Source organism: Gopherus flavomarginatus, chromosome 4 (genome assembly GCF_025201925.1).
Source record: "Gopherus flavomarginatus isolate rGopFla2 chromosome 4, rGopFla2.mat.asm, whole genome shotgun sequence".
Taxonomy (NCBI): domain Eukaryota; kingdom Metazoa; phylum Chordata; order Testudines; family Testudinidae; genus Gopherus; species Gopherus flavomarginatus.
Genome location: NC_066620.1, coordinates 31,299,046 through 31,369,090, shown reverse-complemented (window position 1 = coordinate 31,369,090; position 70,045 = coordinate 31,299,046). Strand labels below are relative to the sequence as shown.

At 54.0% G+C, this 70,045-nt stretch overlaps 1 long non-coding RNA gene and 1 other non-coding gene across 2 annotated transcripts; one reads left to right on the top strand and one right to left on the bottom strand.

Moving 5' to 3' along the window:
• The first annotated feature begins 18,357 nt into the window (after nucleotides 1-18,357).
• Nucleotides 18,358-30,449, top strand: LOC127050262 (uncharacterized). The gene is made up of 2 exons (XR_007774187.1): nucleotides 18,358-18,824; nucleotides 30,252-30,449. It is a non-coding gene; the product is annotated as an uncharacterized LOC127050262 (long non-coding RNA).
• Nucleotides 30,450-48,215: 17,766 nt separating this feature from the next.
• TRNAS-UGA (transfer RNA serine (anticodon UGA)) lies at nucleotides 48,216-48,297 on the bottom strand. Its single transcript has one exon. It is a non-coding gene; the product is annotated as a tRNA-Ser (tRNA).
• Nucleotides 48,298-70,045: the final 21,748 nt, after the last annotated feature.

Here is a 70,045-nt window from a genome sequence, read left to right as displayed (position 1 = left end):
GCTCCAGGGGCGCAGTCCCTGGGTCCCCTAATCCAAGTCCAGGGGCCCTACCTGTGAGGCCCATAACCATAGCAGCAGGGGCCCTTCCAGTTGGTCCCCTAACCCTAGCTCCAGAGGCCCTACTCATGGGACCCCTAACCCTACCTCCAGGGGCCCAACCCGTGGGGCCCTCAACCCTAGCCCCAGGTGTCCTACATGTGGGGCCGCTAACCCTAGCAAGAGAGAAACTTCCCATGGGACCCTTAGCCCTAACTTGATGGTTCATATCCGTGGGGCCCCTAACGTGAGCTCCAGAGGCCATACCCGTGGGAGGCCTAACCCAAGATCAACCCTGCCCATGGGGCCCCTAACCCAAGCTCCAGGGAACCCACCCCTGAAAGGCCTAACACTTGCTCCAGGAGCCCCAACCCTGGGACCCCGACCCTAACTTCAAAGTCCCTAAGCCTTGGTGCCCTATACCTAGCTCCAGGAACCCTACTCGTGGGGCCTCTTACCCTAGTTCCAGTGGCCCGACCCGTGGGGCCACTAACAGTAGATCCAGGGGCCCTTCCCGTGGGACTCCTAACCCTAGCTCCAGAGTCCCTACCCTTGGGGCCCTTAACTCTCACTCCAGGGGTTCTACCCATCTGGTCCCTAACCCAAACTCCAGGGGTTCTACCCCTGGGGCCCTTTACCCCAGCTCCAGGGGCCCCACCCCTGGAAACCCTGACACTAGCTCCAGGGGCCCCAACCCTTGGACCACTAACCTTAGCTCAAGGGACTCTACCCGTTAGGCTCCTTACTCTAGCTCCAGGGGACCTACCCTTGGGGCCCCTTACTCTAGCTCCAGGGGCCCTTTCTCTGGGACCCCTAACTCTAGCTCCAGTTGCCCTTCCCCTGGGGCTCCAAACCCTAGCTCCAGGGGCCTTTCCCGTGGGACCATTAATCCTAGCTCCAGAGGTCCTACCTATAGGGCCCCTTACTCTAGCTTTAGGGTCCCCATATCTAGGGATTCTAACCCATCTCCTGGAGCCCTACCCATGGTGCCCCTAATCCTAACGCGTTTCCCGACCCCTGGAGCACCTAACCCTATCTCCATGGTCACATCTCTGGGGCCTTTAACCCAGCTTCAGGGGCCCTACCCGTGGGGCCTCTAAACCTAGCTCCAGTGGCCCTACCCATGGGATCCCTAATAACCCTATCTCCAGGAGCCCTACCCATGGGGCCCCTAATAGTAATTTCAGTGGCCCCACCACGGAGAACTCTAACCATATTTCCATGGGCCCCACCACTGGGGCCCCTAGTGCTAGTTCCAGGGGCCCTACCTGTTGGGCTCCTAACCCTAGCTTCAAGATCCCAATCCCTGGGGCCCCTAACCCTAGCTCCAGGGACCCTACCTCTTGGACCCCTAACCCTAGCTCCAGCGACCCTGCCCGTGGGGCCCTTTCTTTAGTTGCAAAGGTACTTCCCGTGAGGCCCCTAACCCTGGCTCTAGAGGCTCTACCCATGGGGCCCCTAACCCCAGCTCTAGGGGCTCCACCTCTGGGACCCCTAACCCTAGCTCCACGGGCCTCATCCCTGGGGACCCTAATCCTAGTTCCAGGGGCTCTACCCGTGGAACCCCTAATCCTAGCTCCAGAGGCCCTATCCGTGGGACCCCTATCTGTAGCTCCAGAGTCCCTACTTGTGGGGCCCATAACCATAGCTCCAGGGGCCCTACCCGTGGGAACCCTAACCCTAGCTCCAGAGGCCCTACCCGTGGGAACCCTAACCCTAGCTCCAGGAGCCCTACCCGTGAGGCCCCTAACCCTACCTCCAGGGGCCCTACCAGTGGGGTCCTTAAGCCTAACTCCAGGGGCCCTGCCTGTGGGGCCCCTAACCATAGTTCCACGGGCCCTACCTGTGGGGCCACTAACCCTAGATCCAGAGGCTCTAACCGTAGGATCCCACATTATAGTTCCAGGGGCCTTGCCCTTGGGTCCCCTAACCCTACCTCCAGGGGCCCTACATGTGAGTCCCCTAACCCTAATTCCAGTTGCCCCACATGCGGGACCCCTAACACTAGCTTCAGAGTCCAAACTCCTGGGACCCATAACCTAGCTCCAGGGGCCCTATCCCTGGACAGCTAACACTGTCTCCTGGGGTCCTATAAATGGGGCCCATAATCCTAGCTCCAGGGGCACTAACTGTGGGACCCCTAACCCCAATTCAGGGTCCCTACACGTTGGGCCCCTAACCCTAGCTCCATTGACCCTACACATGGGACCAATAAACCTAGCTCCTGGGGCCCCACCCCTGGGGCCCCTCACTCTACCTCCATGGGCCAAACCTGTGGGGCCCCTAAACCTAGCTCCAGGGGCACCACCCCTGGGAACCCTAACCCTAGCTTCAGAGGCCCCACCTCTGGGGCCCCTAACCTAAATCGAAGGGTCCAACCGGTGCGGCCCCTAAACCTAGTTCCAGAGGCCCCATCCCTGTGGCCCCAAACCCTAGCTCCAGGGCCCTACCACTTGGTTCCTTAAATATAGCTCCAGAGGCCTTACCCATGGGACCGCTAACCCTAGCTCCAGGGTCGCAACCCATGGTGCCCCAAATCCTAGCACCAGGGTCCCTTCACCTGGGACCAATAACCGTAGCTCCAGGTGCCCTACCTGTGGGGCCCTTAACCCTAGCTCCATGGGCCCTACCCGTGGTGCCCCTATCCCTAGCTGCAGGGGCCCATAACGTGCGAACCATAAACCTAGCTCCTGGAGTCCCACCTCTGGGACCACTAACCCTAGCTCCACGGGCATCATCCCTGGGACCCCTAACCCTCGCTACAGGGGCCCTACCCAGGGGCCCCATCCATGGCGCCTCTAACCCTAGCTCACGGGGCCCTACCCATAGTACCCCTTTTTTAGTCATCCCTGCCAGGGCTTCGCTGAACATGTTCGAATTGGGACCCGCACTTCCTAAAGCCGGCCCTGTGTAGGACCTCTGGAGCCAGGGTTAGTTGCCCCACGTGTAGGGCCCGTGGAGCTACGGATAGGGTCCCCTGGGATGGGGCCCTGGAGTTAGGGTTAGCGGTCCCAGGGGTCAGGACCCTGGAACCAAGGTTAGGGGCCCCACGGGTAGGGCACCTGTTGCTGGGGTTAGGAATACCACGGGTAGGGCCCTTGGAGCTAGGTTTACGGGCCCCACGTGTAGGGGCCCTTCATCTAGGGTTAATGGCCCAACAGGTTAGGCCCCTGGAGCTAGGGTTAGGGTTCCCATGGGTAGGGACCCTGGTGTTGGGTTAGGGGTCCCAGGGGAAGGGCCCCTTGAGCTTGGGTTAGGGACCACACATGTAGGGCCCCTGGTGCTAGGGTTAGGGGACCCAGGGATGGGGCCCCTGGAGCTAGGGTTAGGGGACCCAGGGGTGGTGCCGCTGGAGCTAGGGTTAGGGGCCCCACAGATAGGGCTTCTGCAGCTTGGGCTATGGGCAACACGGGGAAGGTACTCTGGTTCTAGGACTAGGGGTACCAAGGATACGGCCCCTGGAGCTCGGATTATGGGTCCCATGGGTAGATCCCCTGGAGTTAGGGATAGGGGCCCCACGGGTAGGGCCACTGGAGCTAGGATAAAAGGCCCCAGGGATGTGGTCCCAGAAGCTAGGGTTTGGGTCCCAGGGGTGGGGCCCCTGGAGCTAGGGTTAGGGAGCCAATGGATTGGCCACCTGGAGCTCTATTAAGGGGCCACAGGGATAAAGCCCCTGGAGCTAGAGTTATGGCTCCCATGGGTAAGGGCCCTGGAACTAGGGTTAGGAGCCCCACGGGTAGGGCCCCTGGAATTAAGGTAAGGGGTCCTACGGGTAAAGCCCCTGGAGTTAGGATTAGTGGCCCAATGGTTAGGGTGACTGGAGCTGGGTTAGGGGTCACAGGGATGGTGCCCCTGGAGCTAGGGTTAGGGGCCCCAGGGGTCGAGCCCCTGGAGCTAAGGTTACAGGTCCCACTTGTAGGTCCCCTGGAGCTAGGGTTAGAGGCCCCACAGGTAGCTCTCCTGGAGCAAGGGAAACGGGCCTCATGGGTAGAGCCCCTGGAACTAGGGTTAGGGGTCCCATGGATAGAGTCCCTGGAACTAGGGCTAGGGGCCCAATGGGCCCAGACATGGGGCTGCTGGAGCTAGGGTTAGGGGCTCCATGGGTAGAGCCCCTGGAGATATGTTTAGGGGCCCCACACCAAAGGCTCCTGGATATAGGGTTAGGGGTCCCGCGGGTTGGGTCCCTGCTGCTAGAGTTGAGGTCCCAGGGGTAGGGCCCCTGGAGCCAGGGTTAAGGTCATCACGTGTAGGGGCCCTGGGGCTAGGGTTAAGGGTCCCACAGGTAGGGCCCCTGGAATTAGGGTTAGGGGCCCCAAGGGTAGGGCCAGTGGAGATAGGGTTAGGGGAGCGAGGGATGGAGCCCTGGAGCTAGGGTTAAGAGTCCCAGATGTGGGACCCCTGGAGATAGGGTTAGGGACACCACGGGTTGGGCTCCTGGAGCTAGGGTTAGGGGACCCAGGGGTAGGGACCCTGGAGCTACGGGTATGGGTCCAATGGGTAGGGCCTCTGGAGCTAGGGTTGGGGTCCCACAGGTAGGGCCCTTGGAACTAGGATTATGGGTCCCATGGGTAGGGCCCCTGGAGCTAGGGTTAGGGGTCCCAGGGGTGGGGCCCCTAGAGCTAAGGGTTAGGTGCCCCACTGATAAGGCTCTTGGAGTTAGAGTAAGGGGTCCCACAGGTAGGACTCCTGGAGCTAGGGTTAGGGGATGCATGAGTAGGCCCCTTGGTTCCAGGGTTAGGGGCCCCACGGATGGGTGCCCTAGAGCTACGGTAAGGGGTCCCAGGGGTTGGGCCCCTGGAGCTAGGGTAAGGATTCCCAGGGATAAGGCCCTGGAGCAAGGGGTATGGGTCACACGGGTAGGGAATCTGGAGCTAGGTTTAGGTTCCACACGGGTAGGGCCCCTTGAGATAGGGTTATAGGCCCCAGAGATGGAACCCCTGGAGATAGGGTGAGGGGTCCAAGTGGTGGGGCCCCTGAAGCTAGGGATAGGAGCCCCCCAGTAGGGCCCCTGGGGCTTGGCATAGGATCCTGAATGGTAGAAACCGTGGAGCTAGAGTTAGAGGCCCAGCGGCTAGGGACCATGGAGTTAGGGTTAGGTGCCCAGGGATGCGGCCCCTGGACTAAGGGTTAGATTTCCCAGTGATGGCGACCCTGGAGCTAGGGTTAGGGGCCCAACGGGTATGGCCCCTGTAGCCTGGGTTATGGGATCCATGGGTAGGGATCCTGGAGCTAGAGTTAGGGGGCCAGTGAGTAAGGACCCTGAAGCTAGGGTTGGGGGCCCCAGGGATGGGTCCACTGGAGCTAGGGTTAGGGGTCCCTGTTGTGGTGCCCCTGGAGTTAGGGTTAGGGAACCCATGGGTATGGCCCCTGGAACTAAGGTTAGGTGCCCCAGGAGTGGGGCTCCTGGAGCTAGGGGTGGAGATTCCAAGGGTAGGGCCTCTGAAGCTAGATATAGAGGCCCCAGGGATGGGGCTGCTGGAGCTAGGTTTAGGGGTCCCAGGGGTGGGGCCCTGGAGCTAGAGTTAGGGCCCTCAGGGGAAAAGCCCCTGGAGCTAGGGTTAGTGTGCCCAGGGGTTGGGCATCTGGAGCTAGGGTTAGTGGTCCCACGGGTATGGCCCCTGGAGCTACAGTTAGGGGTCCCAGGGGTAGGGCCCATGGAGATAAGGTAAGGGGTCCCACGGGTAGGGCCACTGGAGCTAGGGTTATAGGCCCCACGGGTAAGTCCCCCGGAGCTAGGGTTAGGGACTCCAGGGATGGGGACCCTGGAGCTAGGGTTAGGGCCCAATGGGTATGGCCCCTTGAGCTAGGGTTAAGAGACCCAGCAGTACGACCCCTGGAGCTAGGCTTAGGGTTCCAATGTTTAGGGCCTCTGGAGCTAGGATTAGGGGCCCCATGAGTAGGGCCCATGTAGGTAGGGTTAGCAGCCCCACTTGTAGGGCCCCTGAAGCTAGAGTAAGGGGCCCCATGGGTAGTGCCTCTGGACATAGAGTTTTGGGCCCGAGGGGTAGCTCCCCTAGAGCTAGGTCCCCTGAAACTAGGGTTAGTGGTCCCATAGGTTGAGCCCCTGGAGGTAGGGTTAGTATCCACATGGGTAAGACCCCTGGAGCTAGGGTTAGGGGCCACACTGGTCAGGCTCCTGTATATAGGGTTTGGTGCCGCACTGCTAGAGCCCCTTTAACTAGGGTTAAGGGCCCCAGGGGTAAGGCCCCTGGAGCTAGGGTAATGGTTTCTAGGGGTGGGGCCCCTGGATCTAGGGTTAGGGGCTCCACCGGTATGGTCTCTGGAGCAAGGATTAGGTCCCCAGTTGTAAGGCCCCTGCAGCTAGGGTTAGGGGTCCCACGGGTAGAGCCCCTGGAGATATGGTTAGAGTCGTCATGTGTAGGGAACCTGGAGATAGGGTTAGGGGCCCCATGGGTAGGGCACCTGCAGCTAGGGCTTCGGTCCCAGGGGTAGAGCCCCTGGAGCAAGGGTTATTGGCCCAACGTGTAGAATCCTTGGAGCCAGGGTTAAGGGCCCCAGGAATGGGGCTCCTGGAGCTAGATTTAGGAGTCCCACAGGTAGGGCCCCTGGAGCTTTGGTTAGAGGCCCCACGAGTACGGCACCTGGAGCCTGGTTTAGGGGCCCCACAGGTAGGGCCGCTGGAGCTAGGGTTAGGGGTCCCAGGGGTGGGTCCCCTAGAGATAGGGTTAGGGGCCCCACGGGTATGGCCCCTGGAGCTCGGATTAGGGCCCCGACAGGTAGGGCCCCTGGAGCTAGGCTTAATGGTCTCACAGGCAAGGACTCTGGAGCTAGGATTAGGGGACCCACGGTATGGGCCCTGTAGCTAGGGTTAAGGGCCCCACGGGTTGGCCCCCTTGGGCTAGGGTTAGAGGCCCCAGGGATGGGGAGCCTCGAGCTAGCATTAGGGGTCCTGGGGTTGGGCCCCTGGAGCTAGGGTTTGGGGCACCAGAGGTAAGTCCCCTGGAGCTAGGGATATGAGTCCCACGGGTAGGTCCTCTGGAGCTAGGGTTAGGGCCCTCACTCATAGAACCCCTGGTGCACGTAATAGGGGCCCCATGTGTATGGCCCCTGTAACTAGGGTTTGGGATCCCACAGTAGAGCCCCTGGAGGTAGAGTTAGGGGCCCCATGTGTCAGGCCCCTGAAGCTTGGGATAGGGGCCACAGGGATGGTGCCACTGGTGCTAGGGTTAGGGATCCCAGGGGTGGGGGCCCTGGAGCTAGGGATAGGGGTCTCACGGGTATGGCCCCTGGAGCTAGGTTTAGGGGTCCCAGGAGTGGGGTCCCTGGAGCTAGGGTTAGGTGCCCCACGGATTGGGCCCCTGGAGCTAGGTTTAGGGGTCCCAGGAGTGGGGTCCCTGGAGCTAGGGTTAGGTGCCCCACGGATTGGGCCCCTGGAGCTAGGTTTAGGGGTCCCAGGAGTGGGGTCCCTGGAGTTAGGGGTAGGGGACCCACGGGTAGGGCCTCTGGAGCTAGGGTTAGGGGCCCCACGGGTAGGGTACCTGGAGCTAGGTATATGTTCCCCAAGAGTAGGGCCCGTGGAACTATGGTTAGGGGAACCTGGAGTCGGGCCCATGGAGTTAGGGTTGGGAGCTCCATGCGTATGACCCCTAGAGCAAGGGTTAGGAGCCCCATGGGTGGGGTGCGTGGAGCTAGGTGTAGGTTTCCCACATGTAGGGGCCCTGGAGCCAGGGTAAGGGGCCCCACGGGCATGGCCCCTGAAGCTAGGGTTAGGGTACCGAGGGGTAGGCCCCTTTGAGCTAGTGTAAGGAATCCCATGGGTAGAGCCTCTGGAGATAGAGTTAGGTGTCCCACGGGTAGGGTCCCTGGAGCTAGGGTTAGGGGTCCCAGGAGTAGGGCCCTGGAGCTAGGTTTAGGGGTCCCATGGATTGGGCCTCTGGAGCTAGGGTTGTGGGCCACACGGGTAGGGCCCTGGAGCTACGGTTAGTGGCCCCACAGGTAGGACCCCTGGAGATAGGATTAGGTGCATCAGGGATGGGGCCTTTGAAGCTAGGATTAGGTGTCCCAGGGTTTGGGACCCTGTAGATAGGGTAAAGGGCCCCATGGTTTGGGTACCGAGGGGTAGGTCCCCTGGAGTTAGGGTAAGGAATTCCACTGGTAGAGCCTCTGGAGATAGGGTTAGGGGCCCCAGGGATAGGGACTCTGTATCTAGGGTTAGGGGTCCCATGGGAAGGACCTCTGGAGCTAGGGTTACGGGCCCCACGTGTAGGGTCCCTGGAGCCAGGGTTAGGGGTCCCTAGGGATCAGGCCCCTGGAGGTAGGGTTAGGGGTCCCAGCTATGGGGCCCCTCAATCTAGGGTTAGGGTCTCTATGGGTATGGCCCATGGAGCTAGAGTTAGGGGCCCCAGGAACTGGACTCCCAGACCTAGGGTTAGGGGTCCCACAGGTAGGGCCCCTGGAGCCTGGGCTATGGGCCCCACGGGTAGGGTCCCTGGAGCTAGGGTTAGAGGCCCCAGGGATGAGTCCCCTGGAGCTAGGATTAGGGGTCCCACGGGTAAGACCTCTGGAGCTAGGGTTAGGAGACCCACGGTTAGGACCCCTGGAGCAAGAGTTAGGTGTCCGATGGGTAGGGCCCCTGGAACTAGTGTTAGGGGTCCCAGGGGTAGGGTCCCTGTACCTAGGGTTCAGGGTCCCATGGGTAATGCCCCTGGAGCTAGGGTTATGGGCTCCACAGTTGGTGCCCCTGGGACTAGGGTTAGGTTTCTCGTGGGTAGAGCCTCTGGAGCAAGGTTTAGGGACCCCACGGGTAGGGATCCTGGAGCTAGGGTTAGGGGCCCCATGGGTAGGGTGCCTGGAGCTATGCTTAGGGGCTCTAGGAATGGGGCCCCTGGAGCAAGGGTTAGGGGCCCCACAGTTAGAGCCTCTTGAGCTTGGGTTCGGGGCCCTAGGAATCAGGCCCCTTGAGCTAGAGTAATGGGTCCCACGCGTGGGACCCCTGGAGATAGAGTTAGGGGCCCCACGGTTTGGGCTCTCAGAGCTAGGGTTAGGGACCCAAGGGGTAGGGCCTTTGGAGGAAGGGTTAGGGGGGCCACATGAAGGGTCCCTGGAACTAGAGTTATGGGCCCCATTTGTAGGGCCCCTGGAGATAGGGTGTGTGGTCCTAGGAATGGGGCTCCTGGAGCTATGGTTAAGGGTCCGAGGGGTAGGGCCTATTGATCCAGGGTTAGGGGTCCCACAGGTAGGGCCCCTGGAGCCAATGTTAGGGGCTCCATGTGTAGGGCCCGTGTAGCTAGGGTTTGGTTCCCAGGGGTAGGGCCCTGGAGCAATGGTTAGGGGCCCCACGTGTAGGGGCCCTGGAGCTAGGGTTAAGGGTCCCATGGGTTGGGCCCCTGGGGTTTGGGTTAGGGGCCCCAGGAAAGGGGCTCCCGGAGCTAGGGTTAGGGATCGCACGGGTATGGCCCCTGGAGCTACAGTTAGGCACCCCACTGGTATAGGAACTGGAGCTGGGTTAGAGGCCCCAGGAATGGGGCCCATGGAGCTAGGGTTAGGGGTCCCAGGGGTAGGGAACCAGGGGCTAGGGTAAGAGGCCCCACAGGTACGGCCCCTGGAGCTAGGATTAGGGGCCCCACGTGTAGGACCTGTGGTGCCAGGGTAAGGGGTCCCACGGTTCGGGCCCATGGAGGTAGGGTTAGGGTCTCCACGGGTAGAGCCCCTAAAGCTAGGGTTAGGGGCCCCAGGCAGGGGTCTCCTGGTGCTAGGGTTAGGGGTCCCAGGGGTGGGGCCTCTGAAGCCAGAGTTAGGGGCCCCCGGGATGAGGCCCCTGGAGCTAGGGTAAGGGGTCCCAGGGGTGCGTCCCCTGGAGATAGGGTTAGTGGCACATGGGTTGGGCCCCTGCAGCTTTGGTTAAGGTCCCCGGGGTAGGGCCCCTGGAGCTAGGGTTAGGTGTCCCATGGGTAAGGTCTCTGGAACTACAGGTTGTGGCTCAATGGGTATGGCCCCAGGAGCTAGGGTTAGGGGTCCAAGGAGGGGGGCCCTTGGAGCTAGGTTTAGGGGTCCCATGTGCAGGGCCCCTGGAGCTAGGGTTAGGGACCCCATGGATGGGGCCCCTGGAGCTAAGGTTCGGCTCCCCACCAGTAGGGCCCTTGTAGCTAGGGTTAGGGGTCCCACGGTAGGGTCCCTGGAGCTAGGGTTAGGGGCCCCACATGCAGGGCCCCTGGAGCTAGGGATATGGGGCCCAGGGAGGGGACCCCTGGAACTAGGGTTAGGGGCCCTAGTCGTAGGGCCCCTGTAGCTAGTGTTAGGGACACCACGGTTAGGGGCCCTGGAGCTAAGGTTAGGGGCCCCAACAGGTAGCGCCCCTGGAGCTAGGGTTAGAGGCCCCAGGGTTGGTGCCTCTGGAACTACGGTATGGTTTCCCAGGGGAGAGGCCCCTGGAGCTAGGGTTAGGGGCCTCACGGTTAGGGTCCCTGGAACTACGGTAAGGGGCCCCAAAGATTAGGGTCCCTGAAGCTAGGGTTAGGGGCCCCAGGGTTGTGGCCTCTGGAACTACGGTAAGGGGTCCCAGGGATAGGGTCCCTGGAGCTAGGGTTAGGTACCCCACTGTTAGGACCCCTGGAGCTCGGGTTAGGCGTCCCACGAGTAGTGCCTCTGGAGCTATGGTTAGGGACTTTACGGGTAGGGACCCTGGAGCTAGGGTTAGGGGTCCCAGGAGTGGAGCCCCTGGAGCTAGTGTTAGAGGCCCCACGGATATGGCCTCTGCAGTAAGGGTTAGGGGCCCGAGGAGTAGGACCCTTTAATCTAGGGTTCGGGGTCCCATGGGTATGGCCCCTACAGCCAGGAATAGGAGTCCTATGGGTACATCCTCTGGAACTAGGGTCAAGGGCCCCATGGGTAGGGCCCCTGGACGTCGGGTTAGGCATCCCACAAGTAGTGCCTCTGGAGCTATGGTTAGGGACTTTACGGGTAGGGACCCTGAAGCTAGGGTTAGGGGTCCCAGGAGTGGAGCCCCTGGAGCTAGTGTTAGAGGCCCCACGGATATGGCCTCTGCAGTAAGGGTTAGGGGCCCGAGGGGTAGGGCCCTTTAAGCTAGGGTTCGAGCTCCCATGGGTATGGCCCCTACAGCTAGGGATAGAAGTCCCATGGGTAGATCCTTTGGAACTAGGGTCAAGGGCCCCACGGGTAGAGCTCCTGGAGCTAGAGTTAGTTGCCCTATGCGTAAGGCCCCTGGAGCTAGGGTTAGGGGCTGCATTACTGGGACCCCTGGAGTTAAGTTTAGTGGTCCCAGCTATGCGGCCCCTGGAATTAGGGTTAGGGGACCCACAAATATGGCCCCTGGAGCTAGGGTTAGGGGCCCCAGGGGGAGGGCCTCTGCACCTAGGGATAGGGGCCCCACGAGTAAAGGCCCTGGAGCTAGGATTAGGGGCCCCATGTGTAGGGCCCGTGCAACTAGGGTTTGGTTCCCAGGGGTAGGGCCCCTGTGTGACGTTATTGATATAAACTGGGACCGTATAGAACATGAGTTGCAACCAAGGTCCTGTAGTGGCACCAAATTCTATGTAAAGGGGGTCATATAAGGTGTCTAAGACCAAGTTATGGGTTACTGGTTATGATTATGCTGTCTGTATGCCTGTATCATTATGTAGTTGAAGTTATAAGTATTGGTTGTATACTGTCTGTATTTCAAATTGGTGCTGCAGTTCTGGGAAACACCCCAGACAAGTTGGTGTTAGCTCTGCTTAGCCTGCTTGATGGCCCATTAAGGACCATCAGCTACATAATTGACCCATTGAGAGGAGGCAGATACTCCTTGTGACTCAGCAAAGCATGACTTGCCCATGTGACTCCAGACTCCATTTTGCTGTAACTTTCCACAGTAAGAATAAAGAAGTGTTCTTACACCTGGAAAAGCCTATATAAGGCTGATGCCCCATCTCCATTTTGTCTTCAATCCTGCTTCCTACCTCTGGAGGGACTTTGCTACAAGCTGAAGCTCTACACAAGGGACTGATGACCCATCCCAGCGGGGGATGTTCTCCAGAGACTTAATTTAAATCTGCAATTTACTCCATCACTGCTACAAGCCTAAACTAAAATCTTTGCCATTACTGTATGTAATTGATTCCATTTAAACAATTCTAGCTCTCATCTCTATCTTTTTCCTTTATGAATAAACCTTTAGATTTTAGATTCTAAAGGATTGGCACCATCATGATTTGTGGGTAAGATCTGATGTGTATATTGACTGGGTCTGGGGCTTGGTCCTTTGGGATCGAGAGAACCTTTTTCTTTTACTGGGGTGTTGGTTTTCATAACCATTCATCCCCAGGACGGGTGGCACTTCAGGTGATACTGGGAGACTGGAGTGTCTAAGGAAATTGCTTGTGTAACTTGTGGTTAGCCAGTGGGATGAAACCGAAGTCCTTTTTGTCTGGCTGGTTTGGTTTGCCTTAGAGGTGGAAAAACCCCAGCCTTGGGCTGTGACTGCCCTGTTTGAGCAATTGGTCCTGAATTGGCACTCTCAGTTGGGTCCCGCCAGAACCTCATCGTCACACCCTGGAGCAAGGGTTTGGGACCCCACGTCTACGGCCCCATGATCTATGGTTAAGGGCCCCATGGGTAGGGCCCCTGGAGCTAGGATTAGAGACCCCAGAAATGGAGCTCCTAGAGCTGGAGTTAGGGGTCACATGGGTAGGGGTCCTGGAGCTAGGGTTAGAAGCCCCATGGGTAGGGCCCCTGGAGCTGGGTTAGGGGCCCCAGGGATGGGGCCCCTGGAGCTAGGGTTAGGGGTCCCAGGGTTGGGCCCCTGGAGCTAGGGTTAAGGGCCCCATCTGTTGGGCCCCTGGTGCCAGGGTAAGGCGTTCCATGGGTAGGGTCCATGGAGCTAGGCTTAGAGGCCAAAGGGATGGGGCCCCTGGAGCTAGGTGTAGGGGTTTTAAGGGTGGGGCCCCTGGAGCTAAGGTTAGTTGTCACAGGGGTGGGGCCCCTGGAGCTAGTGTTAGGGGTGCCATGGGTATGGCCCCTGCAGTAAGGATTAGGGGCCAGAGGGGTAAGACCCCTGAAGCTAGGGTTAGGGGTCTCATGGGTATGACCCCTAGAGCTAGGGATAGGCGTCCCATGTGAAGGGCCTCTGGAGCTAGAGTCAGGGGCCCCACGGGTAGCTCCCCTTGAGCTAGGATTAGGGGCCCCACAGGTAAGGCCCCTGTAGCTAGGGTTAGGGGCCACATTGATGGGGTCCCTGGAGCTAAGGTTAGGGGTCCCGGGGTGGGGCCCCTCGAATTAGGGTTAGGGGACCCACGGATATGGTCCCTGGAGCTGGGGTTAGGGGCCCCACGGGTATGGCCCCTTGAACTAGTGGTAGTGGTCCCACAAGTAGAGCCCCTGGATATATGGTTAGGTGCCCCACACGTAGGGTCCCTGGAGCTAGAGTTAGGGGCCCCATGTGTAGGGCCCCTGCAGCTAGGGTTTGGTTCCCAGGGGTAGGGCCCCTGCGTCACGGAGTCACCGGGCGATGGTCTGGAACAGCTCCTCACAAAGCCAGGCAGGACTTTGGGGAGCCCTCTCTCCCTTGGAGCAGACTTGTTCAGGGCAAGAAGCTCACATGTCTTCACCTACTGGGTCTCTCCTTGGAGCATTCAGCATCCTCTGCCCCTCTGTGCACTTCCCACAGCAAGCCCACCCAGGCGGGGTCCTGGGGAAGCCACAGGGTCCTGCACCCCCACTTTACAGTAAGACGTGACTCTCAGCCAGCCAGGAAAACAGAGGTTTATTGGATGACAGGAACAGGGTCTAAAACAGAGCTTGTAGATACAGCGAACCAGACTCCTCGGCCAGGTCCATTCCGGAGGCAGCGAGCCAGACCCCCATGCCTGCCCATAGCTAGCTCCAGACTAACCACACTCTCCAGCCCCTCCTCTCTGCTCAGCTCCTTTCCTGGGCCAGGAGGTCACCTGATCCCTTTGTCTCCAACACCTTCAATTGGCACCTTTGTAGAGGAGAGGCCCAGGCCATCAGTTGCTAGGAGACAGAGTGCGAGGCATTTAGGTGCACTGGCCCTTTGCTCTGCAGCAATCACACACCCTTATCCCACCACCTAGATATTAAGAACTGTATAGGGGACACTGAGTAACCAACACAGTATTCAGAGTAAAATTAAGAACATTCCCAGTTCATCACACCATGGAGCAAGGGTTAGAGGCCCCAGGTACAGCCCCAGGAGCTAGGGTTAGGGCCCCCAGAAATGGGGCTCCTGGAGCTAGGGCTAGGGGTCCACGGGAAGGGTCCCTGGAGCTAGGGTGAGGGGTCCCACAGGTAAGGCCCCTGAAGCTAGTCAAGATCCCAAGGGGTACGGCACCTGGAGCTAGTGTTAGGGGTCCCAGAGTAGGTCCTTTGGAGCTAGGGATTGGGGCCCCACGGGTAGGGACTCTGGAGCTAAGGTTAGGGATCCTAGGAGTGGGGCTCCTGGAGCTAGGGTTTGGGGTCCCAGGTATAGGGCCCTTTGATCTAGGGTTAGGGGCCCCATCAGTTGGGCCCTGGCAGCTAGGGATTGGGATCCCAGGGATGGGGCCCTGGAGCTAGGGTTAGGGATTGCAGAGATGGCGCCCCTGTAGCTAGGGTTAGGAGCCCCACAGGTAGAGCCCCTGGAGCTAGGGTTACGGGCCCCACGGATAGGGCAACTGGAGCTAGGGTTAAGGGCCCCATGGGTAGGGCCCCTGGAGCTAGAGTTAGGGCCCTCATGGGAAGGGCACCAAGAGCTAGGGTTAGGGGACTGACGGATAGGGCCCATGGAGCAAGAGTTATAGGCCCCACGTGTAGGTCCCCTGGAACTAGGGCTAAGGGTCCCACTTGTAGTGTCCGTGGAGCCAGGGTTAGGGGCCCAACAGATTGGGCCCCTTAAGCTAGGGTTAGGGACCCCAGGGATGGGGCTTGTGGAGCAAGTTTTAGGGGCCCCAGGGGTCGGACCCCTGGGGCTAGGGATAGGGGCCCCAGGGATACGGCCTATGGAGCTAGGGTTAGGGGCCTCAGGGCTGGGGCTCCTAGAGATAGGAATAGGGTTCCCAGTGGTGAGGCCCCTACAGCTAGCCTTAAGGGCCCCACGTTTGGGGCCCCCGGAGCTAGGGTTAGGGGACTGATGGGTAGAGACACTGGGTCTAGGATTAGGAGTCCTATGGGTAGGGTCCCTGGAGCTATGGTTAGAGGTCCCAGTTGTAGGGCCCCTGGAGCCAGGGTTAGTGGCCGCACGGGTATGGCCGCTGGAGCTAGGGCAAGGGGCCCCACGGGTAGGCCCTCTGGAGCTAAGTTTAGGGGCCCCACGGGTAGGCCCTCTGGAGCTAAGTTTAGGGGCCCCACGAGTAGGGCCCCTGTAGCTAGGTTTAGGAGCCCCAGGCGTGGTGACCCTGCAGCTAGGCTTAGGGGACCCACGGGCAGGGCTCCTGGAGTTAGGGTTAGAGGCCTCAGGGGTAAGGCCCCTCGAGCTAGGGTTAGTGGTTCCATGGGTAGGGCCTCTGGAGCTAGGGTTAGGGGGGCCACGGGTAGGTCCCCTGGAGTTAGGGTTAGGGGCCCCGTGGATAGAGCCCCTGGAGCTAGGGTTTGGGGTCCCATGGTAAGGGCCTCTGGAGCTAGCGTTAGGGATCCTGGAGCTAGGGTTGGGGGTCCTAGGGGTGGGGCCCCTCGAGCTAGCGTTAGGGTTTCCAGAGGTGGGGAACCTGGAGGTAGCGTTAGAGGTCCCAAGGGAAGGGCCTTTGGAGCTAGCGATAGGGGCTCCACGCATAGGGCCACTGGAGCTAGGGATAGGGGCCCCACGGGTTGGTCCCTGAAGCTATCGCTGGGGGCCCAAGGGGAGGGCCTCTGGAGCTAGGGTTAGGGGACCCATGGGTAGGGCCTCTGGAGCTAGGGTTAGGGTTCCAACCTGGAGGGCCCGTGGAGCTAGAGTTTGGAGCCCCAAGGATGGGGCCTCTGGGGCTAGTGTTAGGGTTTCCAGAGATGGGGAACCTGGAGCTAGGGTTAGCTGCCCCATGGGTAGGGCCCCTGGAGATAGCGTTAGGGGCCCCATGAGGAGGGCCACTGAAGCTAGAGTTAGGGATCCCATGGGAAGGGCCCCTGGATCTAGGGTTGGAGGCCATACGGGTAGGGCCCCTGGATCTAGGGTTAAGGGCCCAATGGGTACGGCCCCAGAAGCTAGAGTTTGGGGCCACAGGGGAAGGGCCATTGGAGCTAGGGTTAGGGGCCCCAGAGGTAGAGCCCCTGGAGCTAGGGTTAGAGGCCCCGCAGGCAAGGCCCCTGGTGCTAGGGTTAGGGACCCCATGGATAGGGCCCCTGGAGCTAGGGTGAGGGGCCCTAGGGGTAGGGCCCCTGGAGCTAGGCTTAAGGGTCCCAAGGGTTAGACCCCTGGAGGTAAGGAAAGGGCCCCACGGGCAGGGCCCCTGGAGGTAGGGTTAGGAGTCACAGGGATTGGGCCCCTGGAGCTAGGGTTATTGGTCCCAGGGTTGGGGCTCCTGGAGCTTGGGTTAGGTGCCTCACGGGTAGGGCATTTGGAGCTAGGGTTAGAGGCCCAAGGGGTTAGAACCCTGGACCTTTGGTAAGGGGCTCCAGGGGTAGTGCCCCTGTAGCTAGGATTAGGGGCCCCAAGAGTAGAGCCCCTGGAGCTAGGGTTATGGGCCCCTCGGGTAGGGCCCCTGGAGCTAGGGTTAGGGGCCCCTGGGATTGGGTCCCTGAAGCTAACATTAGGGTTCCCAGAGGTGGGTCCCCTGGAGCTAGATTTAGGGGCCCCACGGGTTCGGTCTCTTGAGCTAGGTTTAGGGGCCCTACCCCTAGGGCCCCTGGAGCTAGGGTTAGGGTTCCCACTGGTTGGGCCTCTGGAGCTGTGGTTAGGGTACCCACGGGCAGAGCCCCTTGAGCTAGGGTTAGGGCCCCACGGGTAGGGCCCCTGGAGCTGGGTTAAAGGACCCAGGGATGTGACCATGGAGCTAGGGTTAGGGGCTCTAGGGGTCGGGAAACTGGAGTTAGGATTAGGGGCACCACGGGTAGGGCTCCGGGAGATGGGTTAGAGTCCCCAGATATGGGAACCCTGGAGCTAGAGTAAGGGGCCCCACGGGTAGGGCCTCTGGAGCTAGGATTAACGGTCCCACGGGAAAGGCCCCTGGAGCTAGGATTAGGGACCCTAATGGAAGGGCCCCTGTAGCTAGGGTTAAGGGCCCCACAGGTAGGGCCCCTGGAGCTAGAGTTTGGGGCCCCAGGGGAAGGGCAACTGGAGCTAGAGTTAGGGGACCCAGAGAAAGGGCCCCTTGAGCTAGAGTAAGGGGCCCCAAGGGTAGGTCCCCTGGAGTTAGGGTAAGGAGCCTAACGGGTAGAGTCCCTGGTGCTAGGGTTAGGGGACCAAGCAGTTGGGCTCCTTGAGCTAGGGCTAGGGGTCCAAGGGTTGGGGCCCCTGGAGTTAGTGTCAGGGTTTCCAGGGGTGGTGCCCCTGGAGCTGGGATAAAGGGCCCTAGGGGTAGAACCCCTGGAGCTTGGGTTAGGGGCCCGGTGGGAAGAAACCCTGGAGCGAGGGTTAAGGGCCCCAAGGGTAGGGACTCTGGAGCTAGGGTTAGGGGCCCCAGGGGAAAGGCTCTTGGAGCTAGGGTTAGGAGTCCCATGGGAAGGGCCCCTGGATCTACTGTTAGCGGCCCCAAGGGTAGGGCCACTGGAGCTAGGGTAAGGGACCCCACAGGTAGGGTTCCTGGAGCTAGGTATAGGGAACCAAGGCTTAGGGTCCCTGAAGCTAGGGTCGGGGTCCCAGGGTTGGGGCCCCTGGAGCAAGTGTTAGGCTTTTCAGGGGTGGGTTCCCTGGAGCTATGGTAAAGGGCACCACGGGTCGGGCCCCTGGAGCTTGGGTTAGGGGCCCCATGAGCAGGGCCCCTTGATCTTGGGTTAGGGCTTCCCAGGGTACGGCCTCTGGAGCTTGGGTTAGGGGCCCCACGGATATGGACCATCGAGTTAGGGCTAAGGGTCCCATGGGAAGTTCCTCTCTTGCTAGGGTTACGGCCCCACGTGTAGGGCACCTGGGGCTAGCGTTAGGGGCCCCATGGGTTGGGCCCCTGGAGGTAGGGTTAGCGCTCCCACGGGTAGGGCCTCTGGAGCTAGGGTTAGGGGACCAACTGGAAGGGCCTCTGCTGCTAGGGTTATGGGTCTCACAGGTAGGGCTCCTGGACTTAAATTAGGGGACCCAGGGATTGCGCCCCTGGAGCTAGGGTTAGGGGCCCCAGTGGTAGAGACCCAGGAGCTAGGATTAGGGGCTGTCATAACCTATTCCCAGATTTGGACCTTAGCGTCCAAAATATGGGGGTTAGCATGAAAACCTCCAAGCTTAGTTACCAGCTTGGACCTGGTAAAGCTGCCACCACCCAAAAAATTTAGAGTGTTTTGGGGCACTCTGGTCCCCCCAAAAACCTTCCCTGGGGACCCCAAGACCCAAATTCCTTGAGTCTCACAACAAAGGGGAATAAACCATTTCCCTTCCCCCCTCCAGGTGTTCCCTCCCTGGGTTCCTGGAGAGATACACAGAAGCAAGCTCCGTGAATCTAAACAGAGGGACTCCACCCTCTCCTATTTCCAGTCCTGGAAACACAAGCACTTCCCTCTTCACCCAGAGGGTATGCAAAGTCAGGCTAGTAAATCTAACACACACAGATTTCCCCCTGACTTCTTCCTCCCACCAAGTCCCTGGTGAGCTACAGACTCAATTCCCTGGAGTTCCCCACTAAAGAAAAACTCCAACAGGTCTTAAAAAGAAAGCTTTATGTAAAAAGAAAGAAAAATACATAAAAATGGTCTCTCTGTATTAAGGTGACAAATACAGGGTCAATTGCTTAAAAGAAAAAATGAATAAACAGCCTTATTCAAAAAGAATACAATTTAAAACACTCCAGCAACTACACACATGTAAATACAAAAAAAACAAACCTATCTTTGTACTTACAACTTTGAAACAGAAGATTAGAAAGCAGGAGATAGAAAAATCCTTCCCATAGCCGAGAGGGACAGACACAAGACAAAAAACAAAGAAACTCAGACACAAATTTCCCTCCACCCAGATTTGAAAAAGTCTTGTTTCCTGATTGGTCCTCTGGTCAGGTGTTTCAGGTTACTCCTTTCCAGGTAAAAGAACATTAACCCTTAGCTATCTGTTTATGACAGGGGCATCATGGGTAGGGGCCCTGGATCAAGGGTTAGGGGCTCCAGGTATGGGGCCCCTGAAAACAGGGATAGGTGTCCCAGGCGTGGGGCCCCTGGAGCCAGTGCTATGGGCCCCAAGGGAACGGCCCCTGGAGCTAGGGTTAGGGGTCACACGGGTAGGGTCTCTGGAGCTAGGGTTACGGGCCCCAGGGATGTTGTTCCTGGAGCTAGGGTTAGGATTCCCAGGGGAGGGGCCCCTGGAGCTACTGTGAGGGGCCCCACGGGTAGGGCCTCTGGAGATAGGGTTAGGGGTCCCATGGGTGGGGAACCTGGAGATAGGGTTGGGGGCCCCAGGAATGGGGCCCTTGAGCTAGGGTTAGGAGTCACAGGAGTGGGGACACTGGAGCTAGAGTTAAGGGCCAGACGGTTAGAGCCCCTAGAGTTAGGTTTGGGACCCGTGGTAAGGATCCCTGGAGTAAGGGTTAGGGGCCCCGCGTGTAGGGTCCCTCAAGCTAGGGTTAGGGGATCCACGAATGGGGCTGCTGGAGCTAGCCTTAGAGGTCCCAAGGGTAGAGCCCCTGGAGCTAGGGTTAGAGGCCCCACGTGTAGGGCCCCTGGAGCTAGGGTTTGAAGCCCCATGGTAGGGTCCCTGAATCTTGAGTTAGGGGCCCGAGGGATGGGCCTCTGGAGCTAGGGTTAGGGCCCCCACGAGTAGGGCCCCTGGAGCTAGCTTTAGGAGCTCAAGGGGTAGAGTCCATGGAGCCGGGTTAGAGGTCCCACAGGTAGAGCCTCTGGAACTATGGTTTGCGGCCCCAAGGGCAGGGCCCTTATTGCTAGGGTTACGGGCCTCAGGGATGGGGACCCTGGAGCTATAGTTAGAGGTCCCAGGGTTCGGGAAACTGGAGTTAGGATTAGGGGCACCACGGGTAGGGCTCCAGGAGATGGGTTAGAGTCCCCAGATATGGGGACCCTGGAGCTAGGGTTAGGGGCCCCATGGGTTGGGCCCCTGGAGTTGGGTTAGTCGTCTCATGGGTTGGTCCCATTGTGCTAGGGTTAGGGGCCCCAGGGATGGGGCCCCTGGGGCTACAGTAAGGTGTTCCAGGGGAGGGGCCCATGGAGCTAGAATTAGGTGTCCCAAGGGTATGGCCTCTTGAGCTACAATTAGAAGAGGCATGGGTAGGGGCCCTGGAGCTATGATTGGGGGCAAAACGTGTAGGGCCCTTAGAGCTAGGGTTAGAGGCCACAGGGATGGGGCCCCAGGAGCTAGGGTTAGGTGTCCCAGGGGTATGGCCACTGGAGGTAGTGTTAAGGGCCCCACAGGTATGGCCCCTGGGGGTTGGGTTAGGGGCCCCAGGGGTAGGTTCACTTGAGCTAGGGTTAGGGGTCCCACAGTTAGGGCCTCTGGAGCCTAGGGTTAGGGTGCCCCAATCGTAGGGCTGCTGAAACTAGGGTTAGGGGCCCCACAGGTTGGGCACCTGGAGTTAGGGTTAGGAGCCCTACGGAAAGGGCCCCTGCACCTAGAGATTGGGGCCCCACGTGTAAGGCCTCTGGAGCTAGGGTTAGGTGTCCCACGGGTAGGGACCTTGTAGCTAAGGTTAGAGGTTCCACAGGTAGGGCCCCTCGAGCTAGGGTTAGGGGCCCCACGAGTAGGGTCCCTGGAGCTAGGGGTATTGGCCCCAGCGATGGGGCCCCTGGAGCTAGGGTTAGGGGTTCCAGGGGTGGGGCCCCTGGAGACAGGGTAAGATGCCCTATATGTTGGTCCCCTGGAAGTAGGGTTAGGAGCCCCCGGGGTAAGGCCCCTGTAACAAGGGTTAGGGGACCCACGAGTAGAGAAACTGGAGCTAGGGTTAGAAGCCCCAGGGATGGGGCCTTTGGAGTTAGGGTTAGGGGTCCCAGGGGTGGGGTCCCTGGAGCTAGGGTTAGGGGCCTCACGGGGAGGGGCCTTGGAGCTAGGGTTAGAAGCCCCAGGGATGGGACTCCTGGAGCTAGGGTTAGGGGTCCTAGCGGTGGGTCCCCTGGAGCTAGAGTTAGGGGCCCCACAGGTATGGCCCCTGGAGCTAGGTTTTGGTGCCCCAAAGGTAGGGCCCCTGGAGCTAGGGTTAGGGGCCCCAAGAGTAAGGCCTGTGGAGTTAGGGTTAGGGGCCCCAGGCGTGTGACACCTGGAGTCAGGGTTAGAGGACACACGGGTATGTCCCCTGGAGCTAGGTTTAGGGGCCCCATATGTAGGGCTCCTATAGCTAGGGTGAGGTTTCTAACAGGTACAGGTTTGGAGCTAGGGCTAGGGGCCTCACGCCTAGGGCCCCTGGAGCTAGGTATAGGGACCCCACGGTTAGGGAACCTGGATCTAGGGTTAGGGTCCCCAGGGATGGGGCCCCTGTGTCTAGGGCTAGGGGGCCATGTGTAGGGCCCATGAGCTAGGCATAGGTTCCCCAAGGGCAGGATCGCTGGAGCTAGGGTTATGGGCACCACAGGTAGGGCCCCTGGAACTAGGGTTAGGGGTCCCAGTTGAAGGGCCCCTGCACCTGTGGTTAGGAGCCACATGGGTATGGCCCCTGGACCAAGGGTTAGGGGACCCATGGTTAGGGCTCCAGGAATTAGGGTTTGGGGTGCCACAGGTAGAGCCAGTGGAGATATGGTTGGGGCCCCACACGTAGGGCCCCTGGAGATAGAGTTATGGGCCCCAGAGGTAGGGCCCCTGCATTTATGGTTTCGACCCCAGGGTTTGGGCCCCTGGAGCAAGGGGTAGGGACCCCATGGGTAGGGCCCCTGGAACTAGCATTAGTGGTACCACGGGTATAGACCCTGGAGCTAGGGTTAGGGGCCCTACGGGTAGGGCACCTGGAGATTGGATTTGTGTCCCCAGGGATTAGGCCCTTGAGATAGGGTTAGTGATCCCAGGAGTGAGGCCCCTGATGCTAGGGTTAGGAGTCCCACGGGTAGAGCCCCTGGAGATAGGGTTATGGGCCCAAGGGGTAGGGCCCCTGGAGCGAGGGTTACGGGTTCCAGAGATGGGGCCCCTGGAGCTAGGGTAAGGGGCACCACGGGTATGGCCTCTGGACATAGGGTTAGGGTCCCCAGGGGTAAGGCCCCTAGATCTAGGGTTAGGGGTCCCATGGGTAGGGCCTCTGGGGCTAGCATTAGGCTCCTCAGGTGTAGGGTCCCTGGAGCTAGGGATAGGGGCCCCACAGATAGCGACCCTGCAGCTAGTGTTAGGGGCCCCACGAGTAGGGTTCCTGGAGCTAGACTTAGGAGTCCCAGGGGTGGGGCCCCTGGGGCCAGGGCTGGGGCCCCACAGTTATGGCCCTTGGGGCTAGGGCTAGGCGCCTCAGTGGTAGGAGCCCTGGAGCTAGGGTTAGGGGTCTCACGGTTACAGCCCCTGGAGATAGAGTTACGGGCCCCAGAGGTAGAGCCCCTGGAACTAGGGTTAGGGTTCCCACAGGTAGGGCCTCTGGAGCTAGCATTAGGGGCCCCAAGGGTAGAGACCCTGCAGCTAGGGTTAGAGGTTCCATAGGTAGGGCCCTCGAGCTAGTTTTAGTGGTCCCACGATTAGGGTCCCGAGAGTCAGGGTGAGGGGCCCCACGGGTAGGGCCCCTGGAGCTAGGGTTAGAGGACCTGGGGTATGGCCCCTGGTGCTAGGGTTAGGGGCACCACAGGTAAGGCCCATTTAGCTAGGGTAAGGTCCCCCACAGGTAGAGCCCCTGGTGCTATGGTTAGGGGCCCCATGGGTAGGGCAAATGGAGCTAGGATTGTTGTCCCCAGGGATGGGGCTCCTGGATCTAGATTTAGGGGTCCCAGGGGTGGGGCCTCTCTAGATAGGTTAGAGGCCCCACGGGTTGGGCCCCTGGAGCTAGAGTTAGAAGCCCTCGGGGTAGGGCCCCTAGAGCTAGGGTTAGAGGTCCCATGGGTAGGGAATCTGGAGCTAAGATTAGGGGCCCCATGGGTAGGGACACTGGAACTAGGGTTAGGAGACTCACAGGTAGACCCCTTGAGCTAGGGTTAGAGGCCTCAGGGATGGAGCCCCTGAGTCTACGGTGAGGGGTCCCAGGGGTGGGGCCCCCGGTGCTAGGATTAGGGGTCCCTTGGGTAAGTTCTCTGGAGTTAGGGTTAGGGGCCCCACGGGTAGTGGCCTTGGAGCTAGGAATAGTGGCAACATGGGTAGGGCCCCTGGAACTAGATTTAGAAGCCCCAGGGATGGGGCCCCTGGAGCTAGGGTTAGGGGTCCTAGGGGTAAGGCCCCTGGAGCTAAGGTTAGGGGCCCCATGGGTATAGCCCCTTTAGCCAGGGTTAGGGACCCCACGGGTAGGAAATCTAGAGCTAGGGTTAGGAGCTCCAGGGATAGGGCCTCTGGAGCTTGGGCTATGGGTTCCAAGGATCAGGCCCCTGGAGCTATGGTTAGTCTCCCCACGGGTATGGCTTCTGGAATAAGGGTTACAGGGCCCCAGGGTAGAGCCCCTGGAGCTATGGTTAAGGGTCCCACGGGTAGGACCTCTGGAGGAAGGGTTAGGGGCCCCATGTGTAGGGGCCCTGAAGCCAGAGTTAGAGGCCCCACAGGTAGGGCCCCTGGAGCTAGAGTTAGTGTTCCCAGGGGTGGGGTCCCTGGAACTAGGGTTAGGGGCCCCATGAGTATGGCCCCTGGAGCAAGGGCTAGAGGCCTCAGGCGTAAGGCCCCTGGAGCTAGGGTTAGGGGTCCCACGGGTAAGGCCTCAGGAGCTAGGCTTAAGGACCCCACGGGTAGGGCACCTGAAACTAGGGTTAGTGGTCCCACGGGAAGAGCCCCTGGAGCCAGGGTAAGGGGACCCACGGGTACAGCCCCTGGAACTAGGGTTAGGGGCCCCAGGGGTGTTGCCCCTGGAGCTAGCATTAGGGGCCCCAGGGTAGGGCCCCTGGAGCTAAGGTTAGGGGTCCCAAGGGTAGGGGCTCTGGAGCTATGTTTAGGGGCCTCATGGGTAGGGCCCCTTGAGCTAGGATTAGGGGCCCCAGCGTTATGGGCCCCAGCGATGGGGCCCCTGGAGCTTCGGTTAGGGGTTCCGGGGGTGGGGACCCCAGAGTTAGAGTTAGGGGACGCACAGATATGCCTCTGGAGCTAGGGCTAGGGGCCGCAGGGGTAGGGCCCCTGGAGCTAGCGTTAATGGCCCCATGTGTAGGGCCCCTGTAGCTAGGATTGGCGTCCCAGAGGTAGGGCCCCTTGAGCAAGGGTTAAGGGCCCTACGTGTAGGGAGCCTGGAACTAGAGTTAAGGGCCCCATTTGAAGGGTCCCTGGAGTTTTATAGGCCCCAGGAATAGGTCTCCTGGAGCTAGGGTTAGGGTTCCCAAGGGTAGGGCCCCTGGAGCTAGAGTTAGGGGCACCAGGGATCGGGCCCCTGGAGCTAGGGTTAGGGGTCCCAGGGGTGAGGCCCCTGGAGATTCGGTTAGGGGTTCCGGGGGTGGGGACCCCAGAGTTAGGGTTAGGGGACGCACAGATATGCCTCTGGAGCTAGGGCTAGGGGCCGCAGGGGTAGGGCTCCTGGAGCTAGGGTTAGGGGTCCCACGGGTAGAGCCCCTTGAACTAGGGTTAAGTTTCCCACTAGTAGAGCCCCTGGAGATATGGTTAGGTGCCCCACATGTAGGGCCCCTGGAGCTAGCGTTAATGGCCCCATGTGTAGGGCCCCTGTAGCTAGGATTGGCGTTCCAGAGGTAGGGCCCCTTGAGCAAGGGTTAAGGGCCCTACGTGTAGGGAGCCTGGAACTAGAGTTATGGGCCCCATTTGAAGGGTCCCTGGAGTTTTATAGGCCCCAGGAATAGGTCTCCTGGAGCTAGGGTTAGGGTTCCCAAGGGTAGGGCCCCTGGAGCTAGAGTTAGGGGCACCAGGGATCGGGCCCCTGGAGCTAGGGTTAGGGGTCCCAGGGGTGAGGCCCCTGGAGCTAGGGGTAGGGGTCCCAGGGATCGGGCCCCGAGAGCTAGGGTTCGGGTTCTGAGGTGTGGGGCCCCTTGAGATAGGGTTAGGGACCCCACGAGGAGGGCCCCTGGAGCTAGAGTAAACGGACCCACAGGTAAGGCCCCTGGAGCTGGGCTAGGCTCCCCAGGGACTGGGCCCCTGTAGGTAGGGTTATTGGCCCCTGAGGTAGAGCCCTTGGAGCTACTGTTAGATGTGCCATGGGTAGGGCCCCTCGAGCTAGTGTTAAGGGCACCAGGGGTAGCTCCCCTGGAGCTAGGGATAGGGTCCCCATGGGAAGGGCCCCTAGAGCTTGGGTTAAGGGCTATACGGGTTGGGCTGCAAGAGCTAGGGTTAGGGGTCACAGGGGAAGAGTTCCTGGAGCTAGAGTTAGGGGCCCCACGGGTAGGACCCCTGGAGCTAGGGTAAGGGAAACCACGGGTGGTGTCCTAGGATCTTTGGTTAGGAGTTCCACGGGTATCGCCTCTGCAGATATATTTAGGGGACCAAGGAGTAGGGCCCTTTGAACTTGGGTTAGTTGTCCCACGGGTAGGGCCCCTGGAGCTAAGGTTAGGGGCCCTAGGGTAGGGCCCCTGGAGCTAGGGTTAGCGGTCCCAGGAGAGGGGCCCCTAGAGCTAGGGTTAAGAGTCCCAGGTTTGGGGCCCCTGTAGCTATGGATAGGGGCCCCAAGGGTAGGGACCCTGCAGTTAGGGTTAGGGGTCCCACGGTTAGGGCCTCTGGAGCTGGAGTTAAGGGCACCACATTTAGGGCTCCTAGAGCCAGGGTTAGGAGCCTGACGGGTAGGTCCCTTGGAGCTAGGGTTTGGGGCCACAGGGATGAGGTCCCTGAAGCTAACCTTAGGGGTTCCAGGGATGGGGCCCCTGGAGCTAGGGTTAGGGGTCCCACGAGAAGGGCCCCTGGCACTTAGGTTAGGGGTCCCACAGGTAGGGCCCCTGGAGCTAGGGTTAGGGGACCAAGAGGTAGGGCTCCTTGAGCTAGGTTTAGGAGTCCCAGGGGTGAAGCCCCTGGAGCTAGGGTTAGTGTTTCCAGGGGTGGGGCCCCTGGAGCTAGGGTAAAGGGCCCAATGGGTTGGGCCCCTGCAGCTTGGGTTACAAGCTCCGCGGAGAGGGACCCTTGAGCTAGGGTTAGGGGCCCCACACGTAGGGCCCCTGGAGCTATGGTTAGGGGCCCCACGGTTTGGGACCCTGAAGGTAGGGTAGGGGCCCCAGGGGTAAGGCCCCTTGAGCTAGTGTTAGGGTTTCCAGGAGTGGGGCCCTTGGAGCTAGGGTAAAAGGCCCCATTGGTAGGGCACCTGGAGCTTGGGTTAGGGGCCCCACATAGCGCCCCTGGAGCTAGGGTTCAGGGCCCCATAGGATGGGCACCTGGAGCTAGAAATAGGGTCCCCACGGGTAGGACCCATGGAGCTAGGGTTAGGGGCCCCACGGTCAGTGCCCCTGGAATTAGTGTTAGAGGCCCCAGAGAGGGTGCTCCTGGAGTTAAGGCTAAGTGGTAGGGCCCCTGGAGCTAGAGTAAGTGGTCAAAGGGGTGGGGCTCCTAGAGATAGGGTTAGGGGTCCCACGGGTAGGGTATCTGGAAATAAGGTTAAGGGCACCACGGGGAGGGCCCCTGGAGCTAGGGTTTTGGGTTCCAGGGGTGGAGCCTCTGGAGCTAGGGTTAGTGGCCTCACGGGAAGGGCCCCAGGAGCTAGGGTTAGGAGCCCCAGGAATAGGGCTCCTTGAGGTAGGTTTAGGGGTCCCACGGGTAGGGCCCCTGGAGCTAAGGTTAGGCACCATACGGGTAGGGACCTTGGAGCTGGATTAGAGGTCCCTGGGATGGGGCCCCCGGTGCTAGCATTAGGGGTCCCAGGGTGAGGCCCCTTGAGCTAGGGTTATGGGTCCCACGGGAAGGACCCCTGGAACTAGGATTAGGGGCCCCACAGGTAGGGCCTCTGGAGCAAGGGTTAGGGGCCCCACGGTTAAGGCCCCTTGAACTAGGGTTAGAGGTTCCACGGGCAGAGCACCTAGAGATATGGTTAGGGGTCCCACGTGTTGGGTCCCTGGAGATAGAGATTGGGACCCAACGGGTAGGGCCCCTGAAGCTAGAGTTTGTGTCCAAGGGTTAGGGACCCTAGTGCAAGGGTTAGGGGCCCCACGTGTATGGCCCCGGAGGTAGGGTTTGAAAGCCCAGGAATGGGGCTCCTGGAACAAGAGTTAGGGGTCCCACGGATAGCGCCTCTGGAGCTAGGGTTAGGAGTCCCACGGATAGGGAACCTGGAGTTAGGGTTAGGGGCCCCAGGGATGGGGCTCCTTGAACTAGGGTAAGGTTTTCCAGGGGTGGGACTCCTGGAGATAGGGTTAGGTTCCCCATGGGTTCGGCCCCTGTATCTAGGGTTACGTGCCAAAGAGGTAGGGCCTCTGGAGCAAGGATTAGGTGTCCCACAGGTAGGGCCTCTGGAGCTAGGGTTAGGGGCCCCATGGTTAGGGTCCCTGGAACTAGGGGCCCCTGGAGCTAGTGTTAGGGGTCCCAGGAGAGGCACCCCTGGAGCTAGGGTTAGGAGTCCAACTGTTATGGATCCTGGAGCTAGTGTTAGGGGACCAAGGGTTAGGGCCCCTGGAGCCAGGGATAGAGGTCCCACGGTCAGGGCTCCTGGAACTAGCGTTTGGTTTCCCTCGGGTAGAGCCCCTGGATATAGGTTTTGGGCCCCCATGGGTAGAGTCCCTGGAGCTAGGGTTCGGGGTCCCAGAGGTAGGGCCCCTGCACCTAGGAATAAGGGTCCCATGGGTAAGGCCCCTGGATGTAGGGTTAGGGGCCCCATGGTTAGGGCCCCTGGATCTAGGGTCAGGGGTCCCACGTGTAGAGCACCTGGAGATATGGTTAGGGACCCCAAGTGTAGGGTCCCTGGAGATAGGGTTAAGGGACCCACGGGTAGGGCCCCTGAAGCTAGGGTTTGAGTCCCAATGGTAGGGCCCTTGGAACAAGGGTTAGGGGCCACACGTGTAGGGACCCTGGAGTTAGGGTGAGGGGCCCCATGGGTAGGGCCCCTGGAGCCAAGGTTAGAGGGCCTATGAATGGTGCTCCTGGAGCTAGGGTTAGGGGTCCCATGGGTAGGGCCCCACGAGATAGAGTTTGAGACCTGACGAGTAGGGCCCCTTGCGCCAGGATTAGAGTTCGTACGAGTAGAGACACTAGAGCTATGGATAGGGGCCCAAGGCATGGGGAACCTGCAGCTAGGGAAAGGTTTCCCAGGGGTAGGGCCCCTGGAGATAGGATTAGTTTCCCCACGGGTTGTGCCCCACAACGTAGGGTTAGGGGCCTGACAAGTAGGGACCCTGGAGCTAGGTTTAGAGGTCCCATGGGTAGGGCCTCAGGAGCTAAGTTTAGGGGCCCCACGGGTATGGCCCCTTGAGCTACGGTTAGGGGCTCCAGGGTTAGAACCCTGGAGGTAGATTTAGGGGACCCACTGGTAGGGCTTCTGGAGATAGGGTTAAGGGACCCACATGTTGGGCCCATGGAGCTAAGGTTAGGTGCCCCATGGGTAGGGCAACTGGAGATAGGGTTTGGAGCCCCACGAGTAGGGCCCCTGGAGAAAGGGTTAGGAGTCCCACATCTAGGGCCCCTGGAGCTAGGGTTACGGGCCCCATGCATAGGGCCCCTGGAGCTAGTGTTAGGGGCCACATGAGTAGGGACCCTGGAGCAAGGGGCCCTACAGGTAAGGCCTCTGGAGCTAGGGATAGGCGCCCCAGGGATGAGGCCCCTGGAGCTAGGGTAAGGGGTCCCATGGGTTGGGCCCCTGGAGCTAGGGTTAGGGGCCCCAGGGGTAGGGACCCTGGAGCTAGGTTTAGGGGTCCCATGGGTTGGACCTCTGGAACTAGGGTTAGAGGCCCCACTAGTAGCTACCCTGGAGCTAAGGTTAGGGGTCCCAGGGGTGAGGCCACTGGATCTAGGGATAGGGGCCCCACGGGTATGGACCCTGTAGCAAGGGTTATCGGACCCATGGGTAGAGCCCCTGGAGCTATAGTTAGGGGCCCCACGGGTAGGACCCCTGGAGATAGGGTTAGGAGCCCTACGGGTATGGCCCCTGCACCTAGGGATAGGGGCCCCACGGGTAAGGCCCCTAGAGCTAGGGTTAGGGGCCCCACAGTTAGGGCCCCTGGAACAGGGGTTAGGATTCCCACGGGTAGAGCCCCTAGAGATATGGTTAAGGGTCTGACGCGTAGGGCACCTGAAGATAGGATTAGAGGCCCCATGCGTAGGGTACCTGGAGCTAGGGTTTGGAGCCCCATTTGTAGGGCACCTAGAGCTAGGGTTTGGGACCAAGGAATGGGGGTCCTGGAGCTCGGGGTAGGGGTCCCAAGGGTAGGGCACCTGGAGCTATGGTTAGGTGACCAACGGGTAGTGTCCCTGGAGCCGGGTAAGGGGACCCAGGGTAAGGCCCCTGGAGCTAGGGTTTGGGGTACCATGGGTGGGGCCTCTGCAGGTAGGGTTAGGAGACCGACGTGTAGGGTTCCTGAAACTAGGGTGAGGGGTCCCACGAGTATGGCTCCTGGAGCCAGGGTTAGGCGCCCCACAGTAGGGACCCTGGAGCTAGGGATAGCAGCCCCAGGGATGGGGCCCCTGTAGCTAGGGTAAGGGTGTCATAACTTAGTCCCAGATTTGGACCTTAGCGTCCAAAATATGGGGGTTAGCATGAAAACCTTCAAGCTTAGTTACCAGCTTGGACCTGGTACTGCTGCCACCACCCAAAAAATTAGAGTGTTTTGGGGCACTCTAGTCCCCCCAAAAACCTTCCCTGGGGACCCCAAGACCCAAATCCCTTGAGTCTCACAACAAAGGGAAATAAACCTTTTTCCCTTCCCCCCTTCAGGTGCTCCTGGAGATATACACAGACACAAGCTCTGTGAATCTAAACAGAGGGACTCCCCCCACCCCATTCCCAGTCCTAGAGAACAGAATTACCGAGAGTTAATCTCTCTTTCCCCCCTCACCCAGAGGGTATGCAAGGTCAGGCGAATAAATCTAACACACACAGATCTCCCTCTGACTTCTTCCTCCCACCAATTCCCTGGTGAGTACAGACTCAATTTCCCTGAAGTTCCCCACTAAAGAAAAAACTCCAACAGGTCTTAAAAGAAAGCTTTATATAAGAAAGAAAGAAAAATACATACAAATGGTCTCTCTGTATTAAGGTGACAAATACAAGGTCAATTGCTTAAAAGAATATTGAATAAACAGCCTTATTCAAAAAGAATACAATCCAAAGCACTCCAGCAACTATATTCATGTAAATACAAAAGAAACATATAAATTCTATCTGATCTTTTCGTACTTACAACTGGAAACAGAAGATTAGAAAACAGAAATCACTTCTCAAAGCTGAGAGAAAAGCAGGCAGACAGACAAAGACTCAGACACAACTTTCCCTCCACCCAGAGTTGAAAAAATCCAGTTTCCTGATTGGTCCTCTAGTCAGGTGCTTCAGGTTACTTTTTTTTTCAGGTGAAAGAGACATTAAGCCTTAGCTATCTGTTTATGACAAAAGGGTTCCGGGGTGGGGCCCCTGGAGATAGGGTTAGGGATCCCACGGGTTGGCACCTGAAGCTAGGGTTAGGGGACTAAGGGTTCGGGCCCCTAGAACTAGGGTTAGGGGTACCACGGGAAGGGCCTCTGGAGGCAGGGTTAAGAGCCCCACGGGTAGTGCACCTGAAGCTATGTTTAGTGGACAGACGGTTAGGATTCCTGCAGCTAGGGTTAGGGGCCCCACAAGTAGGGCCCCTGGAGCCAGGGTTAAGCGCCTCACAGGTAGCGACCCTGGAGCTAGGGTTGGCAGTCAAAGGGATGGGGCCCCTGGAGCTAGGATAAGGGATCCCAGGGCTGTTACCCCTGGAGATAAGGTTAGGGGCCCCATGGGTTGGGAACCTGGAGCTAGGGTTAGGTTTCCCAGAGGTGGGGCCCCAAGAGCTAGGGTTAGCGGCCCCAGGGGTAGGGCCCCTCAAGCTAAGATTAGGAGTCCCACGGGTAGGGCCTCTTCAGCTACAGTTAGGGGCCCCACGGGTGGGGGCCTTGAAGATAGGGTTGGGGCCCCATGGGTAGGGCCCCAGGAACTAGGGTTTGGGTCCCATGGGTAGGATCACTGGAACAAGGGTTGGGGCGCCACGTGTAGGGTCCCTGGAGATAGGGTTAGGAGTCAAATTTCTAGGAGCCCTGGATCTAGATTTAGGGGCCCCATGAGTAGGGTCCCTGCAGCCAGGGTGAGGAGCCCCACGGGTAGGGCCCCTTAGCTCGGATTAGGGGATCCAGTGGTAAGGCCCCTGGAGCTAGGGTTATGGTTCCCACAGGTAGGGCCCCTGGAGCTAGGGTTAGAAGCCCGACGTGTAGGGCCCTGGAGCTAGAGTTAGTGGCCCCACGAGTAGGGCCTCTGGATCCAGGGTTAGGCGCCCCACGGGTAGCGACATCTGGAGCTAGGTTATGGGGTCCCAGGGGTGGGGCACCTGGAGCTAGGGATAAAGGGCCCATGGGTAGGGTTCCTGGAGCTTGGGTTAGGAGCCCCAGGGGTAGGGCCCCTGGAGCTAGGTTTAGGTGTCCAACGAGTAGGACTCCTGGAGCTAAGGTAAGTGGCCTCAGGGGAAGGGGCCTTGGAGCTAGGGTTAGGGGTCCATGGGAAGGGCCCCTGGACCTAGGGTTAGGGACCCCACGGGTAGGGGCCCTGGAACTAGGTTTAGGGGTTCCACGGGTAAGGCCTACTGGGCTATAGTCAAGATCCAAAGGGGTACGGCCCCTGGAGCTAGGGTTTGATTTCCCAGTTTTGGTCCCTGGGATTTAGGCATTGGGGCCCCACTGGTAAGGCCCCTGGTGCTAGGGTTAGGGGTCCCAGGAGTGAGGTTCCTTGAGATAGGGTTAGTGTTTCCAGTGGTAGGGCCCATGGAGCTAGGGTTAGGGGCCTCACGGGTAGGGCCCCTGGAGCTAGGAATAGGGGCCCGAGGGATGGGGCCCTGGAGCTAGGGTTAGGGGTCCCAGGAGTGGGGCTCCTGGAGCTAGGGTTTGGGGTACCAGGGGTAGTGTCCTAGGAGCTAGGGTTAGAGACCCCGGGGTGGGACCCCTGGAGCTAGGGTTAGGGGCCCCACGGCTAGGGCCCCTTAAACCAGGGTTAGAGATCCCACGGGTAGGGCCCCTGTAGCTAGGGTTAGGGAACACATGGGTAGGGCCCCTGGAGCTAGGGTTAGGGGCCCCGTGTGTAGGGCCCCTGGATCCAGGGTTAGAGGCCCCATGTTTATGGCTCCTATAGCTAGGGTTAGAGGCCCCGTTGATTTTCCCCCTGGAGCTAAGGTTAGAGGTCTCAGGGGTGGGGCCCCTGGAACTAGAGTTAGGGGGCTAAAGGGTTAGGCACGTGGAGCTAGGGTTAGGGGCCCGAGGGGTACGGCCCCTGGAGCAAAGGCTAAGGGTCCCTGGGTTGGGGCCCCTGGAACTCGGGTTAGGGGCCCAATGGGTCGGGCCCCTGGAGGAAGGGTAATGGGTCCCACGGATAGGGCCCCTGGAACTAAGGTTAAGGTCCCCACGGGTAGGGCCCCTAGAATTAGGGTTAGGGGTCCCAGGGGTAGAGCCCCTGGAGCTAGGGTTAGAGGCCCCACAGGTAGGACCCCTGGAGTAAGGGTTAGGGTCCCAACAGGCAGGGCTCCTGAAGCTAGGGTTAGAGGCCCCACTGGTAGCGCCCCTGGAACTAGGAATAGGGGCCCCAGGGATGGGGTCCCTGGAGCTAGGGTTATGGTGCCCAGGGTTGGGGCCCCTGGAGCTAGGTTTAGGGGCGCCACTGGAAGGTCCCCTGTAAATAGGGTTAGGGTCCCCATGGGTAGGGCCCCTGGAGCTAGGGTTAAGGGTCCCACGGGTAGGGCCCCTGGAACTAGGGTTAGGGGTGCCACTGGAAGGTCCCCTGTAAATAGGGTTTGGGGCCCCATGGGTAGGGCCCCTGGAGCTAGGGTTAAGGGTCCCACGGGTAGAGCCCCTGGAGCTAGGGTTAGGCGCGCCACTGATAGGTCCCCTGTAGATAGGGTTAGGGGCCCCAGGGGTAGGGACCCAGGAGCTAGGGTTAGGGGCCCCAAGGGTAGGGCCCCTGGAGCTAGGGTTAGGGGCTCCACGGGTATAGCCCCTGGAGCTAGGGTTAGGGGCACCATGGGTTGGGCCCCTGGAGCTGGTGTTAGAATCCCCAGGTATGAGGCCCATGGAGTGAGGGTTAGAGGCCCTACAGGTAGTGCCCCTGTGGCTAGGGCTTAGGGACCCGCAGGTAAGGTCTCTGGAGCTATAGTTAGGGCACCAAGGGGAAGGGCCCCTGGAGCTAGGCTTAGGGGTCCCACGAATGGGGCCCCTGGAGCTAGGGTTAGAGTCCCCACAGGAAGGGCCCCTGGAGTTAGGGTTAGGGGCCCCAAGGGTAGGTCAAGTGGATCTAGGGTTAGGGGACCCAGGGATCCACTCTTCTCCTCCCTCACCCTGCCCCCAAAAGAAAAAGGAAAAAAATAGTTTCTCGTCTTTTTTTTCCATGTCACCCTATGTCTACTGCATGCTGGTGGTAGACAGGGTGCTGCAGCACTGAACACCAGTCTCCCCTTCCTGGTGGCAGATGGTGCAAAGTGGTGGGTAGTCATTGCTATCATCAGCTGGTGAGTGCTCCTGGCTGGTCTTGGTGACGTCGGCCAGAGGCACCTGGGTCAAAATGGAAATGATTCCCAGTCGTTCCTGGCAGATGGTACAAAAGGCTTGGTAACAGTCCTCATCATAGCAGCTGGAGACTGAGCTCCATCAGTCCCCCTCCCTTTCATGTCTAAAGAAGATTCTGTACTCCCTGGACTATCATAGCAGCGCTCCTCTCCCCCCCCCCACCCTTTAATGTCTTGCCTGGACTATGATAGCAGCTGGAGCCTGCCTCCCCCTCATTTTATCTCACTAAAAACTAAGTGTTTCTTTTTACTTCATCACACAAATGGGGGAACACTGCCACAGTAGCCCAGGAGGGTTGGGGGAGGAGGGAAGCAAGAGGTGGGGTTCTAGAGGCTGCACAGTCAGCCTCTAGAATGGCATGCAGCTCATCATTTCTGCAGGATCTCTGGGGCTTTGACCCCAAGCAGCTGTGCTCTCTGGTTCTCTAGTACACTTGCCCCATATTCTAGGGAGGACTGACTTTATTTTTAGACAAAACATAAAGAAGGGAATGACCGGGGAATCATTCCTATTTTTGTCCATGCAGCCCCAGCCAAGTTCAGCAAGGACAGCCTGGAGCACCCTGACAGCAGCAGACAGTACAAAAGGATTGATAACCATCATTGCCAATTTCCAATTGCAAAGGATGCAAAATGACTGATAACCATCATCTCATTGCCAATTTACAATAGCAGATGGTACAATAGGGATGGTAACCGTCTCTGCTACCTTGCAAAAGCAAATGAATGCTGCCGTGTAGCACTGCAGTACCGTGTCTGTCAGTAGCATCCAGTACACATACGGTGACAGTGACAAAAGGCAAAACAGGCTCCATGGTTGCCATGCTATGGCGTCTGCCAGGGCAATCCAGGGAAAAAGGGTGCTAAATCATTGTCTGCCATTGCTTTCATGGATGAAGGATTGAGTGACGACATTTACCCAGAAACACCTGCGACACTGTTTTTGCCCCATCATGCATTGGGATCTCAACCCAGAATTCCAATGGGTGAGGGAGACTGCGGAAACGATGGGATAGCTATGGGATAGCTACCTACAGTGCAACGCTCTGGAAATCGACACTACCCTCGGTATATGGACACACACCGCCGAATTAATGTGCTTAGCGTGGCCTCGTGCACTTGACTTTATACAATGTTTTATAAAACCGGTTTCTGTAAAATCAGAATAATCCCATTGTGTAGACATACCATTAGTCTATTCTGTGTAGGTTCTTAAACCACTCTCCTTAGTCTACCTTCCAGAATTAATTGCATGGTTTGGATCATTCTTTCCCTCGTCTCCCACAGAAGAGAAATTTTCCACCCCTTTCCCATTGGGACAATGCCATCGTTTTAACTTAGGAAACAGTCTCTGTAAATGTTTTGCCCAGATGAAGGATAGTTCATAGGAGCAGACAAGGAGGACTGTTGTGGCCCTTTGTCATAAACAGATAAGAAAAGTTAATAGCACAGAAGTACTTTATATCTCTTTGACTGTAAAGGGTTAACAAGTTCAGTAAGCCTGGCTGTCACCTGACCAGAGGACCAATCTGAGGACAGAATACTTTCAAATCTTGAGGGAGGGAAGTTTTTGTGCTGTGCTGTTAGTTTTGGTTGTTGTTCACTCTGGGGTCTCAGAGGGATCAGATGTGCAGCCAGGATTCTCTCCAATCTCCTTGATACCGGTTCTTATAGATTCAGAATAGTGAGTACTAGATAGATAAAGCGAGTTAGGCGTATGTTTGTTTTCTTTATTTGCAAATGTATATTTGGTTGGAAGAAGTTCAAATGTGTATTTGGCTGAAAGGAGTTCAAATTGGTATTTTGCTGAAAAGATTTTAATTTGTACTTGTATACTTAGGCTGGGAGGGTGTTCCCAGTGTCTATAGCTGAAAGACCCTGTACCTATTCCATTTTAAATTTACAAAGCTAATTTTTACTGTTTTTCTCTCTTTAATTAAAAGTTTCTTGTTTAAGAACCTGATTGTTTTTTTATTCTGGTGAGACCCCAGGGGACTGGGTCTGGATTCACCAGGGAATTGGTGGGGAGAAAGGAGGGAAGAGGGAGAGAGAGGCTGATTCCTCTCTGTGTCAGGATTACTTCTCTTAGGAAGAGTCTGGGAGGGGGAAAGAGAAGGAGGGGGGAATGTGCATTTTCCTCTCTGTTTTGTGATTCAAGGAGTTTGAATCACACAGTGATCTTCCAGGGTAACCCAGGGAGGGGAAGCCTGGGAGAGGCAACGGTGAGGGAAAGGGTTTACTTTCCTTGTGTTAAGATCCAGAGGGTCTGGGTCTTGGAGGTCCCCGGGCAAAGTTTTGTGGGGACCAGAGTGTACCAGGCACTGGAATTCCTGGTTGGTGGCAGCGCTACAGGTTCTAAGCTGGTAATTAAGCTTAGAGGAATTCATGCTGGTACCCCATCTTTTGGACACTAAGGTTCAGAGTGGGGAATTGTACCATGACATGGTGTGCAGCGCGTGGGATGGATAGATAGATAGATAGATAGATAGATAGATAGATAGATAGATAGATAGATAAGATAGAATCCAAAAGCTAGTGAGGTTTTTATTTCTCTCCCTGCTAGCTATCTGCAGGCAGACTGAGAGGTTTGGGTTTAGAAGCAAAAGCCAGTAGGATTTTTTCTCTCTCTTTTCTCTCTGCTAGCTGTTTGTAAGCAGGAGAGAGGGTTTTTAAAAATAAATAACAGCCAGAAAATTTTTTCCTTTTCTCCTTTCTGGTTGTGCAGACAGACTGCCTGAAGGCAGAGGCATTAGAGTTTAACAAGGATCTTTGTTAAACAAAGGGACTCCAGTTGTGAGTCACCATACACCAGCAAAACACATTTGCAAATGAAAGGTTTCCTTTTGTTCTAATTTTATTAGGGAAAGCTTGTTAGAAAGACTCCGTTGCTTAGCAACAGAGCAGGCAGCAGAGGAACAGTAATTCAGACAGTAAACCAGCAGAGGGCACCACAACACAAGAAAACAGGAACCATGACTTCCAAGGCAAAACTGGATACAGAAGAAAAGATCAGACAGGCAGCCCACCAACGAGAAATGGAAAAAAAATACAAGAACTAGAAATAAAACAAAAAGAGATGGAGCTAAGAGAAAGAGAAAAGGAGGCTGCCCACAGGAGAGAGTTGGAATTCCTGAGGGAAACCCACCGGCAGGCCCTGGAATTAGAAAAGGCTAAGCAACAGAACCCAGCCAATCCTAACAACCCTTCGCCAATAATTGTTCCGCAGCACAAGAAATTTCCCACCTACAAGGCAGGTGATGACACTGAGGCCTTCTTAGAAAATTTTGAAAGAGCCTGCCTTGAGTACAGCATCTCTGAAGACCAGTACATGGTAGAATTGAGGCCACTGCTCAGTGGACCCTTAGCAGAGGTGGCGGCTGAAATGCCTAAGGAGAAAATGAACGATTATAAACTTTTTCAAACCAAGGCCAGATACAGAATGGGGATAACACCTGAACATGCCCGTCGGCGGTTCAGAGCCCTATAATGGAAACCAGATGTGTCATTCCCCCAACACGCCTACCACGTTGCAAAGAATTATGAAGCCTGGATATCAGGAACAAAGGTTAACAATCTGGACGAGCTGCACCTCCTGATACAAATGGAGCAGTTCTTAGATGATGTTCCTGAGGAAATAGAAAGGTACATCCTAGATGGGAAACCCAAAACGGCAACTGAGGCAGGGGAGATTGGAGCCAAATGGATGGAAGTGGCAGAAAAGAAAAAAGCTACTGTCAAGGGGAGCGACTACCCCAGGGGGCACACCGAAAATAAACCCTATCATCGAGGGCAACCCAGGACCACACCTACAACCCAAGGAAAGCCGCTGACGCCCTATTCTCTCACCTCACCTATCTCCAGTAACCCACCTCGGTCCAGTGACCAGTCAGCTGGGCGATGCTTCAAGTGTAATGAACTGGGACATATAAAGGCCAACTGCCCCAAGAACCCCAACCGAGTGCAGTTCATTATATCTCCATCACTCCAAAGATCCCCAGGCCCAGATGCCTCTCAAATACCCTCAGAGCGAAGGGAAATTTTGAGAGTGGGCGGAAAGAAGGTTATCGCGTGGAGAGACACGGGGGCACAAGTGTCAGCTATCCACCAATCCTTGGTGGACCCCAAATTCATCAACCCAAAGGCTCAAGTGACAATTTTCCCCTTCATGTCCCAAGTGGTAAACTTGCCTACAGCTAAACTGCCTGTCCAGTACAAAGGCTGGTCAGGAATGTGGACATTTGCAGTCTACAACAATGATCACATCCCCATGCTACTGGGGGAAGACTTGGCCAACTAGGTAAAGTGGGCCAAGAGGCTGGGAATGGTTACACGTTGCCAAGCCAGGCAAACTTCCAGACCCATCCCTGTTCCTGAGCCGTCCACGGGGGCCCCGTCTGTGTTAGCAGAGACCCAGACAGAGATAGTGGACCCGGATCCCCTGCCAACGACTGCAACAGCCACAGTACTTCCAGTCCCAGACCCAGACCTGGAAACGCAACCAGCACCAGAACCATTGCCAGCACTGATGCCAGCGCTTGCAAACGCATCTTCAACCCCAACGCCAGAGGGCGTCAGTGAGTCTGAACTGGCAGAAACAGCAGACAACCATACCCAAGAGGCTCAGCCAGAGCCTGAAATACCTCCTGGTGCACCAGCGGAGAGCGGTTCACCAGCAATGGAAACAACACCATCACCTACATCGCTTCCAGAGGGACCAAGCCCAAGTCCACAGTCTAAGGAAGAACTGGTGTCTCCAGCTTCAAGGAAACAGTTCCAGACTGAGCAGGAAGCAGATGACAGCCTTCAGAAAGCTTGGGCAGTGGCACGGAGCACCCCACTACCTCTCAGCTCTTCTAACCGATCCCGGTTTGTTATAGAACAAGGGCTTTTATATAGGGAGACTCTTTCTGGTGGACACCAGGAAGACTGGCATCCACAAAAACAGTTGGTGGTTCCAACTAAGTACCAGGGGAAGCTCTTAAGCTTAGCCCATGATCATCCCAGTGGCCATGCTGGGGTGAACAGAACCAAAGACAGGTTGGGGAAGTCCTTTCACTGGGAGGGGATGGGCAAGGATGTTGCCAAGTATGTCCGGTCTTGTGAGGTGTGCCAAAGAGTGGGAAAGCCCCAAGACCAGGTCAAGGCCCCTCTCCAGCCACTTCCCATAACAGAAGTCCCATTTCAGCGAGTAGCTGTGGATATTCTGGGTCCTTTCTCAAAAAAGACACCCAGAGGAAAGCAGTACATACTGACTTTTGTGGATTTTGCTACCCAATGACCAGAAGCAGTAGCTCTAGGCCACACCAGGGCCAAAACTGTGTGCCAGGCCCTAATAGACATTTTTGCCAGGGTAGGTTGGCCCTCTGATATCCTTACGGATTCAGGAACTAATTTCCTGGCAGGGACCATGAAAGAACTGTGGGAAACTCATGGGGTAAATCAATTAGTTGCCACCCCGTACCACCATCAAACCAATGGCCTGGTGGAAAGGTTTAATGGAACTTTGGGGGCCATGATACGTAAATTCGTGAATGAACATTCCAATGACTGGGATCTAGTGTTGCAGCACTTGCTCTTTGCTTACAGGGCTGTACCACATCCCAGTTTAGGGTTCTCACCGTTTGAGCTTGTGTATGGCCACGAAGTTAAGGGGCCATTACAGTTGGTGAAGCAGCAATGGGAGGGGTTTATGCCTTCTCCAGGGACTAATATTCTGGACTTTGTAAGCAACCTACAAAGAACCCTCTGACACTCTTTAGCCCTTGCTAAAGAGAAACTAAAGGATGCTCAGGAAGAGCAAAAGGCCTGGTATGATAGACATACCAGAGAGTGTTCCTTCAAGGTAGGAGACCAGGTTATGGTCTTAAAGGCGCAACAGGCCCATAAAATGGAAGCATCATGGGAAGGGCCATTCACGGTCCAAGAGCGCCTAGGAGCTGTTAACTACCTCATAGCATTTCCCAATTCCTCCCTAAAGCCCCGAGTGTACCACGTTAATTCTCTCAAGCCCTTTTATTACAGAGACTTACAGGTTTGTCAGTTCACAGCCCAAGGAGGAGATGACGCTGAATGGCCTGACGGTGTCTACGATAAAGGGAAAAGTAACGGTGGCGTGGGAGAGGTGACCCTCTCCACAACCGGGAAAGGTCTGCAGTGGCAACAGATCAAGAAGTTGATGCACTCTCCTGTGAAAGTTCCGTAAAATCAACTGGTTAAAAATTGTCCTTACAATGTGAAAAATCTTGTAGTTTTACTTAATTAGTGGCATATGTAAGGATGCATGTGTTTATTGATCTGTTGATTTTGAAGTTCTAGGGAGAAATCACTGCCAGTGTACTTCCACACTGTCAGCGATTTGGGGGGCGTGTCATAAACAGATAAGAAAAGTTAATAGCACAGAAATACTTTATATCTCTTTGACTGTAAAGGGTTAACAAGTTCAGTAAGCCTGGCTGTCACCTGACCAGAGGACCAATCAGAGGACAGGATATTTTCAAATCTTGAGGGAGGGAAGTTTTTGTGCTGTGCTGTTAGTTTTGGTTGTTGTTCACTCTGGGGGCTCAGAGGGATCAGATGTGCAGCCAGGATTCTCTCCAATCTCCCTGATACTGGTTCTTATAGATTCAGAATAGTGAGTACTAGGTAAATAAAGCGAGTTAGGCTTATGGTTGTTTTCTTTATTTGCAAATGTGTATTTGGTTGGAAGAAGTTCAAATGTGTATTTGGCTGAAAGGAGTTCAAATTGGTATTTTGCTGAAAAGATTTTAATTTGTACTTGTATACTTAGGCTGGGAGGGTGTTCCCAGTGTCTATAGCTGAAAGACCCTGTACCTATTCCATTTTAAATTTACAAAGCTAATTTTTACTGTTTTTCTCTCTTTAATTAAAAGTTTCTTGTTTAAGAACCTGATTGTTTTTTTATTCTGGTGAGACCCCAGGGGACTGGGTCTGGATTCACCAGGGAATTGGTGGGGAGAAAGGAGGGAAGAGGGAGAGAGAGGCTGATTTCTCTCTGTGCCAGGATTACTTCTCTTAGGAAGAGTCTGGGAGGGGAAAAGAGAAGGAGGGAGGAAGGTGAATTGTCCTCTCTATTTTGTGATTCAAGGAGTTTGAATCACACAGTGATCTTCCAGGGTAACCCAGGGAGGGGAAGCCTGGGAGAGGCAACGGTGAGGGAAAGGGTTTACTTTCCTTGTGTTAAGATCCAGAGGGTCTGGGTCTTGGAGGTCCCCGGGCAAAGTTTTGTGGGGACCAGAGTGTACCAGGCACTGGAATTCCTGGTTGGTGGCAGTGCTACAGGTTCTAAGCTGGTAATTAAGCTTAGAGGAATTCATGCTGGTACCCCATCTTTTGGACGCTAAGGTTCAGAGTGGGGAATTGTACCATGACACCCTTTGAGTCACATTCCTAGCGTTTAAGACTGGAAGGAACCAGCCGATCACCTCGGAGGGATTGGGGTGCACCAATGCCTGAGGCCCTACCATGGCAAGGAATTCATTTGATGCCATTGACAGTACGTTTGAGGTAGTTCTGCGGGAAAGGAGCAGAAAAGTCAGTCATTGCCTTTTGGCAGCAAAAGATGTATTATGATTGATAGCTATCGTTGTCATACTCTTAGGTGCTTTTTTAGTCAATTTCGGTGAGGTCAGTTAGGGGCGCCTGGGCAAACATGGGAATGACTCAGCCAGGTCATTCCGATCTTCTATCAAGCACCCAGGAGATGATGATGACCAGCAGTCCTACTGCACTGTCTTCTGGTGAGCAGCCAGGAGATGACAATGGCTAGCAGTTGTACTACCAGCCTAAGATGTAAAAGCTGGATGTGTCAAAACAAGAAATTGACCTGATTTGTTCTGTGACATCAATGGCCTGCTAAACCCAGGGTTTTGAGTTCAATCCTTGAGTGGACCATTCTGTGTGACAGTTGTTTGTGTTTCTCCTTGATGCAAAGCCACCCCCTTTGTTGATTTTAATTCCCTGTAAGCCATGCCATCAGTCACCCCTCCTGCCATCAGCGCAATGGCAGACAATTGTTTCGTGCCTTTTTTCAGTGCAGAACCAGAAGCTGCAAAAGCAAAGCCAGGCAAGGAGGCGACAGCAGTGCAGTGACGAGAGTAATGAGGACATAGACATGGTCATAGACTTCTCACAAAGTACGGGCCGGGCAATGTGCACATCATGCTGATGAGCTCTGCATGGTCACCTGTGCTGATCCACTCGCCACGCTGCCAAACAGGAAATGAAATTCAAAAGTTCGTGGGCCTTTTCCTGTCTACCTGGCCAGTGCATCTGAGTTGAGAACGCCGTCCAGAATGGTCACAATGGAGCACTCTGGGATAGCTCCCGGAGGCCAATACTGTTGAGTTGCGTCTACACTACCCTAAATTCAACCCGACAAGGCCAATTTCAGTGCTAATCTCCTCATTGGAGGTGGAGTAAAGAAATCAATGTAAAGAGCCCTTTAAGTTGAAAAAAAGGGCTTTGTCGTGTGGATGGGTCCAGGGTTAAATCGCGGTAACGCTGCTAAATTCAACCTAAAGTCATAGTGTAGACCAGGCCTGAGAGGGATTTTATAGCTACTGGCTGGCTGGATGTCCACCCCCTTTCATTGATCACACTTGGTAACTACTAAGTAGAAGCACAGAATCATAGATTGTTTTGCTGAGTTTCCTTCAGGCCTTCCTAACGGCACAGCAGGGCTGGTCTTGGTTCTGCACAATGTTGTTTCATTTAGCAGTGACTGTGAAGGCACTTCCAGCTATTTGGCTGTGGGAACTCTGGTATTAAGTGGACACCTTGTCTTAGCTGTGTATGGCTGTATTGCTTGTAGATTTATATATTCTGTATTGATGTTACCAAATGGAGTATTTTGTAGCTGGCTGCTATAATTTGTTTAACTTGTACGAAATATGAATATGCTCCCTCAGACTTAACCACCCGCCTTTCACACACTCCCTGCCCCTCACTCTCTGGGGTGGGAACAAGCCACCAGCACGTGTGTCCATTGGATTTTTTTCATTTAATTACTTCTCATTGTTAAATTATTTATGACTGTTTCTTAAATTTCATTGCAGTGCGTTTTCTTCCTGCCACTGTCCCCTGGCAGCTCAGGGATGTGAGAGTCTCCTCCTTTGCATTTCTGCCCACAGAAAAAGAAGAGAGATCACACTTCAGCACCTTTGGAAATAAAAGCAACCTGGAAACAAACCTTCTCCTCAGTGTGCAGTTTGTGTCTCTTTTGGTGCAGTTGATGTGTGTGCAGCATGTGTGGTGGACAGGGGCACTGTGTGCTCACATGGGAATTCATCAGCCTTGGTGCAGGATTTGACTTGTTCCTGGAGTGAATGTAGAACTGTGGAGTGTCAGGCACAGGCTGCATGACCCCCTCCATTTATCCTTGGTGCAGATACAGCCCAGGCAGTGCTAGTGCAACCTCCTCTCCTGCTGCCCTCCACCATCATCTGCATAGCCCACCTGTCAGGGCAGGAGGGGAATGTTGCTCCATGGATCCTGGTTCTCAGATGGGACTGCCCTGGGATGGGGGTGTGTGGTTGCATCCATTAGGTCACCAGATTGAGCCTCCTAATATCCTTGGTGATTGTTCCCAAGATCCAGGACTTTGTGCTCAAACATCTCCCAGCTTCCTTGTTGAAAACAAGGCCAAGGTTTCCTTGCAATACACAAGAAGAAAGTAGATTTTCACCCCAGATGGGACTCAAACCCACAATCTCTGGCTTTGGAAGCCAATGCTTTATCCATTAGGCTACCGGGGCCCTGATGTACAGCTGCTGAAGAGATGAAAATTCCGTCTCAGAAATGCACATTCCTCACATTTGCTTCAACACCAAATAGCCCCTTTATGTGCCATACAGAAATGTCTGCATCCCCTGACAACGAGGCAACTGGGCAGGTGACTGACAGAGCTGAGCACCACCTTTCAGCCAGCCATCTTTAGAGAAGAACTCCACCCTAGAGTCACCCCTCCCTCCTCCAGCACCTCCACGTCTGTGGCTGTGAGTGGCAGTAGGACGATTAGGGGGCGAATCTGGGGCTGGAAGGAGGGTAAGGTCGGCCTGTAAGGAGTAACCAGGTGGGGCAGACCCAGGGGGAGGCTGTGGGCTGCTGGTTGGTCATTGGGACCGGAGCTCTAGATCAAAGCTGCACAGTGACCTGACACTCAGAGTTATAGGGAAGATATAGGGACCCCCTTACTAGCCTCTGTGAACCCCAACCCTTGTTACGAAGGGTATTGAGGAGTCTCTGTCCCTTAAAGCTTCTGGGAGCTCTCCAGCAGGCTGTGGGCATCAGCCACCTCCTGCCTCACAGGTTAGACTCTTGGCGCTGTGCCAGCCACCCCCTCACTTGAGGGCCCAGTGTAAGAAGAAGGAGGCCCAGTGCTAGCAGAAAGGGGTTTTGATTGATTGACCTCTGTGGTATGGGCACAGGACGCTTCCACTGTGTCCCTCTGCTGGCTTTTCTTCAGCAGCACCTAGAGGCCCTGGCTCCAGGCTAGTGCCCGGTGAGCTCTGGCACTGGCAGGAAGCGCTGCAGGGTGCTGGGCAGCAGCGCTGGCAAACCAGCTGCTAGTAGGTGTCTCTGTGGTATCGTGGGTCAGTGAGGTCAGCTGTTAATGGAAAGGAGTGGGGTTTATGCTCCCCCAGGGATGCCACTGAAGGCTCCTCATGGGCTCCTCAAGGTCTGCTGGGAGCCGTGATGTTCCCCTTTTGCCACCTTGAAGGCTCCCTCCTGGACACAGTGGGTTCACCTGCTGCCTACAAGAGTGTGGGGGTCGCACTGCAAAAGCCCATCTCCCGGCAGCCGTGCTGGAGGCTCAGGCTTAATCCTCAAAGCTGAGCGCAAAACCTTCAGCCAGGAGCGTTTCGCTTCTTCTCACCTCCGCTCAAGGAGCAAGGGAGAAAAGGATGAGACACAAAGGCTCAAAGATGCCTCCCTCCCACTTCCCTGTACACTGTGCAAAGCCCTTGGCCTGCCTCATGCCTTGTCAGGAAAGCGCGGCCATGCTGCCCAAGCCTCAGTCACATCCACAGCCTGGCCCACCTCAGGTGACGGAGCGCAGAGCCACGCGAGTCAATGGCAGGTCACGTTGGGAGCGTCGGCTCTTTCCCCTGACAGCCAAACAGCGCTGCCTAGCATCCCAAGAGCCTCTCTCGTGTTCTCCTGCAACAGCCGCCTGCCGGTCAGGGTGAGAAAAGGGGAAGAGGAAGTACTGTGGCCTCAGGCTGGGACAGGAGGCCCTCACCCTGCCCAGGCCTGCCTCTTGCCTTCAGCCCAGGCAGCCAGAGGTGCCGGGGAGCTCCGTGGCAGGCCACTGCCCCAGCCAGGAAATAAGGAAAAGGCGATGAATAAAGAAGTCAGGAAATAACAAGGAATTGAAGAAGTTTGTCGAACGGGTTTCTGTCCGATTTACCATCTTCTCAGCTACCACTCAAAGTTAAAGACCTGAAGTCAACCTATCGGCATAAGTACAGATGGTTAGATGGGAGTTAAAAGAAGCTGCTGTCACAAGTGTTAGGTGCCTGCAAGCAGCATGCAGATCGTTTAAAAACACTGCAATTAGAGGCTCAGATGAAACGTTTGCCCTAAATCAGAAACGACAATAGGAGGACCAGCAGAACGCCACTCTAGGTAAAAGGCCGAGGAATGGAGGCTTTTAGAGGCAAAAAGTCATCCCTCAAAATTTGGAAATCAAATCCTAGTGAGGATAATAGGAAGGTGCACAAACTCTGGCCTGTTAAGTGTCAAAGTGTAACAAGCCAGGCCAAGAAAGAATCTGAGAAGCAACATGCTAAAGACACAAAAGCTAAGCATAAATCCGGTCAATGCGAGTCCTGCTCTGTCCCTGCAGAAAAGTGAACCTCCTCTCTGGCTGGAGTGAGCTTCTCTAAGCTGACCTCACTACAGACCTGTGCCAGGTAGTGCTCATTGTAAAAATGTTTCCTCTGACGGTCCGAAAAACGGGACCAGCGGTCCTCAGGCCAGCTGACACAATTAAAATCCTCCCCCCAACAACAAACATCATGCAGTCCAGAGGAAGGGAGCCTTTGATCTTCCCTCTCATGCCTTAACTGGGGACCATACACACTAATATAGCTATAACCAATGCCACAGAGCACAAAGTCTACCAGTAATGCCCTCCCTGGTTGGAGCGCCACCACCTTCTGTACTCGCACCGCGAATGTGAAAAAGAAGACTCCGGCCACATCATTCTTCCCTGGCCAGAAGGCCCTTCCTCCAATCACCCTCTGCCTTTTGAGCTACCCTAGAGTTATTAATGTGCATTTCCTGAACACCCACCATGTCCAAGTGCAGCTGCTCCAAGGCACTGAACATCAAGAACCTCCTCCTAGGCCCCCAAATCCCTTCCACCTTCCACACAGCCATTTTCACAGTTGCCCTTTCCCTGGTACTGCACTTGCTCAGCTGCGCAGAGGAGTTTTCATCCCTAATCCCTGCCTGTCACTGCCCAGCAGCCCTCTAGCACCATTCCTGATGGTCACTCTGCCTTGCTCTCTTCCTGTCATGTTGGGAAAGATAGTTCTCATCGTTAAAGGTCAAGTGGGCCAACTAGGGGCAGAAGCCCATTCTATGTTTTCCTACTACAGAGCCTAAGATCAGAGACTTACCTTCAGTGCCACCCAGAAGGGAGGCAAGTGGGGCATTATGCCCCAGGCCCCACAGGGGCCCCATGAGAAAACAGTATTGCAACTTTTTTTTAATGGAAGGAGCCCCCAGAATTGCTTTGCCCCAGGCCAGCCCTCCTCACTTTGGGTGCAGGCGTCGCTGTGCTGCCAGAAAACAAGATGCCCCTGCACAAAGAGGATAAAAGAACCTGCCAAAGCTTGGGCTTGATCTATGGACCTTTAGTGCTTCAGGCCAATGCTCACCTAACTGAGCTATTTTGGCAGCCATATGGGTTTATTTTGGCCTGTTGCTTCTCTGTCCAGGATGTTTCTGCAGCAAGTGCACACAAAAAGGACGTCATTGTGAGCGGCCCATGAAGACAAGACTCGCTTTTGCTTTCCTTGCTCGGCTTGACTTGCTTCCTCACCCTGTTCCTGTCTTAGTGCCTGGGTTGACCTGGTGGTGGAAAGGGACTAGGGGCCACTGGCGTGGGGATGAAGCTGAACTGGACTCTGAGCTAGACCAGACCCTGGCGGTGAGAGTCTGGCCACTACTTGCAGCCCTACCCTGTTGTCCTGGCTTCCCTCACTGGACGTCATTTCAGGAGGGAAGTGGGGCTTCTGCCTCCCCTCCCCGATTTTCACATGGGAGAGGAATGCGAACAGGAAAATGAATGGCTGCTCCACACTCCCACTGGAGGAACCCAGCGCCCTTAGCTGTGATGAGTAAGAAGTGGCTGTTGTCTGACAGGGTCTGTCCCCGAGGAGCTGGAACGGCAGCTGCCGCCTCCCTCTTGGCTCCAGGCTGTGGGAAATGCTCATTGCCTAGCTGCATGGGCAGATGCTGCTCCATGCTCTGGAGAGCGTCTGTATTGCTCTGTCAACCTCCTGTCTTCACTGAGCCAGTCTGGTAAGGTTCCAAGTGCCCTCTTTGGCTTGGCAGCTGAGAGTCTGTGCAGACATCAGCCCCCCTGCCAGCCCCATAAGCAGCAGCAGTGCCAGCCCCCCAGCACCACAGGGGCACTCAATGCACTTCCAGTGGGGAAATGGCTCCTTGGCGTCCAGCTGCTAGAGTGAGAGCCAGGAGAGAGCAATGTCTGGCTCACCTTGGGGGAGAGAAGGGACCTGATGAGTGCGGATCTCCCTCTGTCTCCCCCACAATGCTTGTCAGTTTTATTGTCACTGTGATAGTCAGCGTTTCCCTTTGGGGCTGGCCCTAGAGCGATCCGGGGTCTGGGACAAATCCACCCTTTCCTCCCCAGGCCCTGCCCCCACTCCACCCCTTCCCCCAAGCCCCCACCCTTGTCCCATCTCTTCCCAGATTGCACCATTCCTCTCCCTCGCCCACCTCTTCCCATCCCTGCTCCTCCCCTACCCCACCCAGCGCCTCCTGAACCCCACTGAACAGTTGATCACTGGCAAGTGGAAGGTGCTGAAGGGGAAGAGGAGAAGCTTGTCAGCAAGGCCTGTAGTGGCGGGGGGGAGTTGGCTGCCAGTGGGTGCTGAGCACCTATTTTTTCTCTGTTGGTTCTCCAGCACCAGAGCTCCCATGGAGTTGCTAACTTGGCTTCTTTTGCACTCGAGAGAGAGGAGCAGAACCAGGGCTATGGTTGATCTATGGGGCACCAGGTGAGTGGCAGAGGTGTCAGGTGCTAGAGTTTGCCTGACACCTCAGGGACATAGTGTGAAGTGGCATCCCAGGCATCTCTATGAAAGGAGCAGAACAGGATTTACTTGGCTTAGGGAGAGAATTGAGAGTGTCTCAGGGGGTTGTACAGAGGTATTGCCTGGGTGAGAGACTGGCTAAAACACAGGCCTGGCTGTGAGCAAGATTCAAACCTGCGAAGGGGAACCCTATTGGATTTCAACTCCAATGCCTTAACCACTCGGCCATCACAGCTGCAAGCACAAAAATGCCCCAATGCCAGAGAAACTGGTAAAGAATCAAATGTCCAGGCTTGAAGTCATCCAAACTACAGAATTCCCATCGCAAACCTGGCTCCCAAAGCACAGCGGGGATTTGGGTTTGTTCTCTTTGCTTAGCCATGTGCAGTCGCACAGAAAGCACCTGTCATGGTATAATTCCCCACTCTGAACCTTAGAGTCCAAAAGATGGGGTACCAGCATGAATTCCTCTTAGCTCAATTACCAGCTTAGTACCTGTAGCGCTGCCACTAACCAGGAATTCCAGTGCCTGGTACACTCAGGTCCCCCCAAAACCTTGCCCGGGGACCCCCAAGACCCAGTCCCTCTGGATCTTGACACAAGGAAAGTAAACCCTTTCCCTCACCGTTGCCCCTCCCTGGGTTACCCTGAAAGATCACTGTGATTCAAACTCCTTGAGTCTTTAAACAGAGAGGAAAATTTACCTTCCCCCCTCCCAGATTCTCCCTGAGAGAGACAGTAATCCTAACACAGAGAGAAATTAGCCTCTCTACCCCTTCCCTCCTTTCTCCCCACCAATTCCCTGGTGATTACAGACCCAGTCCCCTGGGGTCTCACCAGAATAAAAAAAAATCAGGTTCTTAAACAAGAAAAACTTTTAATTAAAGAAAGAACAAAGGTAAAAATTATCTTTGTAAATTTAAAATGGAACATGTTACAGGGTCTTTCAGCTATAGACACTGGGACTACCCTCCCAGCCTAAGTATTCAAGTACAAATTAAAATCCTTTCAGCAAAATATAAATTTGAACTCCTTCCAGCCAAATACACATTTGCAAATAAAGAAAACAAGCATAAACCTAACTCGCTTTATCTATCTAGTACTCACTATTTTGAATCTATAAGAACCTGTATCAGGGAGATTGGAGAGAAACCTGGTTGCACAGCACAGCACAAACTTCCCTCCCTCAAGATTTGAAAGTATCCTGTCCCCTGATTGGTCCTCTGGTCAGGCGACAGCCAGGCTCAATGTTCTTGTTAACCCTTTCCAGACAAAAGAGATATGAAGCACTTTTGTTCTATTAACTCTTACTTATCTTTTTATGACAGCGCTTTTAAAAGTCTCCCCTCCCACAGTGCGAGAATGGGAAATGATTCTCAATTTGAAGCTTGATGTGAATGAGGATGTCTGGACCACAGGGCCAGGGACTGATTTTTGCTAGAGAAACCAGTGACACATGGAACCAGGCTAAGGAAAATGTTCCCTGGAGTCAGTAACTGGATCAGCAGCAGTATTGTGCAGAGAAATGTCTCACAAGAGGAGTCAGAGCATTGGTGGTTCGGTAGCAGAAGTCACAGCTACAGTAGGGGAGGTCTAGCTTTGGTTTCTGGCCAACAAAGGGATGAGTTTTATTGTCTCCAAATTTCAGTAGAAAAATTCAGACCCAAACTGTGTGTGGTGGGGGTTTCTTTGGTTTGTTTTGTTTTTCTTATTTGAAATGTCCTTGATCATTTTTCGGGGAAACTATTTGGAGAAGGCCAAGGAAGAGTCCGTACAATTACAAATCTCCATGGGAGTGAGGGGGTCTCTCAGCGCCAGGGGAGGGGTGGAGATTTTCATGGAGGGGAGTTGAGGAGATAAATGAGAGACTTTTGCTCCAGCAGAGGGAGCGGCTTGGCAGGTTCATTTTTACCAAGTGAACCCCCCCCACCACACACACATTGCTCCCTTGCTGCTGCTGCCCCAGCTCAAAGCCCACTGTCACCCCCCGCATGTGACTTACAGCTTGCCACTGACAAAGCCCTTATCTATCAGAGACAAAATCCCCTTGTCTGCCCCTTCTCCCAGCTGAGCCCTCCCCCCACATAGCCCAGGACAACCCCAACCCCTGCTATGCCGGGGGGTTGGGCTTAATCTTCAATGCCGAGCGCAAAACCTTCAGCTGGGCACGTTTCACTCCCTTCCCGCTGTCACGGAGTCCCCGGGCGATGCTCTGGAACAGCTCCACCACAAAGCCACAGTCAGGACTTTGGGGAGGCTCCTCTCCCTTGGAGCAGATTTGTTCAGGGCAAGAAGGTCACACGTCTTCACCTCCTGGGTCTCTCCTTGGAGCATTCAGCATCCTTTGCCCCTCTGTGCACTTCCCACAACGAGCCCACCTAGGCGGGGTCCTGGGGAAGCCACAGGGTCCTGCACCCCCACTTTGCAGTCAGATGTGACTCTCAGCCAGCCAGGAAAACAGGTTTATTCGATGACAGGAACAGGGTCTAAAACAGAGCTTGCAGGTACAGAGAACTGGACCCCTCGGCCAGGTCCATTCTGGGGGGCAGTGAGCCAGACCCCTACACCTGCCCTCAGCCAGCTCCAGACTAACCACACCCTCCAGCCCCTCCTCTCTGCTCAGCTCCGTGCCCGAGCCAGGAGGTCACCTGACCTCTTTGTCTCCAACACCTTCAATTGGCACCTTTGCAGAGGAGGGGCCCAGGCCATTAGTTGCTAGGAGACAGAGTGCCAGGCACTTAGGGGCACTGGCCCTTTGCTCTGCAGCAATCACACACCCTTATCCCACCACCTAGATATTAAGAACTGCATAGGGGACACTGAGGCACCAACACAGTATTCAGAGCAAACATTAAGAACATGCCCAGTTTGTCACGCCCGCCTCGACCCAAGAGGCAAAGGAGAAACGGATGAGACACACCGGCTGGAAGATGCCCTCCTCCCATTTCTCTATAGCCTTCTGTGATGTTATTAATATGAACTGGGACCGTAGAGATCATTGTTGCCACCACTGTTATATATGTGCAGCAAATATTGTGCAAAGGTTGGCGTGTGAGGCGTCTATGACAAGGTTATGATTTGCTGGTTATAATTATGCTGGCTGTATGCATGTACCATTTTTGTATTTGAAGTTATGAATATGGGCTATGTACTTGTATCTCAAATGTATTTGATTCCAAGTAGCTTCAGTGTCATCAGCCCCCGACTCCTTCAGGAGTCCATAGCGAAGAGACACCCCCCACTGTCCTGGACTCCCTGGGAGGTGTCTCCCACCCCCTGCCCAATGGAGCACCAAGGATTAAAGTGACAGCATCTAGTGTCAGTGGTTTTCAGTGTCTCAGTCCAGATGCCTGAGCTGGGGACCCGCCCCCATAGCACTGCTCGAGGGCCTGGGCCTGGGGTGTTCACAGCCCCCTCCGCACCCATCCCTGAGCCCAGCCTGGCTCCTCACCTGGAACAAAGCAGAAGCGTCCATCGGCCACTTTGCTGTCCGAGTCCCAGGCGCTGCTGCTGTCCCATGGGGAGCGGGCCGAGCTGCTGGGGCTGGGAGAGGGATCCTCCACCTCCTGCTCTGGGAAGGCTGGAAGGTCCTCACTGATTGGGCAGGGCAATGCCTCCTCCTGGAAATCGGAGCTGGGCTCCTGGGGCTACTGATGCCCACACAACAAGTCCCAGAGTCACCCTGCCTGGTTCTGTTCCTGAGCTGAGTCCTGCCTGCCCAGCCACATCCTGGCCCAGCTCCATTTTGGCCTGGCCGGTGCCTCTCCCACCTCGGCGCCTGCGCCGGGAGCAGGTTTTCTCTTCCAGAAGGCTGGGCACTTCCACCTCCTGGCCCGGCCAGGAGCTCCTTCCCCGCCAGTGGGGACGGAGGGGCCGCCTCCGCTCCTGGGGAAGATGGCAGCTGCTTCCCTCAGGCTCTGTGGCCACCTGCAGAGCCTTCTTCCTGAACATCCTCAGGAGCCTGGCCATCCTGGAACTGAGCGGGGAGCAGGTGTGAGTCTGTGGTCAAGGCAGCCTCTCACTAACCAGCCTGTTTGGTCCCTCCGCATCCCTGCCCCAGCCAGAGCAGCTCGTCCTCCCCCTCAACATTCTCCCTCCTCATACCTGGGGCTGCAAGATCGGGGGAGTCTCATCCTTTTCGAGCACTGGGGTCAGTCACAAAGACCATTGGTCACTTTGGAGAAGCAGATCCCTCCTGCCAGCCCAGGACACACTCTCCCTCCGCCACCCCCCTCCCAGGCTAGAGAAGGAACAGAACCCAGGAGTCCGGACTTCTCCTGGGAAACCATTCCCCACTTCAACATCCCTAGGCACAGCAAGGTCAAGACCCCCTAGCTTCCCATTGATTTCCATGCTCAGCAGCTCCCCGGGTCTGGCCCCGCGCAGAGACTCTCAGCCTGGGGAATAGTATCCCACAAGGGAAGGGCTGGGAGCCCCATTGCTGGGACCTTGCCAACCACACTGGAGACAGCTCTGGAGAAGTCTCTCCCCAGTCTGAGAGTGAGGGACTCCTGGGGGCTGTTTGCAAATCCAATCTCCTTTGGGAGAGATTCTTTCCCTCTCTTTCTGCCTTTCTCCAGACAGACAGGGGACGCCACCAAGCAACCCTAATGCCACTCACTTACTCTGGTGACGGAGCGATGGATGGAGGATGTTCAGTGTCATCCCTCACCCTTCTCGTCACTCTCTGAGCCCAAGGCAGGCTGGAGAGGGGGATGGTGACCTGAGGAGTTACCCTGCCCAGCCAGCAGGCAGGGTGATGACACTGGGTGATCGGCTGGCTGCGAAAACAAGATTCTGTGTTATTGCCAGGGAAAGGAGAAACTTGGCCAGCAGCAGGTGGTGCAGAACATCACTTTAGTGTGGGGGTGACAGCGCCTCTGGGATCCTGAAATCCCAGCACTTTACACACCTTTCTGGAGCCTCCCAACCCCCCTGGGCTGTCGGAACTGCAACCCCAACCCTACTGATGAGAAACAGGCCTCGGGAGGGGAAGCTACTGGCTCAGGGTCACACAAAGTGTCAGATGTATGGATGTGACCCAGCAGTCCTTCTTTCCAGGACCCTTCGCTAACCACTGCTGCACACTCCCTCCCACAGCTGGCAATTACAAGCAGACCCTCATGGCCGCTCCCCCTGCCTTTGAGAGGGAGTGTGCTCCGCTGGAGTCACTGGACCAGGGGACTGGGAGTCAGGACTCCTGAGTTCCATTGCTGGAGATTTCATACCTTCCCGCTATTGGAAAGTGCTGGGAGAATCCCCCAGCCAAAGCTGCTGTGACAGTGCTAAGCAGCATCTGACCATTCAAGGGCGGAGCGCACTGCCCAGGAAGAGGAGTGTTTGGCTCTGGGGTTTCACTTCAGCCCAGTCTAGAGAGAGGGGCCCAGCCAGGAAGTTTGGCTCAAGACCAATGCTCCAATTTATTAAAGGCGTTTTGAATTCCAATCCTGTGATCATTTGCAAATTTTAGAAGCATGCTCTCCAGTCCATTTTCCAAATCAGTAATGAAAATATTGAATAGTACCAGACCCTGGACTGATCTCTGCCAAACTCAACAGGTACACCCTCTCTGTTGGACAGTCAAACATGGAGAAGGGCTCTTAGAGTCTGGAAATTTCCACTACATGCATCTGACGAAGTGGGTATTCACACATGAAAGCTCATGCTCCAAAACGTCTGTTAGTCTATAAGGTGCCACAGGATTCTTTGCTGCTTTTACAGATCCAGATTAACACAGCTACCCCTCTGATTCTTGGAGTCTGGGCTTTCAACCAGCTCTGCACCCACATCACACTGTATGCGTCTAGATAGCATTTCCCTCATTTGCTTGTGAGACTGTCCTACAGGACTGTATCAAAAGCCTTAGTAACATCGAGATAGATCCCATCTACTGTTTACCCACCTCCACTAGGCCCGGAACCCTGCCGAAGAAGGAAAGAGGATTGGTTTGGAATGATTTGTTCTTGACAAATCCATGCTTACTAGTCCTAAGAACAAAAGTATCCTGTAGGTGCTGCTGACACACTGATTGTTTAAGAATGTATTCCAGTAAGGTCATGCACTTAGGGATCAATAATAAGAACTTTAGATATACATTGGGGACGCATCAGTTGGAAGCAACAGAGGAGGAGAAGGACCTTGGGGTATTGGTAGATCACAGGATGACTATGAGCTGCCAATGTGATATGGCCGTTAAAAAAGCTAATGCGGTTTTAGGATGTATCAGGTGAGGTATTTCCAGCAAAGATAAGGAGGTGTTAGTACTGTTATATAAGGCACTAGTGAGACCCCACCTGGAATATTGTGTGCAGTTCTGGTCTCCCATGTTTAAGAAGGATGAATTCAAACTGGAACAGGTTCAGAGACGGGCTATTAGGATGATCCGAGGAATGGAAAACCTGTCATATGAAAGGAGACTCAAAGAGCTTGGCTTGTTTAGTCTAGCCAAAAGAAGGCTGAGGGGGGATATGCTTGCTCTTTATAAATATATCAGAGGGATTAATACTAGGGAGGGAGAGGAATTATTTAAGCTTAGTACCAATGTAGATACAAGAACAAATGGGTATAAACCGGACACTAGGAAGTTTAAACTTGAAATTAGACAAAGGTTTCTAACCATTAGAGGAGTGAAGTTCTGGAACAGCCTTCCAACGGGAGTAGTGGGGGCAAAAGACATATCTGGCTTTAAGACTAAGCTTGATAAGTTTATGGAAGGGATGGTATGATGGGATAGCCTAATTTTGGCAACTGACCTTTGATTATCAGCAGATAAGTATGCCCAGTGGTTGGTGATGGGATGTTGGATGGGATGGGATCTGAGTTACTGCAGAGAATTCTTTTCTGAGTGCTGGCTGGTGAGTCTTGCCCACATGCTCAGGGTTTAGCTGATCGCCATATTTGGGGTCGGGAAGGAATTTTCCTCCGGGGCAGATTGGCAGAGGCCCTGGAGGTTTTTCGCCTTTCTCTGCAGCGTGGGGCATGGGTCACTTGCTGGTGGATTCTCTGCAGCTTGAGGTCTTCAGACCACAATTTGAAGACTTCAATAACTCGGACATAGGTTAGGGGTTTGTTATAGAAGTGGATTGGTAGGGTTCTGTGGCCTGCTTTGTGCAGGGGGTTGGACTAGATGATCACAATGGTCCCTTCTGACCCTAGAATCTACGAATCTATGAATCTATGAATCTATCTCTCCAGCTGTGGAAGTGAGGCTAGCTAGTCTGCAAGTCCCAGGGATCTCTTTGTTCCCCTTTCAAAGATAGGTCCTGTCTTGTTCATGGATGGGAAGATGTTCTTTTTCAGGGATCTCAGACGAGAACTGAGGCACAACACCTGGTTTGTTAAGGCCACAAAAACAGAGGCAGAAACCTCTTCTCTCCTGTTGGTAAAGAACCCCAGGGACCTAAGAGACAGGGACTCACATCCCTGAATGGGCTTTAAAAAAGGCAATGGTTAAAAAGTTTGGCCCCGACCATTTCTTGTTTCCACAGACTAGACATTTTAGCAAACTTTAGAATTCCTTGGTGCTAAACACCGTGAAACTCCCCTTTCTCCTTCACAGAAGGCTTTAACGCCCCTTATCTCACTCAGGTTCATGACTGCCCAGAGTTCGAGAATTGTCCCTGTTCCCATTGGACAGATGGGGAGGATCCTGAGGTATAGAGAAGAGAAGTGACCTACCCAAGGGCCTACACAGCAAGACGGTGGCAGAACCAGAAAGAGAAGCCACCAGTCCTGACTCCTGTTCTAACAAACAGCAAACTCCCCCAGAGGCAAGGATAGAGCCCAGGAATCGAGATGGTGGGGAAATTTCATTGAAACTATTTCTGTCAGAAAATCCCCTTCAGACTAAACCCGTTTGTTTCTCAAAATCAAAACAAGTGAGATGAAAGTTCTTTGCAAAAATATATTGTTGCAAAACAAAAGCATCTCCTGTTTGTCAGAGTGTGTTAAATTGTCTCTTCGCACACAAAGGGGAGACACTTAGATCTCAAAAATTAGAAAAGATGTTTCAGTCTGAGCCAAATAGTTGCTGCTCTTAATTTCAAAATAAAAAGATACAAATAGAAAAGACTACTTCAGCTATTCTATTATGTCATAATCTGCTCTGACTAAATGTGATAGGACACTTCATATTATGCACTACTCCTAGTGACACTCTTCAATTCATAGATTCATAGATTCATAGACTCTAGGACTGGAAGGGACCTCGAGAGGTCATCGAGTCCAGTCCCCTGCCCTCATGGCAGGACCAAATACTGTCTAGACCATCCCTGATAGACATTTATCTAACCTACTCTTAAATATCTCCAGAGATGGAGATTCCACAACCTCCCTAGGCAATTTATTCCAGTGTTTAACTACCCTGACAGTTAGGAACTTTTTCCTAATGTCCAACCTAAATCTCTCTTGCTGCAGTTTAAGCCCATTGCTTCTTGTTCTATCATTAGAAGCTAAGACTACGTCTAGACTACCGCCATATCGGCGGGTTAAAATCGATTACTTGGGGATCGATATATTGCGTCTCATCTAGACGCGATATATCGATCCCTGAGCGTGGTTATATCGATTCCGGAACTCCACCAACCCCAACGGAGTTGCGGAATCGACAGGGGGAGCCACGGACGTCGATCCCGCGCGGAGAGGACGGGTGAGTAATCCGATCTTAGATATTTGACTTCAGCTAAGTTATTCACGTAGCTGAAGTTGCATATCTAAGATCGATTCCCACCCCCAGTGTAGACCAGCCCTTAGGTGAACAAGTTTTCTCCCTCCTCCTGATGACACCCTTTTAGATACCTGAAAACTGCTATCATGTCCCCTCTCAGTCTTCTCTTTTCCAAACTAAATAAACCCAATTCTTTCAGCCTTCCTTCATAGGTCATGTTCTCAAGACCTTTAATCATTCTTGTTGCTCTTCTCTGGACCCTCTCCAATTTCTCCACATCTTTCTTGAAATGCGGTGCCCAGAACTGGACACAATACTCCAGTTGAGGCCTAACCAGCGCAGAGTAGAGCGGAAGAATGATTTCTCATGTCTTGTTTACAACACACCTGTTAATGCATCCCAGAATCACGTTTGCTTTTTTGCAACAGAATCACACTGTTGACTCATATTTAGCTTGTGGTCCACTATGACCCCTAGATCTCTTTCTGCCTTACTCCTTCCTAGACAGTCTGTTCCCATTCTGTATGTGTGAAACTGATTGTTCCTTCCTAAGTGGAGCACTTTGCATTTGTCTTTATTGAACTTCATCCGGTTTACCTCAGACCATTTCTCCAATTTGTCCAGATCATTTTGAATTTTGACCCTGTCCTCCAAAGCAGTTGCAATCCCTCCCAGTTTGGTATCGTCTGCAATGGATCCTTATCCTCCACCCACCGAGAGGTAGGTAGGAGCAGATCATTATTATCCCTACTTGAAAGAGGGAGAAGCTAAGGCTGAGAAAGGAAATTTACTTGTCTTAGGTCACACAGACAGCCAGTGGCAGTGTTGGGAAAAGGACCCAAGAGCCCTGATTTTGAAACTAACCATCAGATCTTGAATTTCAGACATTGAATGACTTGAGTAAACTTCCCTCAAATGAGCTCCAGACCAACAACACTGCACAGTAATTATTAAGCAAGTATTTTAGAAGAACTGCAACGTTAGAGAGAATCATGAACTGCTCAGAGACAAGTAATGCAGAGAAGTAGCAAAATTCATCAAACATAAGACTGGTTATGACTTATTTACTCAGTCTTAAAAGAGAAGAACAAGGACCTGAGTCTCCTCCATGTCAATAACTCCCTGCTCAGCCAGTCAGGGTAGAGCCTCAGGATGGGAAGCTGAGGGTTCTCACTAGAGAGCCCAAAGGATGGCCCAGGTCACCGGTGAGGATCACTGCCCAAGCACTATTTCAGCCCCACATTTTTGGGTGGACCTCCCATAGTGGGAGCTGCCAAACACGCCCCCATAACACACACACACACACACCTTCTGGTGTTGGGAAGGGAACAGGTGAAAGGACAAAAGAAGCAAGAGAAGAGAAAGGAGGGATGAATGGAGGAAAAGGTGAAACACAAAGGACAAACCCTAATGTCCCCAGTGATTCTAGGGGACAAAATCCCAAGTGTGGAATAAAAGTCTGCTTCCTTAAGCTCGTGTTTTCCATTCTTAGACTTTGTCACCAGATGGATCAGACTGAACAGGTTTCAACCCTCGAGGAGGCTCTTACCTTCTAAACAAGGATGGCTGTTTTCTAGTAAAATCAGTAAAAGGGAAGGAGAAAACTCAAATGAGGTTTCTCCTGGTGCTCACGTCCGTGAAGCCGAATACTCTCTCAGTCCTCAAAGAGAGACCTCAAGAAGGAGACTTGCTGAAGCAAAGCCACAGGGGTCTCTGAGGTTTCCCTGGCCCCTCGCCTCTGTTCTGCCTGGCTGATGTCAGCATCTCTCTGTGAGGTCACCACCTCCCCATCACCTTTGACCAATAGTCTGAAGTCCTGCAAAAGGCCTTTGTGATGTCACTGCCACCCCCCTCCCTTGCTGTGCTAATGTCCTGCCCCTGGCCAGGCACTTTGGAGGCTTGAGCTACTCCCTGTGGATCACCCCACTCAAGGAACATTTGTTCTAGGAAGCAAGCCAGCTAGACAGAAAAACATCAGACGCTGCTCCCAATGCTACACTCAGTTTTTCAGAAATTAGTCTACTTTATGGCCAGAAAAGACCATTAGAGCATCTAATCTGATCCCCTGCATATCACAGGCCTTCTGTATGACACAATAGTGGGTGAAGGAGGGGGTCTGAGGAGGCGAGTGGGCAGGCAGTGGTTGGGGGGCAGGTGAGCTGGCGGCTGGCCCCAGCTCACCTCCGCTCCACCTCCCCCCTGAATTCCCCACCCCACTTTCCTCTCTCCCCCCTGCTTCCCGCAAATCAGCTGTTTGCGAAGGAAGCCTTGGCGGGAAGAGAAGCAGTGTGGCAGCTTCGCATTCAGTCCCAGCAAGGTGGAGACAGAGACAAGGTGAGCTGGGACAGGGGGGCCGCCCGCACTGCAGCAGGTAACCCGGGGGGCTCACAGCGGAACCGCTCCCCACAGCAGCTCACCCACCTCCCCTCCACCTCCCTGGGCCTGAGCCACCATTTGCTTCTTAGCCCTCCCAGGCTTCCCACGTGAACCATCGGGGCAGAGGTTCCAGGGGTGGTCAGGGGACAGGGAGAAGGGGTGGTTGGATGGGGCAAGGGTCCCAGGAGGGCCATCAGGAATGAGAGGAGGGGTTGGATGGGGTGACGAGGGGCAGTCAGGGGACAGGGAAGGGTGGATGGGGTAGGAGTCCTGGGGGGGGCATCAAGGAACACAGGGGTTGGATGGGGCAGTAGTCCCAGAGGGTGGGGATGGGTCATGACCCCGGTGTGGGGTGAGGAGGGAACCAGTTGTTAAGATTTTGGAGCTCATCACTGCCCGAGGGGGTGGGAGGCTGAGGAGGAGAGTGGAAGGGCAGTGGCAGGGGGTGAGTATGCAAGCCGGGGAGGGGGGAGCTGAGGTGAGCGGGGGTTGAGGAGGCGAGTGGGCGGGCATTGGTGGGGGGTCAGGTGAGCTGGCAGTGGGGGAGGAGAGCTGAGGAGGGGGGAGGGCAGGCAGGTGAGCAGTGGGGGGCTGAGGAGGCGAGTGGGAGGGCGTTGGTGGGGGAGGAGAGCTGAGGAGGGAGGTGGGCGGGCAAGTGAGCCATGGCGGGCTGAGGAGGTGAGCAGACAGGCAGTGGTGGGGGGTGGGTTAGCTGGCGGCAATGGAGGGGGTTTGAGGAGGTGAGGGGGGGTGGAGGGGCTGAGAAGGCGAGTGGTGAGTCAGTGGCTGACCTTCTACACCTTCCTCAGTCACACCTCATTCATTCAACAGGGCAACTGATTACAACGTGGGGGGAAGATCCTATTCTACTTCTAGCAAAAAGACATTTTTCTTTTACCTTAATTACACTACCTCAGGGGCCCACTATAACATATTACCAAGGTTCAATACCACTGTTTTGGCTGGGCGGTGCTGGGGAAGGAGGGTTTGTTTCCATGGGGCGGGCGGTGCTTGGGGGAGGTTGTTTTGGGGGGGCTGGGAGGTGCTAGGGGGGTTGTTTTCGCAGGCTGGGTGGTGCTAGGGTGTTGCATTTTGGGAGGGATGGGTGTCGTTGGGGGGGTATTTTGGCAGCACTGGGTGGGGGGGTTCAGTGGGACCAGGGGGGTTTCAACCCTCAGCTGTTTTGTCTAGAGTAATATTTGCCCTCACCGCTTTGTGAGTTGTGAAGGCCTGGACTAAACCACAGACTCTGGACTCAGCATTCAAGTATCCTGCAGTCTGACCTTCGAATCTGATACATTCCCTCATTGGCTACCATTGTTTTCCCAGCATGGAAGTGCTTCTTGTCCAACAAAGCAACCAGATTGGGACCCATAGGCATGGAATGGCTCTGAAGGAATCAGCTGTTTCTCTCTGTGCTTCATGAAACTTTGGATCCAAATGGTAAAAGACAATTGTGCCCAATTTAATCATGGTGCCTTTAGGAGTGTGATCAATGCCACTTAACTAGGGAGCAGCTTTCTAAAAATAGTTTACTTGGGCCACAGGTCACCATAGCTTCCCTTTCTGGGTTTAAAATCAACCACCACTACCTGCAATTTCTACCTGAGTTCTTGTCAAATCTTTGACCTTACTTGGAGTAATTTTACACGTCTCTGGTGTAGAATTCTTCACCAACCACACAACAGATCAGTAGTGATAGTGAGGTATTACTCCCCCAAATATGCCCTTTTATTCCTTTAATCTGGTGGCACAGATTTAAATTAGGGACTAAATTCAGGTGCGGTTTAGAAAACACCAAATGTCAGGTATCTATGGAAAATAGTTCTGTTTCTGCAGCTATATCACATTCAACACAGATTTCATTTTCTACATATTTGCAGCATCTCCCAGGGGTGAGATAAACCGAAATGTTGTTGCCAGTTTCCCATCTCTACCTAGATAGGAATTGCATTTCCCAAATAATAGGCAACATGCATCTGATTACAAAGGAGATCTCTTCAGGAGCAACCTCCTGCAGGGCCTGGGCCACAACTGCTTTGGGAGCCCAATGCATGGGTATCTTGCTTAGTTAAAAGTCATTTACTAGGGAATCCTCTTCCCAGACCGTTACAAAAAATAGTGACCTAATGAACTGAACAACAGAGGGATTGGGATGGTGATGGGGAATAACAGAATCCCTCTGACTCACCCTATCTTCTTCTATTGTTACAGAAGGTGAAATGACATTTTTCCCTATCCCTGCCATGTTGCTGCTATTTGTTATAGTTCAATATATTTCAAATGAGGAAAATGGTAGGAAAAATATCTGCTCTCCAACACAACTTGAAGTAACATCAGAGCAACTTGGAATGAAAGAATTTGTTTCCAAAGGGGGAACTTGATGACTAACAATTACTTTGAAATGGGGGAACAATATAACCGTGATGCTCAGGGTTTGTTTAGACTAGAAAAGTGATGGAGTTTAGGTCAGGTCAAGGGGAAAGCTAATGCCAACCATTGCACCTGGGCTGCATCTGCACTACAGCTATAACTGTCTTTTTACACCAAGATCACTAACTTGAGCAGCCAACGCCATGTGCAGCCCTAGTGGATGGAAGGCACAGGGAGCTTTTGCCTCAGTGTTGCTTTTTGGGAATCAAACCTCTCTCCCCCACCTGGAGCTGATGAACATTCCTGGCTGGAGGGACACACACTCCTACAAGTCAAAAGGAAAGGAGCTGATAGAAAAGATCACAGGACTGACCCCAAAGTGGTGTGAGCTTCAAAAGGCAGAAGCAGGCAACTCATCTGGGGGAGCTGAGAGACCACGGGGAAGATGGTGCAAAGATCACTATACTGGAATTAGCAAATGTGATTTTTTAAAACACAAATCTTTGGCCAGCCCTAATCAAGGCATTTCTTACAGTTCTCTCCCATTTGGATTTTCTGATGTCTAATAGGGAATGAGCGCTGGTTGCAGCTTCTCCCAAATGCAGAGCATGTTTAGGATCTCTCTTCACTGTGGATTCTGTGATGTTTGACAAGGTCTGAGCGCTCTATGAAAGTTTTCCTGCACTCAGAGCATGTGTAGCGTGTCTCTTCCGAGGTGATTCTCTTGCGTGTAATAAGGTCTGAGAGCCTACACCACATTATCTCTAGAGCTGGTTAGAAACAGTTTTCTTATCCCACAAACATCTGAAAGACAGAAATTTTTCCTTTCTCAAATCAGAAAAAAGTTGAAATCTTGAAAATATTTGTGAACGAAAAATTTTTTTTTCTCATTTTGGGTCAGTTGAAACATTTTTTTTTCCAATATTGATTTTTTTACAGGCTAAGTTTGTTGAACCTGCCCATTCCTCAGAAATAGTTTTGATTTTGATGAGTTAGCACTTTGTCAAAAAACAGTCAAAAATTCCTATCTTGCCTTACTTATAACGTTAATGAAGCTCTTGAGATTCATGAACGTGTGGCCATGCAGCAGACGATACCCATAACGTGCCGCTGCTTGGCGCCTGCCCGCACTCATCAGCCACTATAGCTCACAGTGTGCAGCCAGTAGGGATCGAAAATGGGATGGAAGGGGTGGGGGCTCTGCTAGATGAGAGCCAGCATGCAGCAGGGATTATGTTAATGGACCAGCATGAGGAGCGGCCAGCCTCGCGTGCTATATCTTTGCCCCACCACCAGGCTTGCATACCCATCCCATTCATTGACCCACGCACTCACCGCTGGTGGGCAGGAGGCTGGAGAGCATGGATCTGTCCAGCAATAGGAACCATCAGTACTGCTGCGGGGGAGACAGAGAATACGAGACAATTTGCCCATTTTAAAGAAAAAGTCGGGATACTTTGAGGAGGGCTTAAATACTGGACTGTCCCTTTAAAAATGAGATGTCTGGTCTTCCTAACTGGCAGGGAGACCTGCCCAGGGCATATAAGGTGGCAAATGGGAGGCTTCTGGTGCACTGTCCCTCCCTCGCACACCCATTCAGATAGATTACTATAAACTGTCCCCAACTGTAGTGGCAAGTCTGTGTATGCTATATTGGTTGCCAGTATGTTAGACCTGCCTCTCCAGAATTTCAGTCCATGAATAATGGAAGTAGATACTTAATAGAGTGTTCCCCATGTAGGTACTAAACCTTCTCTTTATTAAACTAAGTAAACTGAGCTTCTTTATGGTGTGTTTTCCAAACCTTTTATCACTCTCATGCTCCTTTTCTAAACCCTCTCCAATTTCTCAGCATCCTTCTTATACTGTGGACACCAGAACTGGACACAGTATTCCAATAGCGGTCACACCAGTGCTAAATACAGAGCTAAAATAACCTCTCTACTCCTGCTTGAGATTCCTCTGTTTATGTATCCAAGGACTGCATCAGCCCTGCTGGCCACAGCATTGCCCAGCAGCAAACTACACAATTACAAATACAGAAACAATCAAAAGACTATAACTGCCTTTCTTACCAAATTACTCGCTATAAAAGACAGTAGCAGGGCGATTGGAAAGAAAACTGGTTGACCGTCTATAGTCCCTTCCAGGACCCAGAGAGAACAAAGTCAAACCCAAAAACACAAACAAAGGCTTCCCTCCACTGAGATTTGAAAGTATTTTGTCTCCTGATTAGTCCCCTGGTCAGCTGTTTGATTCCCTGTTTGTTAACCCTTTACAGGTAAAAGAGACATTAACTCTTAACTATGTGTTTATGACAGTTGCTAGGTGGATTTAGCATTCAACATTAAGAAGTTTCTGGAATTGGGTTTGATAGTTTTGGGTCTGCTCCAATCGATTCCCTGTGGATCAGACTCCGTGAGCGGGAGCAGTCAAGGCACCTGCCTTACAAAATGCCTGTTTGAGTTTGGAGAAGCTGAGCCCAGGAGCAGAAAGCAGGCTACTGGCCCTAATTCTGAAGCATTTTGCAGCAGGTTAATGATATTGTTAACCCTCGAACAGGGAAGTGTGACCAGTGTTAATTATAAAAAGGGAAAATTGGGAAGAAAACATATTTTTTTATTTTAATTGTATAATTTGAATGTTGGTTGATTTTAGACAAAATGTTTTAGATAAATTGTCTCAACTAGTTTGATTCACCAACTTTTCTTTAAATGTGATAATGGGGAAAGCGTCATTTATATTTTGCTATTCTCAGTTTTGTATTTTCTTGTAACACTTTTTTTTTAAATAATCAATATACTTAACTGAGTGGTTGGTGAATCAGTTAGTGGACTGGCTAACAGTGATTTGAGGAAAGGAAGAGTCTGCATGGATTCCAACAGAAGATTCCTACAAGCAGGTGGAGGGAAGATATTGCTTTTGACTCAGCAAACTGTATAGATTTGATGATCAAAGACTCTGAGATTCAGGTGAACTCAACCTAAGCTTTTGGGAACTCTGAGTTTCATCTCACTGTGTTTTTGTGGGGTTTAGATTTAATCTGTTTTTTTTTTATTTATGTATAACTGAGAATGATATGTTAGGCAAAAAGTCAGAGTTAGTTACCAAAAGAAAAGAAAATATAAGCATATAGTCTAAACTCTCAACCCAATTAGACTGGGCAACATCTAGATTAAGCCGTTTTTTTCACCCTAGTGAATATTGCAGATCATAGTACACAGATTTCACCCTTGAAATCTGGGCGAGTCCCCTCTGTTGGAGTCTTCAGCGTGTTCCTGTTGCTTGCAGCATATGGCCACTGTGTTCTGTTTATACCCTCAGTCCAATATGCTTGGGGAGCACAAGCCTAGGCATGTATAGGGACCTTAATGAGTCTCCAGGCAAAATTGAGCAAATCCCTTGGTGTGGCCTCATGCAGGTGAGCCATTGAATTGTAGCTCTTTTGCTGGACAGGGGTTGTTGATGAGTTGTTTGACACTCCACCTGGGAGTTGGTTACTTTCCTTGCTGTTGCCTCTGGGGAGCTAATATCTGGCTGATTCCCCAACTTACAGCATGTTTTAGTGACAACCATACAACACAATTCTCATCACTTCATATGTATCGATGATATACATATATGATAAAGAAATGACTTTCAGCAGATCATAACCTTTCCGCTGATACCTTTCAAGGCATGCTTTACATGTAAGATCACAATTATATAGAAATGAGGAATATGGGGGTTACAGGATGCTGCCCCAAGGTATAAAATGTCACAGTTTCCTTGTTTTCTGCTGATCCTCTTCCATTGTTGCTTCCTCATCTCCTTCCAATGCTGGCATTCTTAGGATGAGCTCCCAGCCAGGCAGTTTGTTTGCTGATCTGGCTACCACCTTCTGCACACATTCTGTTTTCAGGCCTTTCCAGCTGCTGGCCCCTTCCAGATCCAGTGCTTTATCTCTGATTGACTGAGTTTTCCTGGCGGGTATTTGTTCTTTCTGCTGACCCCAGTCTCTTCCCTCTGCACTTGCTGACATCCAGTATGATTTGTGTGTTGGCTTGTTTCCATTGCTTTGATCACAGTTACATTATACATAGCTGTATCTAAACTAGGGAATTATGGTGGAAAAAATTGACCAGTAATACCAACAGTTCATTTGAAGAATAAGTTTAATTAACATGGTAATGTCTGGAAGCCCTTGAAGCATTATACATACTAGATCATCCATCAGAGCTAATTCTAGTTCAGCTGAAATGGTGGGAATTTCATTTTTCTTAAAATCCCCTGAGTAGACAGTCACAGCTGAGGATGCCAAATTCAGGATGAACTGGTGAGAGACAGGGCAAATACACCCCAGACCGGTGGTTATTCTACCATCAGATATACCAATCCAGTAACAAAAATAAACTTCTGTCTCACGACACTGGTTAACAAGAAGTGCAAAAATGCAGTCTCCTTAGGCATTCCAGCACTTGTTTCACCACCAAGACAAGAGATTTTATGATGAGTGGTTATTAAAAACCAATATAATCAAAGGTCTTTCTAATCCCAAAAGATCAGCCACATAGCCAGGTCAATATATGCTTACCTAATAATCACACAGTTGCTAATCCTTCTGTATCTAATAAGGGGAGAGAGAGAGCTCTGTGGTTTGCACATTAGCCTGCTAAACCCAGGGTTGCAAGTTCAATCGTTGAGGGGGGGCTACTTAGGGATCAGGGGCAAAATCAGTACTTGGTCCTGCTAGTGAAGGCAGGGGGCTGGACTCAATGACCTTTCAAGGTCTGTTCTAGGAGATAGGATATGTCTTTTAATTTAATATCTAAAGTTTTATTTTTAAGAGGAGACAGTTAAAATGTTCAAGGAAATCAAATACATACAATCTTTGCAGAGTTCTTGTATTGGGTTTGAAGCGGTGATGGAATAAATCGGTGTCTTGTACAATCTCTGATAACTTCTAAAAGATTGCAAGGCCCTCAGTCCATTGACTGGAATTCTCTTTTTAGTGTAAGTCATAGTCCAGATATCAGAGCAAGAAGAAGGCAAGATGGAGGTGCTTCCAGGGTTTTTATACCTTTTCCCATGTGGAAGGAATGCTCTCAGTCTTAGTTTGTGGAAAATTACTGGCACAACATGGAGTCCAAAATCATATGAGCAAGTCACACATCCTTGCATGCTTTGATGACCCACAGGAATAGCTATTACCTGAATTCTGGTTAAAGTGTCCACAAGAAGGCTCATTGGGTAGGGACTAGCTTCTTTGCTGGCCCATTGTGAGAGCTAAATGTTCTTTGATGGGTCATCAACTTGAATAGCTTATTCACAATGTGCTGTCTGGCTCCAAGGAAGATTTTACCTGGTGGGTGTTACTCAGGAATACAGCATATACAGTAGAACTTCAGGGCATGGCTACACTTGCAGATGTAGAATGCATGGAATTAAACCAGTGCTCAGAGAACGCAGTGGGGGAAGTGCTGCCATGTGTTCACACTGTCAGCTGCAAGCATAGTGGCATGGTCACATTTGCGGCACTTGCAGCAGCATTGGGAGAAGTGCATTATCCTACAGAGCACCTCTTCCCATTCTGGTGCTGTGGCTTGTGGGAAGGAGGATTGGGGTTGTGGTACAGTCTAGGTCCTATCTCAATGCCCCATGATGCATAGCTTCCCATCCCAGCAATACCTGTGCTTCCGTCCACATTTGGAGCCATCTTTCAACAGTTTGTGTATTGTGCGCTCTGTCTTCCCTTTTGGGCTGCAGGAATGGATCCTGAACTTGTGAGGAGTATGCTGATGAGTCTTACCAGCATGTCACGAATTGCAGTTGACTTACTCCTTAAGCTACAAAGTGATAGTGAAGAGTCTGACGATGATGTCAACTCGCATAATGTGTATGACTGCTTGTGGCATTCACGGACATGCTCACCACAGTGGAATGACACTTTTGGGCTCGGGAAACAAGAACTGAGTGGTGGGATCACATCGTCATGCACAGGGGAGGCTCTTGGCACCAGCAAAGCAAGCACCTGCTTGGGGCAGGCCATTTGCAGGGGTGGCCGGGAAGCTGAGAAACAACAGGGGGCTCTGGGAGCTGTAGTTCCTTGGTTAGCTCCCTGCCTATAGAGCCAGCCCTGGAGCAGGGAAAGAACTACATTTCCCAGCATTCCCTTGGCCACTACCAACTGGAAAGGAAGGAGGGGATCTCATGTGGCAGCATGCTGTGAGTGCTGTGAACGGTAGGGATACCATATTTTAACATTTAAAAAACAGGACATTCCATGGGGAGAGAGGGTAGCCCCACCCTGCCATCATCCACTCCCTCTGACTGCCCCGCACAGAAACCCCAACCCATCCAACCCCATTCTCTGTCCCTGATCACCCCCTCCTGGGACCCCTGCCCCTAACTGCCCCCCAGGACCCCACCCCCTAGCTAAGCACTGCTGGTACTTGTCACCTGATTGCCCCCTTCTGGGACTCCTACCCCTAACTGCCCCTTGGGACCCCACCCCCTACCTGGCCCCTGAAAAGCCCCTGGGACTCCCAGGCTTATCCAACCAGTTCCTGTCTCCTGACTGCCCCCCTAATCTCGTGAACCATCTACCCCCCCCTTCTCCCTGCCCCTGACTGCCCCCCCCCGAACCTCCGCCCCATCCACACACCCCCCACTCCCTGTTCCTTGACTGCCCCCCCCCCGGAACTCCGTAGCCCTTCTCCAACCCCTCAGCTCCCTTACTGTGCCACTCAGACCGGCTTGTCTGGCTCCGTGCAGCACAAGACATGCTGCTGCATACATGCTGCCGTGCTCCCCCGCGGAGCCCATAGCCTCCCCCCCAGCGCCTGCCTTCCAGATTTGAACACCTCAAAATTCAGGAGTGCTCAAGCACAATTTGGGCAGCTGTTACTTCATTTCTCCCAAATCAAATATACAGATCCACTGTAACGCTGTAGAAAAAGTAGGGTAAAATTGAGCAAGAAATGGTTCCAAGTGGTTATTAGGACTGGAATTGCTATTTTCAACAGCTATTGCCTTTTTGTTGTTTGTTTGTTTAAAAGGAAGACAGTGATATTGCTTTGGCAAATTCCCCATAGAAAGAGAGTGGAATAAAAGAATAATGAAGGGATCTCAACTTTTCCTCATTTATGAAGGACATTCTTATAATATGCATCCAGATCACTCCACTCACACAAGCTGAAAATTGTTCCACTTTACTGCAGCTCTGTAACCATATGGGACCCAATCCTGTCTGTGTTCTGTGCACATCCAAAATTCCTGCTGAATGACCTGCCCTGGGAGCGAGTTACCAGTGACCCAGGGCTGCGATGGAAGGAGGGTGCAGGTTGAAGGTGGGGGGGGAGAGCCTAGGGCTGGGGTGGCAGGAGATGTGTGTGGGAGGCACTGGTGGTGGGGGGAAAGGCGGAAGCCTAGCACTGGGGCGGCAGTGGATGTGGATGCGGGGGAGAGACCAGGGCTGGGGCAGCAGAGAGGTGCGGGGGGAGCCCAGGGCTGGGACGAGGGGAAGCCAAAATTTTTTTTGCTTGGGGCGGCAAAAAACCTAGAGTCCTGGTCATGCAAAAGTCTGGGATGACGAGTAGTGGCTGCAGAACTTTCAGATGAGGAAAGCCACTTTCATGGGATTGTGCACTGAGCTCGCCCCCACCCTGCGGTGGAAGGACATGAGGTTGAGAGCTTCCGTGCCAGTGGAGAAGCATGTGGCTATTGCAGTCTGGAAGCTGGCAACTCCAGACAGCTACCAATTGGTCGCTAACCAGTTTGGAGTGGGGAAGTCAACAGCTGGAATCGTGTTGATGCAAATTTGCAGGGCCATTAATCACACCCTACTCAGAAGAACCATGACTCTGGGTAACATGCCTGACATTATGGCTTGCTTTGCACAAATGAGTTTCTCTAGCTGTGAAGGGGCAATAGATGGGATGCATATTCCAATTCTGGCACCAGACCACTGAGCCTCCAAGTACATAAATTGGAAGGGATATTTCTGTATGGTTCTCCAGGCACATGTAGATCACTGTGGGCATTTCATGGACACTAACACAGGCTGTTCCGGAAAGGTACTTGAAAAATGCATCTTTCAGAACACAGGCCTGTTCAGGAAGCTGCAAGTTGGTACTTTCTTCTCAGACCAGAAGATCACTGTAGAGGAAGTCAAAATGCCCATTGAGAGCCTTGGAGACCCTGCTTACCCTTTAATGCCATGGCTCAAGAAACCCTACTTAGGGAGCCTTGACAGCAGCAAGGAGTGGTTCAACAACAGGCTGAGTCAGTGCAGAATGACTGTTGAGTGTACTTTTGGCTATTTAAAGGGCCACTGGCACTGTCTGTATGGGAAGCTGGACCTGACTGATGACAACATCCCCACAGTTATAGCCATGTGCTGTACCCTCCATAACATTTGTGAAGGGAAGGGTGAAAGCTTCACTCAGGCGTGGACCTTGCAGGTTCAACACCTGGAGGTGAATCTCAGCAGCCAGAAACCAGGGCTATTAGAGGGGCCCAGCGTGGGGCTGTAAGAATTAGGGTTACGTTGAGGGAGCAATTTAATGCTGAAAACCACCAGTAATGTTTG